Genomic DNA, 72,089 nt, shown 5'->3' on the forward strand with positions numbered 1-72,089 from the left:
GGAAATAATAGTAGTATATCTTTCAATTTTTATGTTAACTTTGTTTTTTTTTAATAAAAATGTGCTAGAAAATAGAAAGGACCAGTCAAAGAAGATTAAAGAGAAGAATTATGATTTTTTATTTTTTTTACTTTTGGAAATTTTATAACTTGCCTTTCATCATCTTTATTCTTTTAGCAAATTTTCAAGAAGTAACAAAAACAACAATCATAATTGAACCTCAAATGCAATATTCTTCTAACATCACTGTTTTGTTTACAGTTTGTTTAAAAAGAAAAAGAATTATATCTTTTTATTTGTTTTTTTTTTAAATATTGCTTGCTTTTTATATCCAAGTACAAGTTTGGTTATAATTTTTAATAACAAAAGGTGAAGAATAAGCTACTTGAACAAAAAAGAAATGATGAGAAGCTAAAATGGGGAAAATAATGGAAAAGGAAGAAGTATATGTTTCATTTATACTATTTATCAATTTTCAGAAATAGAATTTACTCCTACAGCCCTTTGCCATCAACCTCCCTACGCTACCTTATCAAACCAACCTATTCTTTGTTTGTCCTTACTTTACATCTACTTTTCCAACAATTCCTTTGCTTTTTTTGTTTTTTTGTTCCTATTTTTCATAGTGGAAGTCTATGTAATTTTTGACAAATTATTTTTAAAGCTATTTAAAACTTTATAGAAGTCACCAATGATTGTAAGTGTCTCATCTCTCTTTCTCATTTAGGTCTCTTTTGTCTATACCCTGTGTCCTAGCATTATTGGCTCAACAATTTTTCGAGTCTTAACAATCACACCTTCACATATCATACGGATTGGGGTATCACGATATGATATTTCCAAGTTGTAATGTCCAATTACTTTATTGTCTCATATGTATAATTGTTATATTATTGCTTTGAACAAGATACATCTTAGATATATAAAACAAAAAAAAAAATCAAAAGAATTGCAATAGTTTATTCATATGTCTGGTATTTGGTTAGATGCTTTTTGATCTTTGCATCCACAGGACACGTAATAAAACATACAATTTATTTAATTCAATAGCAAATAATATTATTGATTAAAAATAAAAAACTAAATTTGATTTGAATATTCCTTTTTTTTAAATAAAAGAACAAAAATACACGTCTTCGTGCAACTTGTACTAATTTGTCTCAACGCATTGAAAATATAAAAAAAAAAATGAGATGAAAGACATAGGGCTTGTAAAGTATCATATTTTCGAAAAGAAAAGACAAAGGAAAAAAAATAGAAAATATAGGATGTGGCCACGTATGTAAATTAGAAAGGGGCTAAGATTGTATGGGGCCAATAACATAATAACAATCATAGTAATAATAATAAAATATAAGGGAATTAGTAAGTAGTAAAATCTAAACTGGAGCACATGGCATCAGCATATGCTTTAAGAGAAAGGCACATGAGTTGCATTGACTCTAGAGGCGGCTGCACGTTACGTCGAAGGATATATATATATATATATATACAAATGGATTGGTCAATTTATAAAAAAGGTGCAAACAAACGTAAAAGGATGCCTACCCTTTTTATATAATTTTTGGGTTCACATAAGTTGTACCTATCCTGACTTTGGATATTATTGCCACTAAATTAAGCAAGCACCCACATTTATTTTGATGTTGTTTTTACAACTTACGTTTTGCTTGCAAAAAGTTTAAAATATTAAAAACAAGATTACATTTGATAGTTTGATTTTAAAAAACTTTAATTAAAGATTTAACATATTTCAATAAAAATTCAAAATTTTCATCGAGGAATTAGACATAAATTTGATATCAAATTTAATTTTGTACTTAATGATATTAATGTAATTAATGATCATTGGATCATTAATAACTATGACAACCAATAATGGATTTTGTTAATGACTGTCAAAAGTATCTTGACTCCTAAGGTTACGTTTGGTTAACAGAATAAATAGGAATGGAATAGGATAGTTATTATGTGGGAATAGAATAAAGTAGAAATAGAATAGAATAATTATTACTTAATTTGGTACAACAAAGGAAATATGATAAGAATAATTATTATGACTTATTGTAGTATTTGGTTGGTAACAATAACTTTGGAATAAGAAAAGAATAGGAAATAAAAAGACAAAAACACTCTTTATTATTTATATGACTATTTATTTTTATTATATTTTTTAAATATTAATAATTCAGAATTTAATTAAAATATTAATAATTAATAATTTAAATTATTAATATTTAATTTTATTTAAATATTATTATGATTAATTTTTATTTTATTTTATTTTTAAAATATTAATAATTGATAATTTATTTAAAATATTAATAATTGATAATTTATTTAAAATATTAATAATTGATAATTTAAATATTAATATTTTATTTATAATTTAATTATTTATATTTTAAAAATATTAATATTTTATTTAATTTAAATATTATTATGATCAATTATTTTATTTTATTTTATTTTTAACAATTAATAATTTATTATTTATTTAAAATATTAATAATAGATAATTTAAATATTAATATTTAATTTAATTTAAATATTATTATGATTAATTTTCATTTTATTTTATTTTATTTTTTAAATATTAATAATTGATAATTTATTTAAAATATTAATAATTGATGATATAATTATTTAATATTATTCCTCAATCATGGAATAGCTAATATCATGAGAAATGATGGTATTAGTTATTTCTTAATTTTGAAAGATTTTGGAAAATAGTCATTCCTATGAAATGGCTATTCATTAGACCATTTCTCAACCAAACAAAAGAACTAAAATTTTTTGAAAATAAAGAGGGAATGATTTAGTCATTCTCTCAATCAAACATGCTATAAGAGTACTTGTAGGTAAACTCGTCACGAAAAATATTCCTGTTAATGTACTATTCAAAATTAAAAAAAAAATTAGATGGAACTTAGAAATAAAAAAAGGGAATTATTGTGTGTCATGTTGCATCCATTCAATGGAGCGAAGGGTGGTAGGCCACCATGTGCAAGAGGTATGGATATTCAAACCAAGTGTCCTTCTCTGATCAAAAGTTCTGATGCCGTTACTTTTTTTCTTTTGCACCATAGTCAACACGTATAATTATATACCATTAACTAAACTAACCCAATGGTTGCTAGTAAGAGACAAACTTTTGAATTTTTTTAAATGGTACATAATTAAAAAAATATAAATATATTAAAATTTATAAATTAAAAGTTAAATTAAAAAATGTAAATTTTGTATATCATTTAATACTTTAAAATAAAAATATCTAAGATAACTATAATTGTATAGGACAATTTTTTAGATTTTTAAAATGGTGCATGATAGTATCAATAGAAATATTATCAAAGACATCTTTTTCAATATATGTCACTAAACAATCAATCATTCACTCGTCACTCATTCAACTGTATAATCTATGCTTTATTGGTGAGTTCATTAGTATCATTAACTATATAAAATCTTTCAAAAAAAAATCATTAACTATATAAAACTCTAACTTAACTAATATAACTAAGTAAATTTTTTTAAAATGAGTGGGGTCATTGATGTGTGCATCAAATACATATAATTAATGAGAGATTAAATATTTAATTAGTCTAAGTTAGAATAGATTTAGGATCGGATTTAGGTGTTTTTAGTTATTTTATTAGTTTAGTTTAATTTATGTTTAAATTCTTATTTTAAGTTAATAATGTTAGTTTATGTTATTTATATTTATTTTTATGTTTTCGTAAGAGTAGGCTAAAAAATAATTTCAATTGGCGAAGAAAGGAACATAATGGATTGTTACTTTGTTTACATATGTTTTGGTTTTTCAAGCATATCTCTTACTACAGAAGTCCAAATAACATGATTTTTAGACCATTAGAAAGGTAAGAGGCAGAGCTACAACTTTGATGTTTATCACTTTATCTCAGTTCTGATTGGAAGGTGGTCAAAATCTTTTGTCGAAGTGAAAGTATTGCACCAGAAGAACAAAATTGAGATAGAACCTTTGAAAGCCTCGACGCTCAACATAGTTTTCAAAAATAACAAGCTTACAGGATTTTGGAAGCTAGGGCTTTTGAAGGTTATTTAAGGAGCTTTTTTTAGAGGTTTTTGGGAGAAGACAACAAACAATTTCTCTGGAGAAAAAGAGCCAAAAACAAAGCAAGAAAACAATAGAGTTTGAAGGAGAATCAAGATCACAAAACTTCAATTATTAGTTTTCTCTCTCTACTTTTGTGTCTTTTACTTGAATTAATGGCTAACTTTCTTTGGATGAAGTTTTTATTAGATATTATGAACTAAACTATTTTTCTATAATTGCAATTGAACTCACAAGTAATCTGAATTTTTAATCTCTTTCATGCTTATTTTCAATGAAATTGAATTGTTTATTCCAATTTGTTTTTAACGTTTTTAATTGCTTAGCCACTAATTAAATTGATTTAGGAACTTAAACAAACTTGGGAAAAGGAGTTTAGTGTAGACTAAAATTGGGATAACATATGATCATATAAATTGATTTACGTATAGGATAGGGATATACATATAGGCTATATGTAGCCAGATTATAGCCTGAACTTAATGAGTTTATTTTAATTTCAATTCAAATAGAGATATAGTGTTTTGATTAAAATAGATATTTTTATAAGACGAGTCAAGTGACCCTTATAAATAATTGAGGACTTTAGATTAGCAATTCAACCTATTAAAATAAGTTAAGAAAGAGAGATAAGATTTAGATGAAATGTGAGAGATATTGTAATCCTAGGCTTATTTGATTGGATTTTTACTTAAGTTATTATTACTTGGAATAATTATGTTTAGTTAATTAATTTAGTTATTAAATATTGATTGGTTGGATAAGATTAAATTGTTCTAATTTTAATACTTGGTAAAATTTTAGATCAATTCTCTATGGGATTGATACTTTGCTAACTTATATACTATCTATTCGATACGTATACTTGCGTAGTAGAATTTTAATTGACAAGCTTTTGGCGCCGTTGTTGAGAAATTGTTTTCTAGAATTTTTACTAATACTAATACCAAGCAAATTTAGTCTCAATTCAATTTTTTTATTTTTAGGTACTTTTGGTTGAGGTGATGAATTCTTATAACTATCAATGGCCATCTGTACAATTTGTGCCTAGGAGGGTTGCTAGTGATTATGAATTAGCTATCAGTGCTTTGATCGCCTAAATAGATGCTTTGTTTCAAAAAATTGACACTTGAGGTGTTAATGTTTTTCAAAGTCCTTTTGTCGCATGTGAGCTTTGTGGAGATAAGTATTCAAGTGATTGTTGTCCAACCTAATATGAATCAATGCAATTTGATGGAAGCTTCAATGGGCAGCAAAACAATTCGTACTCCAACAGTCATAACTCATGGTGGAATCACCCAAATTTTTTATGGAGTAATGATTAGGGTCTTACATATTCATCACAGCATGATTTCCAGTCACAAGTTAGAGCCCTTATTCTTGAGAAGAAGCTAACTTTAGAGGATATGTTGATGCAATTCATGACAAAAAATGATGCCATCATTCAAAGTCAAGCAAAATCAATTCGAAATCTTGAGACTCAATTGGGCTGACTTATTAATTACATCAACAATATGCCTCAAAAACTTTACCAAAGGACATTGAATCTCATCCTAAAAGAAAAGAATATGGTAAACATCTAGATGAGGTAAATGGCCAGGATGTGATAAATGATGGAGATAAAGTATATCAAGAGAATACTTCTAACAAGCAAGTTTAAGATGAAGAAATTAAGCAAGAAGAGGAAGTATCTACACCACCACAAGTCAAGCCATATGTGCCTCCCATTCCTTTTCTAGATACAATTGATAAGTTATCAAAAGAGGCTGTTGATATGAAAAATTCAAAGAAACTCCTTAAAGCTTGTTTGGTTCAAGATGCAACAATAACGGACTAGAATGAAAAACTCACAAATGTTACACATGTTTTGAAGGTTATACCAAAAGTGCATTATTTAAGAAGAATTCAATTTGAGAACTTGGGTAAAAATTATCTCATTCCAGCACTTTAAGTTGAGCAAGCACCAAATCTTAAGTTAAAGCCATTATAACCTCATCTTAAGAGGAGACTACTTTCACACCTTAAGCTTTTTCCATACAAACTCCAACCTCCTTAAAGGGTGAATGAAGACCTCAACCAAAGTTAAACTAGTGACTATAAAGAAGCACTTCTTGGGAGGCAACCCAAGTTATATCTTTTTAGATTTATTTGTTATTTTAGTTACTTTTTGTTTTTCTATGTAAATAAGTAGTTACAACCTCTTCCTAGCTTGTTTTATTGTGCATGCATGTTGGGAAAGCATAAAGATGAAGAGAAAGAAAATTAGAGCTTTCAAGGCACCGTTACAATTGATAAGAGAGTTTAATTTTTTTTTAAGCTTTCCACATTGAGGACAATGTGCAATTTAAGTGTGGGGAAGGGTTTTATTGTTATTAGTTTTTGTGATGTTTTTAGGTTAGTTTATTTTCGTAATTATTTTTTGTTTTTAGGATTTATTTTAGGAATGCTTAAGAAGAAAATTGCCTATGCCATGACATTACCAATCCTAGGATGATATTTTGATTATCTTGCTATTTTGATTCTTGGTTTGATATAGACATGAATTGAGTGACTGTGATATTCTTTTGTTAGTTTCATTGTAGAATGTGATTTCCAATAATTTGTACACTAAATCTTTTACTTAGAATTATCATGTAATTTGGAGGAAGTTTATGTTGATAAAAAGTATAGTGAAGTCAAGGATTTTAGAATTTGTTTGATTTTCTATTGAGATGAAATTCTAGATAACACTTAGGATGGGATATGATTTAGGTCATCTTCGGACCGTTTGATCCTTTCAAGCTAACCTTGTTAAACTTTTATCCTTAGTATACCCCTTTGAGCTTAATTTTCTTTTTCTTTGCTTAACCACATGATAATAAGCTTAACTTTAAAACAAAATTCCAATTTTGCAATTCTCACTCCTAAGCATGTATATTGTTTTAGGAAATATATATTGAGTTAAATGTTGAAAAAGGTGGAGTTGCTAAAAAAAATTGAAAAAATTGTTAGAATTCACCCCACTACCCACAATAAAAAAGAAATAAGTTTCAGGGTATGGAATTGTGATAACAAAAAAGAAGAGAGAAAGAAGAAGTGTTGAACAAAAAGAAAAAAATTGATGAAAATGGGAAAATAAAGTTCTATAGGTCCTAAAATAATTATGTGCTTAGGGTGATATTGAGTCACATTATATCTTTTATCAAGCCTAAACCCTAGCCTTACATTATGAGCTTAATAAAGACCTGTTGATCTTTGAATAAGTGTTAGTCTACATTAGTGGAGAGAGAGATGAAAAGCAAACTTATAAAATTCTAGCACTTAGCAACTAGAATTTTGCATTGGCATAATCTTTTCTGGATTGTATGATATTCTTTGTAAAAAGATCAGTCACACACGTATAAATATTGTGAAATCCATTTGAGAATGAACTTGCAATTGAATTGAGCATAATTTAATCATTATCTATGTTTCATCTTGAGTTAAAATTGTGAGATAATTTTTGAGAAAAAAATAAGAAAAATTCATGCTTTGGTAAATTGCATCTCTAGCTAGTTGTTTTGTTTTTAGTTCTTCCTTTTTGCTTGGGGACAAGCAAAGATTCAGTCATGTGACACCACTAATTATAAGGTAGGTCCACCACTGTTGCTAGTTGTAGCTTACTTCAACTTAGTTGAAATATTATCGACATTTTCATTCAAATGTCTATTTATATAATGTATTCATTTTGTATTTCTTATTACTTCATTTATGTAACTTTTAAATTTATTAGTTTAATTTCTTAATTTTAGTTTTATTTCATCATTTTTAATAAGGTACTTCACGAATTTGACTATTTTTTTAAAAATTATTTAAGTCTTGCCTTTCATAAATATCTAAGAAGTATAAAATTTATCTATATACATTGAAAATAGAGTTTTTAAACTTCACAAATAAAATTAAAATGTTGTTACATGTCTATATAATTTATTAATTTTTCTTAAAATTAACTTAAATAAGACAAATGACAACTCTCTAATACCACATATACAATTTAAATTTTCATGAACAATATATAAAGTAAGAATCTAATAAATATTTTCAACATTTTATTACCATAGGAAAGGATTGCAAGCAATTCTATTAGTTATTTATTTCAATGTTCTCCACCCGTTTTTTACTCTATCAAAATGTTCAATATAATCTTTAAAAATAATCTTAAGACATATTAAGAATTTTTTTATTGGGTGTAAAAGATGAATGAAAAGTAAAAAGTAAACAATGAAAAATAATAGAAAAAAACAGGTAAATAGTAAAAAGTATGTAGTAAAATCATTAACAATCAAATCTAAAAAAAATGGTTGATAATAGAAGATTATTATTTTTTCCGACATGCCACCCACTTAATCTTTTAAGCATATTTTTTTTGAATATATATATATATATATATATTCTCATCAAGATTATGAATATATATCACATACTCTTAGATTATTTCTACTATTAAAATTTTGAATCATAACCATGTTTTAAAAGAAAATAGTGAAAACAAAATGACAATAATTGTAATAAGCAAGACTTTTGTTGGCACAGGCAAATTTTAAAAGATAACCACTCAATTGTTCTGCTTTCAATGTACTACTTTCCTTGTAACCAAGAAGTACAAAAGATTTAGGTTCATTTATCACATTTTCACCTACTACGTTGGGATATATATCTTTGATTTTGGTTTACATTATTATTTATTTAAAAGTTGTTTATACCGAATAAGAACAAGCATAGAACAATTATATCATGTGGATAGTTCGAAACAAGGGATAGGATTTACAGATTAGTTTCACTATTGAAATGTTTTAAAGAGCTTAACTTGATGATTCAAATATAGCAGCAGTTAGGAGGTTTTCCTTTTAATATATTCTTGAAATAAAAATGCTTTACCTTTTCCATCATTCTCAAGAAACACGTGACATATTGTTAAATGCCATTAAACTCCACTATGTGATTAAATCAAAATGTCCACCCATTACCCAATATTTGTAATGGGCTAATGTGCTTTTTTCATGATGAATATATTTTCGCTAAATGTCTTCTTCCCATGACACCCAATAAATATTTTCTAACCAATCACTTTTAAGAAAATAGTTTTACTTGGTACATATAAGAGCTTTCGCAATCCATCAAGGAGGAAAACCTTAACAAACTCTCACTCTAAGATATTTTCTCTAAAAAGCTCTTCCTAAATTCTTTTTCTCATTTACTTCACTCTTTACATCTTATTCTCCATTGTGCTTCACCATTACACTTTCTTTATCTTTTCTCTAATTTGTATCTTTCTCTTGCGATAAGAGCACTTAAGCCTCTAGCGCTTCTCGCTTTACTTGTTGTAATTTTACATCTTTTCTTACTAGAAAAAGACTTTGTATTTTGGGGACTCCATTAGGAAAGAGTGATTGTTAAGTAAAAGTCATTGAAAAGTTGCACTATTAGAATATATAGAGAGTTCTCCTAACAATCAAGAAACGCATGTTCTCATCTTTATCCAATACCTCATGAAAATGCTCCAAGCTTCCCAAGATATACAAATGTTGAAGGATAACAAGCAGATGAAAAAGACAATCGCCCAACTTGTATCTTCTATCGCCACAATCTCTCAAGCTCAACTAGTGTGACTTACTGTCCAAGATCTCTCAAGCTCAAGCTCAACTAGTGCGCCTTAATGGAGATAACCTCTCAAGCTCAACCTGTGCAACTTAATGCTGTCAACTACCACTCAAGGCCTTGTGACAAAAGAGGAGCTCAATAAGCTATTTGACCATAAGAACAAAAGCCTCAACTTTTTAGAGTTTAATCTTAAGTTGCCCTATCTTGCCAATGTAACTATTGAGTCGTATCTTAATAACTATACCAGCCTTAAGTTTAAACAATTTAATGGCCATAATAGGGATGCTCGAAAACATGTCATCAAGTTTGTAGAGACCTTTAGAGTAACGGGATTGGACGATGATTTGAAGTTAAAGTAGTTCTCTAAGTCCTACTTTTGGTTTTGTGCAATATTGGAGTCAAATGTATAAGAGGTTTGGAGAGAAGTTTTTCTTTACTTAAGAGAAAGTTACTTATGTTGACTTTGGAAACCAAAAGTTGAAGAAAATCTTAAAGAATACATCCAACAGTTCAAAGAACAAATAATAGATATACAAAATTCCTATGATAAGAAAGAGCTAAAGAAAATTTGCATCCAAAGTATGTTCAATGAGTATATGGTACATTTAGAAAATTTATCTCTTCCCATCTTCATTGTTTTGATTGAAGTGACACAAAAAACTAACAATACAATTCTTAAGTAAAGAGAAGGTAGTCATTTTGAGAGTAGAAATACCCCAACAATAAATGCAATTTAAGGAGATAATGAAAGAAGAAGTCCTCAACCTACTTTGCCTCCTAGATAAGAAAATCTAAAAAGAAGACAAGATGAAAAGATTGATTTTTTGTCACCATTCTCAATCCTACTAGATACATTGAGAGTATTTACTCACGAATAGATAAGAGATAGACATGTGAATTTGCCTTACGTTTCATGACTACCAAAAACAGAAGAAAAGACTAACTCAAAGCATAGTGTCTATCACCGTACAATTAGTCATTTTCATATTGAATGCAGAGATATGCATAAAATATTTTATAAGATGGTGCAAGCATGAAAAGTAATGGTTGGAAACAAAAGGAGAAAAAGAGATAAAAAAACTTAAAAAAAAAAACAAAAAAGGAGAGCTATGGAAAAAGAACAAGGGTTGCACATGAAAAAAAAAAGAAGAAGAGAAAGGCTTAATTTTTGAAAGGCAAAGATCTATTTTCCTTCTAGGCTTAGTATTTTAATTCTTTTTCAGTTTTGAATTTCATTCACTTCTCTTTTTAAATCTTTAATTTTTTCAACGAGTTTATTCTCATCACTTGACTTTATGCATGGAAAGTTTATTGATGTTTGAATTAAAAAAAAAATTTCATGCATGGAGCGACAAACAGATAAACGCAACAAAAATAAAAAAATTGCGACCTAGGAAAGCAGTACCATGCACAAGAAAGTGCATTACTCTTAGCTAATTTTTTAGAAAAATATTTAACTAGCAAAACAATATGACACCTTGAACAGTGATACCTGAAACAAGCACAAGTAACTATGCATATAACAGCATCCGAGCATTTAGTTCATTGATTGATACATATTTCTCTACAAAAAAAGTAAAATTGAAATCCCTCTTTCTCCAATTATAAAAAAAAAGACTCTGCGTATAATAACTGTTGCTCTCTAAATTACTTTGTTTTACTTTATTAGTTATGCACGAGAACTTCTATCATCAAGAATTCTTATATATTTAGGAGGCAAAATATGAATTTTTGATTAATTTATTATTTGTTTAAGAGTTGTTTGATAGAATAAGAAAAAATGTAGAACAATAATATCATATGATTAACAGTAAAAGTAATCAGGAACAAATAATCGGGCTCACCAGTTGGTTTTACTATTGAGATGTTTTAAAAAGCTTGATTTTGTATCCCGCTTTCAAGAAATCTAACACATTATTAAGTGTGATTGAGCCCCAACATGCGATTAAACGAAAATGTCTACCCACTACCCAATATAAGTAGTGGGCCAACACAACGCACTATTCCTATAATGAATGTGTTCTCCTTGAACGTGTTCTTTCCATTTGGTCCAATAAACACTTTTGAGCCAGATACTTCTACTTTACACATATAGGAACCTTGACAATTCGTTAAGAAAAATTTAATAGACTCTCGCTCCAAGGTATTCTCTCTAAACAGCTCTCTTTTAAGCTCTTCCCAAATACTCTCCTTGACTTCGTCCTTTCCACTCTATTTCCCACCGTGCTCTGCCATTACACTTTCGGTACCTTTTCCTTAATTTTTATCCGTCACCTCCTATCACAAGAGCACTTTTGACTTCAAAGACTGCTCTAATCTTCTTCTCTTCTCACTCTACATGCTGCAACACTACCTCTCTCCTTACTAGAAGAACCTTCTACAAGATACATCAATCATTACTGATCATTCATGTGTGTTTTAACATAACCGTATATATATAGACAATGATGTTAGGTACTTTACAAAAAATTGGACAAAAATTGTAATGGAGAGCCAAACCCCACTGCCTAATGTTAGGGTAATAAAGAATGGCGCAAAAACTGTTCAAAAAGTTTTGAAAGAACATCATCAATGACGATGGGTAAAATCTGATAATGATTCTTTAAATTACTCGATCAATATGCTTTTTCCACTTAAACATAAGAGAGCATCAGTGATGCAAAAATGTGGAAGCATGTATAACTTCAACCTACAGTCTATAATAATCTATCTCACTCGTCTTTTGCTACAAATGATTCAAGAATCTGTAACCAGTTCACATATTGACCTTGCTCTTTCTTATGTAGAGTGAGGAGGAGGAAGTTGGTCAAGTTTTCTCCAATTCCCCTGGCTAGAAGATATTCCTTGAATGCATCTTGTAATTGAGGGTCCAAAGAGCTACAGGCAAAAATTGAAGAGAAAGTAAGATTGATAATGATCTATAATGACCATGAATACCAGAACGTGATTATTCTGATGTTGATAAAGCAAGCTTGCAATTTTTTTTTTTTGAAAATTAACAAGCTTGCAAATTATGTGATCAACTAATTGTACAAACTAAAAACATTGGGAATAAATAACAACCATTTGAGAAATTCATGCTATAACACACTCACCCGTTGTGAACAAGGAGATCTCATCGCCCAAAAAAAATGGACAAATTTCAAAATGTGATTGGCCTCGCTGGAATCAATGAGTTTATCCATAGAAAATTAAGGAAAGCTAAAAATTTCATTTTCATTGGTTAATTTAACCTACGACTTCTACCTACTCTTCATCATAAATTAGTTGGTTTTTTAGTTACACATCAATCCTCATCTCAATCAAATACTCTATCCAGCATAACAGCCTAAATAACGGCAACAAGAAAGGGGGAAGGTGAGACAACACACATGAAACACACAACACATGCACATGTGCACATACACTTAGATGTAGTTTTAAATTCTGGAATGATCTTAAACACAACACATCCACTTATCCACTTCTGTTATGGCGAGTAACCCATAAAATCATAGACATTGACCGAACATTTATGAAATAAAGGAATATAAGAAAAACAATCATTATTGAACAATAAGCAGCACTCTTTAGAGCAGATAGAATTTGGTAAGAGTAATACCAACAGCAAAATTTTCACCTGAATGAGGGGCCTCGGTAGATTGAAGAATTAGGAATGGTTGACGATTGAAGATAATAGGCACTATGGATGTTAAAGTCAGATCTATGAACATCTTTCTCAGAAACTCCACAATCAAACTGCAACATAGAACTCAAGCCAGGCTTTCTTACACAAACCTTCATCAAAACTTCCCTTGGAAATTTACCCTCGCTATCACGTGTCTCCTGGCCCAACAAGGCTGAAACAGCAACCTCTTCACCAGACTCACTTTTTCTCCGCAAAACAACATCATGTGACTGCGCTGAATTCCAGTCCAGTACAAAATCTCCTAGAGAGCCGCTTTTGATATCCTGATTCAATATATAACACACCCATTTCTCCCAAATTAATAATGCTATAACTGCTGGACATAAGTTTTTAAGATGTTTAAACTTCAAGATGGCCTATAAACTATCATCAAAACAAATGAGCTATCCCCACTGCAGTGTGAGAAATTTGAACAATATAAGTGTGCTTCCTTTTATTCAAAGTCATATAATGTCTTGACTGACAACTAAATGATGAGAGTAAAATCAGATTCTGCAAAATCATTTGGGTCCATTGTATTTCCAAGTATTAAAATTGAATGCACCAGAAGATAGATGAGGCTCTACTTGGTTGTTTTTGCCAGCCATTCATTTGCTATTTGTGTTTTACTTCTTTAAATGTGCTAAAAAAAAAAAAAAGCAAAAGCAACGGTAGAGAGCAAAATCATAATTTTTTTAAAAATGAAAAAGAATGACAACAATGTAACATTAATACTATCACAATTAGTATACTACATAAAAGAAACATGCATTTTAAGAAAAGCCCATTTAGTTAAGTAATCTTAAATTTCATGATAAACCCACTCTCAATCATAAGGTCTATAGTCTAAAAATCAGTGAACAAAGCAACAGACCTCTTCGGTTTCTAGTAAACACCTCTTCAATAAACGAAAAAAAGAAAAACCAAGGGAATAATCAAATTGATGATTAACCATTGCATTCCCAGTGAGTTCATAGAACAAACAAGTCCTAAATCCATTAATAACTGAATCAGTCGTCAAATTTAGACGGTGAGATTTATGTCTATAAATGAGAAAGGAAAAAGACAAAGAAAAATAAAAGAACCTGAAAAGAATTGGAGGAGAGTTCGTGGGATATTTCAGATTGCAGGACTTTAAGCAAGTTGAAATCCTCCAGAGCTTTGCGGCCTTCGCGTAAGATTTGAGTCGCCCTCGTCATTTCTCTTCCTCCCCAACCGATCAACCTTTATTCTTTTGCTTTTGGGCCTTCGATGTCTGGCAGATGGGCAAAGATTACACTTACCTCTGCCTGTCAGGTGTTTTGTTTTACACAAACACAAATAAATAAAAAAAATATAATCAATTTCTTTATTTCATTATTTTTTTTAAATTAATTGTTGCTTTACTTTCTGCTATTTAATTGGTTTTGTAATTAATTTTTGCTATGCTTTCTGTTATTTAATTGGTTTTGTTTTATGGATAGGCCTGCCGTCAAAAGAATTAGACAAGGTGAATCCCTAGCTATTTAATTGGGTTAGTGCTTGTTTTCTTTATTTCATTTGTAAAATTAATTATTTATGTAATCTTCAATCACTTAATATATTAAAATTTTAAATTTATATATTATTTTAGATATTAAAATAAAAATTTTATATAAAAATGAAATAGCTCTTAAATTTTATATAATAATAATAATATTAAATTTTTATTCATCTAGCAAATAATTGGACTATAATGTTTAAATTCTCTAATAAAAAATGTATTTGATATTAAAATTATTTTTAATAAAAAAATTTTAAATATTATCTAAATACGGTTTTGAATTTTAAGTATTCTTTTCTTTTAACTTTTATAAGAATAAACAATATCAATTTTTACTATTTTGTTGTTGAATTTTTGTTTTTTAGTAATCTTGTAGAAAAAGGAAGGTCACGATTTGTGTTGGAGAATAGTGATTTGCAAAGGGAGTGAGATAAAAGAGAGGGAGATGGATCGAGAGAGAGGATATTTTTTGAAAACTTGAGAGAGGTATTGTCAAACGGCGTTAGTTTCATTTTAAAAATTATTATTTTTTATAATTGTTTGATAATAGTTTTTAAATTAAAAAAGTTAAAACCAAATAAGTTTTTAGTACTAAATATATTTGGTTATTTGATTGAAAAAATATTTGATCATATTTTGATATAAGTAAAGAATAAATTTGTTTTACGTTAATAAAAAAATAAGTTAAAATTAATTTGGAGATTTTTAAATAGAGTATTGAGAAGGAAGAAATGAAGAGAGCTCTATGATCTTTTGAATTTAATAATCTTAAGTTATAAATAATAGTAAAAAAGAAATCTAAACCAAGTTTAAGACAAACTAATCTACTACGCTAAACATCAACAAAAATGTCAATAAATTTATACAATTTAAACTTGCTTTTAAAACAGCAATGGTTTTTATTTTAATGAATTTTTTAATACAAGAACGAGAGCGGAGCCCAAGCCCTAATGGTCCGTAGGCCAAGCCGAGTGGGGTAGCTGGCTGCCCCTGCTGCTGCTCCCTCGATAATAAGGGAAAGCTGTATGACCGTTTTTAAAAATTAGGGCTTTAGCATAAAAGGCTAAAACCCATTTTTTCCCTCTCATCACAATCCCAAAGGACTAAGGGGAGTGATGGCGAGTGAGCAAGACATGAGCAGCTGGACCGATCTTCTCCACTCTTCCTCCAAGCTTCTCGAGCAAGCCGCTCCTTCTGCTCAGTTTCCTCCTCTTCAGGTCCTCTCTTCACTTTCTCCTTCTTCTCCTGTAAAAAAGAAAAATGTTGCAGAAAAGATAATTCAAATTCTCAACTTTTTAAAAATCGAGAAAAACGTTGGAAGAACGAAAATAATTAGGATTTTATTATGACGGTTAAACGGGAAAATGTTGATTGCTTTAGCTTTTTGCTATGTTTGGATGCCTAGAAAACGAAGGAAAAGTAATGAAATTAGAAAAATATTCAAGTGTAGAAAGTCTTCTATGGTTCATATATATATATTTGTGAAATGGAAATTTTGTGATATTTTCTTAAGCCTCATTCATTTTCAAGCTGCTTCTATTCTCATTTATTTACATTTCATAGTGCTTTTGTCGCTCGCTGAAAAAAAGGTAAGCAAGGAAAAGAAATCATGAGTTCATGTTAGAAAATGTAGGGAAGGAAAAGCAAAAGATAAGTTTGGTGCTAAAGGAATTGAAGCAACAGTAGTGAGGTTGAAGCAATGAGTTCTAAAATCTTTATTTCGAGGTTTAGATGGTTTGAGGAAAGTAATCTGAGGAAAGAAACTTCAAGCTGGTATTTGATAGTCTGATCTTTGAGTAGTTCTTTTAGATAGTTCAGAAACATTTTCTCCTTTTATGAGTGGAGAACATAGTTCTATCTTTCATACTTGACTGGATGAATGTAACTCTTAATGCTTCATTCAGTTGCCTGGGAAGGAGAAATACTTATCTGAGGAAGGAAGATGAAATTTTTCATAATCAATTCAATGCTTTATTTGGATTTTGGTAGCTTTGAAACAGGAAAAGACTGTTAAACACGTCAACTTTTCATTTTCTTTATGGTGTAAGTTAAAATGAAAAGGACCTTTGTTTAATTGAGTCTAATTAAGGTTTCCTCTGTCCTTATTGTCTGGTTGTGAGAAAATGCATTAGAATAACATGAAGTTACGAATCTTTTTGGGTTTTATGATCTTTCATTGTTCAAGGAATAGAGAACAAAAAGCTTTGCTAAATGTTAGCCCACTAGTAATCTGGTTTGTCTCTCAGCTTTTGTGTAATGATTCAGAATGCTCACCATAGGCAAAGGAACCAATGTGTTCTCATGTATTTCCTACTGCAAGGCCCAATGATATAAATGTCTCCTTGTGGAGATTAATTCAGCTAATGTGGTTTATATCATTAATTCTTTTAATGCTGTGTTTATGTGCTGCGGAAATAAATAAAAGTATGAAAAATCAAGACTTTGAACTTAAATATCTGTTAATGTTTTAGATGAGAGAAATTTAGCTAAATAGAAAACCCTGTCTTAGTCAAGATCTGTTTATTGCTTTCAAAACTAAACTGATTGGAGGATAAGAAATGACTTAATATTCTTTTAGTCATTGATGGGGACTCATTTTCTTCACCAGAAAATTGGTTTTTGGAAATATATACTGGAGGGGAAGAAATAGCTTATAGACATTTTGGCCAAAAAACTTGGGTACACACAACAAGAGAAGTGCTATGAAATTTAGCTTTGAATTTGTTCATCCATTTTGTTATAATAAGAATAGAAGATGGAAAGTTCACCCCAAACTAGGCCATCTGGTTTTGCATGTTTCAGTTGCTTGGAGTCATGGATTATGATATCCACAATATTCAATGTATTTACCCATATATCTATTGTTTCAGGATCTTGATATATTTGTAAATATTGGTTTATTTATTGGTATTACTGTTATTAGTTATTAAATTGATGATATGAAATGAATTGACTATATCCTTGATATTGTCAATTAATTATAGCAGTATATTTTGTAGAAGTTTCTGTATTTTAAGAACCGTTGAGTTATTGTTAGATATTAGTATGGAAAACCTTTTTTTTTTGGAAAAGCAGTGTTAGTATTAAAAACCTATTTGTTGGTATAAAGAAATTGAAAATCAAATGCTCAAAATTTTGTCTTTAGTTTCTTTAACTGAATGAAGCTTCAGTTGCTTTGCATCTCAGCTGAGATTATTGTTTGAAAAAGGAAATTTATTAGTAAATAGATCCATGCATCTGGTTTTCATTGACTTTGGGTTCATCAATTATATTTATTCAGAGAAACTTAGATCAATTAGAAGCACTCTCGAAGAAGCTCAAGGCAAAAACCTTAAGAACTGAGGCTCCTTCTCGATCTATTGCTGCCACAAGGTAATTTTATAATTTCAATGACTTTACTGGTTGTTGTGATTCTCATAATCACTGTCAGTTAAACGAACTGATTGCTAGCTGTGAAAGTAAGAGGAATGTGTTAGCTTGGAACCTTATATTGCAAACTTGGGCTTTAAGCAACTATTTGAAGGGTTAACATTTGTTTAGTTCTCCAAGATTTTTTGTTTTTCCTGTGGAATATTTAGATTGTTTTTTTTTTTGCATTTGAAGGCTACTTGCACGTGAGGGAATTAATGCTGAGCAGCTTACACGTGATCTGAAGTCGTTTGAATTGAAGGTAAATATCTCTTATATTCATTTTTTTTATTTATAGATAACTCAGATTCTGTGGCTTCAAACTCAAGGACTTTGTTAAATCTTTTGTACAATTGCTACCTGTTTTGCTTTGTCATATTTATAGGGGGTATAAATTTGTAGTAATATGTCAAAATAAGGACATTATTTTCTCAAATTTTCTCTGGCATTATTAAGTGAGATTGGATTCCACCTTTTTGTATTTTTACTGTTTAAATGCTAGTTTGGTCCATAAAATGCATGCATCACTAAGTATGATCATCAACTTTGGAGAGCTTTGATATTGATTGTGTCACAATTTTGGTTTTGTATCTTGCTTTGAAGTTCTTGTTTTGTTTTCATAGTTCTATATTCTCTTTTATTTTAATCTCACAAACCATTTTTTCCTCTCACTGATCATCTTTTCTGAAGACAACATTCGAGGATGTTTTCCCTGCTGAAGCAACAAGTGTTGAGGAGTATCTGCAGCAGGTAGTGTTTGCTCTTCAGATTGAATACTTATGAATTTCTTTTTAATTTGTAATCGCCAATCGCCGATCGCCGATCGCCGCTACATTCTCTGGCTAATCACATTTTTTTTGGGTTAGAGTATGTAGTAAATTCCAAATTATTGCTATTAACTAAGCAATTGCTGCAAAAATGAGCAAATTATTGCAATTTGACTGTTAAGCTTACTGTGAATAAAACAAGGAGAGAAAGCACGGAATTAGTTAAACTGGTTGCACATTTGAATGTTCTTTTGCGTGCAAAATTGATCTTTGAACTTATCCCCATTAGGGGGTGGAATTCCTGCAGGGTTGGGGTTCGAACTCCAGTTCCTGCCTTTCCCAGGGTTTTATTCTCTTTAATCCAATGAAACAAAAAAAAGTATAGTTCTTCTTTTCCTGCAAAGTCATGTCAGGTGGTCAATAATATTTCTTGTTCTTGTAACTTGTTTGGGCCCTACTGTAGTTATTGTTTATATAGTTGTGTATATGTTTGGTTTCTGATATGATCCAAGATGGCTTGGCTATTCTACTTATGCGTTTTGTTCTTGCATTTTGGTGTCTTTCTATTAATCTCTCATCACCTCTAGAGTTGATCTTAAAGGAGGGTAGTTGTCATAATTATAGATTTTCATTCATTACTTGGTGCTTGGTGAAAGGAAGCTTGATTTTCTAAAAGATTAAAATGAGATGTATTATATAAACTAATTATGAACCTGGTAATGAAGGTACTTGAGTTGAGTTTTTGGTGGGTGAAATTACAGGGGATAAATTGTGCATAGGTACAGTGCTGTTATGTCTTTTGCCCTGTTACAATTATTCGCATGTTCCGTCTGATAATCTTTTTTATATGATCATCATAAAAGAACTTTGAGTAAGGAGTCTTGAGTGGTGCTAATGTTTTTGGAGCAAGTCCTTTTTCACATTTGATTGTGCTATTATCCTGGCCTTGACTATTTTTTAATGAATCAGCCCTCTTTAATATAGACTTTTGCTGCTTAATTTTGAAGGTGATTGATAGATCATTGTTTGTGCAATGTTTTAATCTCAGGTTCATGAAATTGCAATGGTTTCAGCCATCCAAGAAGCTCAGAAGGATAACCTCAGAAGTTTTAATGATTATATGATGAAAGTGTTGGAGGTTAGTGTTACCCACTTTTGAGGGTAAAGGAGTAGTACTTTGCTGCAGTATTTTTCCCTTATGGGATTTTTATCCTTTATATTGTTCAATATAAGTTGTCTTGAGTGCTTTTTGCAACTTATAAGCGGAAACAGTTTCTCCATGGGTTTCTTGCTAATCAAGTAGTTCTTCTAGTACCGAAAGACCTGATAATTTTTTTTTTGAAATGTTGCACATAACTATTAACAAATTGAAGATGACTAAGACGGTCTGTAGATTTTCTGTTTTTACATGATTGATTGGTAGTGTCTCATGCCCTGCAGGAAGACTGGCAGAACGAAAAACGAGACTTTTTACAGAGCCTGAGCCGGATTTCAACGTTACCCAAGACTAACATGCTTGATAAAAGCATTACTGGTGCTCGTTCAGGTCAAATAGTTTCCATGGCTTCTAGTCCTCAGGTTTCATCAGGTCCCTCTGGCATGGAGCTTTTACCTTTAGCTAACAAGCCAGTTGTTGAGAAAAAAGTGTCAGTATATGCTGAAGTTGTAAGAAATCTGAACAATGCAAGACAACAAGGCTTACCGTTTAAAGTAAGGATGATTGTCTTTCCTTTCAAGTTATAAAAATCGATTTGTGCCATCTTCCAAAATCATAAAGCACTGGAATGTCTACTTGAAATTTGTTTGTTTGTTTTCTGTAAGAGTAATATGCTGTATGTGTGCGTGTGTGTGCGTGCATGCACATGTATTATGTGGTTATTAAACATGCCAGTCAAGTGATACCATCTTTCTCATTTTCCTCTGAAACCTTTCCTGCAGTGATAAACATTTGGACTAAATTTTTTTAATTCAATCCTTTTGTTTTGTTATAATTTTATTATTATTTGCTCAAGATCATCATATACATATTATGTAGCCTGCAACGGCTTTTAAGGCTGCATATGAGAGTTTGGGCACTGAAGCATCTAGTGGCAAATCAGTTAACATGCAGAAAATGTGGCATCTTATTCAGGTAATAATACATAGTAGTGTTATCATGCTACTTGCTGTCAGATAAACCATCATTGATGAACTAAATATTTTGGCAGACACTAATGGGTGAGGATTCAACAATGCAACGAAGTGTTTCAAGAAAGATGTCATTAGTAATTGGTGCGAGGCGTCACCTGGAATGGGGACATGAGAAATACATTATGGATACAGTACAAAGCCATCCTGCACAAGTAACAATATTCTCTATTATCATTTATTATTCTGCTGTTAAATAAAATGCAGAAATCATTCTTGGTTGTAATTTTTAGTGTTAGCAACTCTTTTGTTAAATGTTTCTGCTGTTGTTCCCGTTGTTCCTTGTTCATTGTTGCTTCTCCAAATGACTTTTGCTTCCACTGATGGATTGTAGTCTTCGATGTTGCTTTATAACGAGTTTCATTTGTAAAACTGGTATTAATTCTCCAGTGCTGATATTCATTTTTTCACCTCAATGTAGGCTGCTCTTGGTGGAGCTGTTGGGAATTTGCATAGAGTTCATGCCTTTCTTCGGGTCTGCTGTTGCTATTTGGCTTCAAATCACCTGTTTAACTGTTACTTTAATCTTCTTTATTTAAAAATTCTTGTTTTCTTTGTCTATCCAGATTCGTTTGAGGGATTATGGAATTCTGGATTTTGACGCAGGTGATGCTCGAAGGCAACCTCCTGTTGATACCACTTGGCAGCAGGTTTTTTTCTTTTAAATTTACTTATTTTATTTACAGTCAAATCCCTCATCATCTATATGAGAAGTAAGGTATCTGGTTTCTAACTTGTCATTGATTATTTTAATGTTATTTTTCAAATTGCATTAGAGTCTAATGTCGAACTACTTATGCAACTCACAAGTTTCAGACAGTTGTGAGCTTGAACAATAGAATTTGTCACGTCAGTATTAGATAGTATTTGGTTGTTATTTCAATGATTATGTCAAAAATTTGTTTTCTTTATGTTTGTTTTGGCATGTGATATCTGTAGTTTTGCAGGTTTTGAAGTAGATATCTTAAATGTACTGTCTCTGTATTTTTATGATATCTGGAATCTATAGACTTGTGACTATTAGTCTTTTAGACTAAGTTGCTGGATGGATCAATTTAGTTAAATGAATAATGGAGCAGGGTTTTCAATTATATAAGTTTGTCTTTCATTTGGTTTTCCTTGTCTTTGTTAAAAGGACTCGTGTACTCTTTTGTTCAAGGTATCTTTTATATAGTTGAGAGATATCATGGGGATGCTTTTACTGTGCCTTGAGGTGTTAATTCTTTCATTATTTGGTTGTATGGAAGAGGGGCACCATTTAAAAGAGCAAATGAGTATAAACTGATGATGATAATGCTTTCATTCTCAAATTTCTTTTTCCCCTCTAAGTTTTATACATTTATATTCATCCTCGTTTCTCTTCCCAAATGACTAAGTTTCACTAAGAATCCCTTCATTTTGTGTAACAGATTTATTTTTGCTTGAGGACTGGGTATTATGATGAAGCAAGACAAGTTGCCCAATCATCCCGTGCTTCTCACCAGTTTGCACCACTGGTACATACTGTTTACTGTTTAATTCATCCTACTTGACAATCGACATTACTCAGTACTTCTGTTTTAACAGCTTACAGAGTGGATTAACAGTGGAGGCATGGTTCCAGCTGACATTGCAGTTGCTGCTGCAGAAGAGTGTGAAAAAATGTTTAGAATGGGTGATCGGGTTGGTCGAGCTGCGTATGACAAGAAAAAGTTATTGCTCTATGCTATCATATCCGGTTCTCGCAGGCAAGTTGACCGTCTCCTCAGAGATTTACCATCACTTTTCAGTACCATAGAGGATTTCCTGTGGTTCATATTGTCAGCAGTACGGGACTTACCTGGTGGAACCTCATCTGTTATTCTGAATGAGGGTTTAGTACCATACAGTCTGGATGATTTGCAAGCTTACCTAAACAAATTTGAGCCATCATATTACACAAAGAGTGGAAAGGACCCTCTGGTATACCCGTATGTCTTGCTTTTAAGTATCCAGTTACTACCGGCTGTTTCATACTTGTCTAAAGAAACAGGAGATGAAGGATATAACATTGATGCTGCACACATAGCAATCGTGTTAGCAGACAATGGGGTCCTTTATGAAGGTGCTGGTGCTGGTGCTGGAAAAAAACTGGGGATGATGGATGCTTATGCAGAAGCATCCAGCATTATTAGGCAGTATGGCTCTATGTATATAAGGCTTGGTAACCTTCAAATGGCACTAGAATATTATGCACAAGCTGCTGCTGCAGTAGGTGGTGGACAGGTATCATGGACTGGGAGAGGTAATGTGGATCAGCAAAGGCAAAGGCACTTGATGCTGAAGCAGCTTTTTACTGAGCTATTCTTACGAGATGGTGGGATTTATCTTTTACTTGGTTCAAGAGGTGCAGGAGAGGAAGGTGAATTGGGAAGATTCTTGACTGATCATAAAGCAAGACAACAGTTTCTGCTTGAAGCTGCCCGCCATTGTCAAGATGCTGGGCTGTACGAGAAAGTAATTTACTCTCTCTTTCTTTGCTTCTTCAATGTTTTTGTTTTTGGTATCACATAGGAAAGTGCAAGCTTTGTTTTAATTGATGCTGAAATTTTGGTAAGTATTGACAATTCCAAACATTCATTGTCCTTGGTACTTGCAGTAGTCATGCAGATCCCTCTCTTATATTGTTGCCCCCATTTTATTTCTTTTTTGGGTTTTGCTATTCACCTTTTTGTCCTCAACATATCATCTGTACATCTTATGTCCCCTCTTGTATCCTCAGATATTAATTTATTTGGTGTTGATCTAATATTGCATCTTTGTAGGTTTTGCATCTAACCGTATGTTGTTTTTTCTTCTTTTCTATAATTCTTTGTCCAAATTCAGTCTATAGAAATTCAGAAGAGAGTTGGGGCATTTTCAATGGCATTGGATACAATAAATAAGTGCCTATCTGAAGCAATTTGTGCCCTATCGTGTGGTAGATTGGATGGCGAGAGTCGAACTGCTGGCCTCATTCATTCTGGCAATGAGATCTTGGAGACTTTCAAATATTATCCTGAAGTCAGGTTGTCCAATTCCATGCATCCGCTTGTTCTTTATTAAAATTTGGCTGCGTATATCTGATGTCAAAATTTGGTTGGTATTTTAGTTTGTGTTGTCCTAATTTGTGATAAATGCTTGTAGAAGCTGTTTAACTTCCTTTTTCTCTTTCTTGCCTGCCATCCAGTGTGCTAAGATTGTGAGTAATTAACCCCAAAAGAAATAGATTAAGCTCCAATTATTAGAGTCTTATGCTGTCTGCACGTTAATTACTAAACATGTGTGCCTTATTTCTATTTGCTAATTTAGTTGTTAATGATTTACCCATTCGCTGGTAAATTTGGAAAATATATAGTATCAAAATATGTGGGGAAATGGCAGTGCTTCCATAGTTAGTAATTTATACATTCATTTTAAATTTAGCTAAGGCTATTTTTCTTTCTTTCAAAAACAAATTTAAATTGCCATTGGAAATTTTATCTTTTCCTGTGAGTTGTGACACATACCATGTGTTCTTTGCATGGTTGAGATATTTCAGCGACTTTTTTTCAGTTGTTTTAGTCCTGTATATCTTATGCTTGTACTGTTTTATCTTTCTTCTTGCTTCTGACCTTATGGCAACTTGGATTAATTGTGCAGTCTCCAAGAGAGGGAACATGTTTTGGAGCAACAAACTGTATTGAGACAGCTTGAGGCAATACTGTCTATCCACAAATTGACAAGACTAGGGCAGTATCTTGATGCTGTAAGGGAAGTTGCCAAACTTCCATTCCTTCCATTGGATCCACGAGCACCTGATGTTACCTCTAACGCGTTTGAAAATTTATCTCCTCATGTCCAAGCTTGTGTGCCGGACCTGCTAAAGGTAGCTCTAACTTGTTTGGAAAATGTGACTGATACAGATGGATCACTTTGCGCTATGAGAGCGAAGGTAAGCTGGTATTTTAAACTAGCGATCTCACTTAATGTTTCCATTATGAGCAGTGGGTGCTCAATTCTGCTGTTTCTCGATGAAGGAGAAATTATTGTAGTTTATGATGGGTGTGTAATAAGCATATCTTGGCGTTTGCAGATTGCAACCTTCCTTGCAAATAATATGCATCAGAATTGGCCCCGTGATTTATACGAAACGGTTGCCAGACGCTTGTGAAACAAATCTGACCAAGGAAAAAGAGTGGATATAGGCAGAAATCTCCCTTCATAGGTGAGATATATAAGCAGAGTTAAATTTGAGCAGTGTGGTTTATTGTAATGAATTTTTCCCTTTTGGAATGAGCTCAGCTCATATTAGGGTCTGTTTTTAAAACTGTTGGCGACCCATTTATCCGTGTTTATATGTCCATCTCTGTTCTAAATCCTGGATGAGAAAGCTGAAAGGGTAACGTTATTCGTCCATGGACCCTTAAACTTATACCTTCAATTGTGAGACAAAGCTCGCCATTGTTAATCTATCATCTTCATGCTTTTAACCTTCAAAACGTGAATAGTAAACAATAAGCAGTCAATTTAAACCCACCCCTTAAAAAAATTAAAAAAAAGGAAACAGTAGTGAAGGCTATAACCAGATCGAATCTTAATTGGGCCTCCTAAATACAGCTTGCAGGAACACAGGTTATAAGCACAGCCAATGAATCACTAATTCGATATTATCAATAAACTATGCCATTTATCATTGTTGAATTTAAAATTAACTTATTTAAAAATTTGAATGTAGTAACTCTTTTAAAGAACATTTAATCATATCAAAGGATTAATTTTGTTAGGCATGTCAACTATTTTTGGATAGGAAATAGCAAAAATGTGACATTCCTAGCTTCTATCCTAGGCAGCCATAAGGTTGGTAGAAGCAACTTCGTCGAAGGGTGTTTTTGATAGATTGGTTTAGATAATTACGGCTTTGGAATGGGGGCCGAAAATGTAAAAATAACAAATCTGACAAATGGGAGGAACACTGTGGCAGTGTTTGGTACGAGAGATGGGCAGTCATATTCTTTTTTTACAACGTACTCAATTGCATTACATTGTAAAATTTTGAAAAATTTTTTTTACAATATAAAACTTGTTACCCTTTTCCCTTTTGAAGAAAATGACGAAGAAAAGAGAACCCTACTCAGGTGCTTCTTCCTCCTCCAGCTTCCTCTTCTAGCTTGAAGTCCGAAATTGTCGGTTTAAATCTATTTCTTCTTCTCCTTTCTTTTCTTCATCTTCTTCCTCTTATTCTTCAAATTGGGTTAGGGTCTCTTCTTCATCTTCTTCAAATCTGAATTTAGGGTTTCTTTTATTTGAGTTTACGGTTCTTCTGCTTCTTCTTCTTCTTCAAATTTGGGTTTGGGGTTCAATAAGTTCCGTCTTTATCTTTTTTTTTTTTTTTTTTTTATTGTTGGAAAACAAGATCTAGCCATCGAGAGAAGAATCTTTCACAGGTAAATATGAAGATAATGCTTAGCCGTTAGTAATTGTTAGATTGCAATTTTCATCTCTGAGAAGTTTAGTTAGGATGTTGGTATTTGTTATTTATTAATACAGATTAATTTTATCTGGATTTCCATGGTCACGATCGAACAACCTTAAATCCGAAAAGGCATTCAATTTGAACTTGGCATTTTTGTGTTTGATCACTGTAAAAGCTATTGAATAGAATTGGCTTTGGAAGTATTAAGGTTGGTCATTGCTTGCGTTCATATGCTCACAATCTGTGGGAAAATAAAATCTGTATAATCCCAAGTTTCCTTTCTGCTTTCCTGTTTAGAAGACAGGAATAGGCCAAATTTTTCTGTTTAGAAAGTTGGGACAATCTAAAAGGAGTTGGCAACTTTACTACTTCACCTACATTCTTAAATTAATTCTTCAATGGTGTACCTTTTTTAACTAGAGAACCAAGAGATAGACAATGTATGAAAAAATTATCAGCTAATATTCATCCAAGTTAATGGGTAGTTTTGTATTCAAGTCAGCTTGTTGGATTTGTGTTTTACTGCTTATAGATCTGAACAAAGCAGTTTCATTTCTTAGATGAAAGGAGAAATTGGAGTGATATTGTATCACTTTTAATAAAAACATTAAATGGTTAAATCATTGGAAGTTAGTCCAACCTCTAATCACAAATTTCATAATGCTATAGTGGAATGTTTCTAGTCCATTTTGTTATTATTATTGAATGTTTTGAGCCATGTTTCCTTATATATATATATATATATATTTTTGCAGCAATTGCTGTAATTATAATGGATGCCAAGGATTGGGAAAGTTGTTCTGACAATGAGATCTATCTGCAAGACAGAAGCGAGGATGATGGTGAAGAGAGTTACTACTCATCTGGTTTTTTATCCAAATTACAATTTAGGTTCTCTTTGTTTTGTTAGCTGTCTTCTTTGTTGTTATTTTTACTAAAAGTGTTTTCTTCTGGAATAAAATTCGTAAGTACAAGATTTAGATAAGGTTCTTTATCTGTTTTTACTTAGGTCTTCTTACAAAATAAAACATTTCTTTAAAGTTGTTGATGGTAACTGTTTTTGCCAAGTCAGCAATTTAAGCCTTTGACTTATTTTCATGAGGGAACATGAGGAAAAGGACAGAAGAAGCTTCACATAAGTTCTATCCAAAGCATAAAACTTGTTACTATACATATTCAAACAATGTTTAAAAAAAAATTAAAAACTAAATAGTTAACTCTTTGAGGATAAAATGTATAACTTGCTTTTATATAAAACGATTTTAAATTTGTACATTTTGAGTCAATTAGGGTTTTGTTTTCTCTCATTTGCTTTTGTTCTATAACAATTAAGAAACATAAAGTTGAAGTAGCATAAGTAATTAATAAATGAAGCTTTAGCTATTTATCTGGATTATATGAGCGTGGATTAAATGGCTAAAATTCTGTTTTCAGGAAAGATATTTCAAAGGCCCGATGGATTAATGATTTGGCTATGGCTGAAGTTGTTGAAAAGAAGGGTAAGATGTGGGTGACTATGGGGATAGTTCGTAGTGGCAAGACATATTGCCTCATTGAGGAAACTCTGTAGGTGAAAACCAACCTGACTTAAAATTTTGTTCATTGTAGGCTTATGGTTTTGATTGTAATTTTTTAAAAATATTTTGTTGTAGGTTTTTGATTGAAATAGGGGCATTGCATCTTTTGGATGAAAATGGTATATGTCTTTCCTTAAAAGAAGTATATGAGAAGCTTTCAGATGAAAGTGGGTGCTATTGGGAGCTTTTTGAGATTTATAGACACCTCAAGTCTCTTGGTTATATAGTTGGGCGTCACGGTATCCCTTGGTCTGTGAAGGGTCTAAAGATCAAAACTGGAACCTGTTCACTTCAGGGCAGTGAAGAGAGAAATGAGTTGCTAGAAATGGAGCCTAAAGACACGAGTATCATCATTGATTTGTTCGATAATATGCAGATTAATGAAGTGAGTCCAGCTTTTGATGTTTATCTTCCAAACAGCAGGTTTAGAAAGTCTTCTCCTGGTGATCCAAGTTTTTTCCTCTACTTAAGTAGGTAATATTTTATCGCTAATCCCATGAGTTTGAGGAACTCTTGTACACTTCTAAATCTGGTGCTTTATTGCATATCTTTCATTCACATTGCTGAATATTTGCGTTTGTGTTGGATTTTTTATCCATATAAAGTCTTATGTCCTAGAAGTTTGATGGCTAAAGGTGCAAGTATATGTGAGAATGTTGTATGGTTGCTTACTAGGTTTTAAGCATCACATTGGCTTTATTAGAGAGAGAACTAGTCATGAAATGACTCTGTCAAAATTTCTTAGGCCTCTCATAGCTATTTGCATTAATTGGAAAACTTGTTGCATATTTCAAGACATTAAGGCTGTTGCATATTTCAAGACACTTAAGGCGGAGATGTATTGGTTTTTATCATAAAATTGTCTTGGTAAAGATAAGCATTTCAAAATCTGGATATATTAAAAGTAAAAGTGTACTTTGTAAGCTTTTCATAATTTCTTCTATTCTCGAATTTCTCAGAATTTGCTTTGTTCTTTTTGATTGAGACTATTCATGACTTTGTTTAAAGCGAACTGAATACAAAATCACACCTATCTATGCATGAAACTTATATTGTTATTTGCATTTCTGTCAAATACTGGTTCCTTTCTGGCAGCTAAAATTAGTTAGACAAAGAAATGATTATGAAATTGCCTTTGTGAAGTATTTTGTTGATTTTTTTGTCATTATAGTTCTTTTCTAAGAGCTGCTGAAAAAGAAAGTGGTTTATGTAGAGCCTTTCTTCATTTTTAATATTCATATGCTGAACATCATCTTTCCTATATCTCTGATGCCTTTTCCCTTGTCCTCAATTTTTGAACATAATTTTGGTTTAAGGATTAAATATGATGTTATGAGTTTAACCATCCTTGGACGTGAACTCATTTTGTTGACTCTATAGTGTAGTGTTGTCTCATATTTCTCAAGTTTATTTAATTGAGGTTGGTTTTCTTTCTAGGTCAAAAAGTTATTGTGTTAACATGCCTTTCATTACCGTTGCACTTGCATAACTCACTCATTAGTCCTTTATAGGAGAGGATGTGAGGATACCACTGCAGCTCTATAAGATCTCTACCAATAGCCACATACTGCTCAATGCCCGAGCTAGCCCTAGATGGCTTTTTTTAAATTTTTTTCATTGACACCTAATCATGAGGAGATCGAGAACTTTCTGAATAGATTGGTTCTTGCTTCTCTGGAATTTGCGGGCTGCCTCGTAAATCAATGAACATGTAGTGCTATATGGAGAAGCACTATATATTTTTGTAAAAAGTTCATTTTCCATTGGAAGAAAGCCACGCTTTGAAACATGGAGGAGTTTTTTGCTCATAATGCATCACATTGTGATTTTAATGTTAGTATTAGCTATTTGCATAACTTTTGGCAGAAATGAGACTGATATTTACAGCCATTTTTTCTTAAGAGTTCTCTCCTGGAAGTTTAAAAAGATAAGCCTGTCGTTAGTTTGGAAAATTTAAATCCCCTTTTAGCATAATTTGCATGGTTTACTTAGGATTGCATGGGGCCTTTGTAGCCATGGTACTTGTTTCCAAGAAATGTTTCTCAACATGGTTTTTCAATTTTCTATCAGATTGTATGTTAGTTCTTCATTTTGCTTGATTTGTCTTCTCTTACAGGGGCAATCCACCATCCAAAGTAGAAATTGAGGCCCTTGAGAGGAAGCAGGGTGTCGTCCCTTTGAAGTTTTGTCATGTAGAGAATGGGCGTGTTAGTTTCTTCTCCTTTGATAGGGTGGAGCTTGCTGTCTTACCTTAAAATTTCTTGCTGTCTTACACAACTGTTACAGCAAAAGAAGTAAGAAGATATTTATCTTGGCTCTAACAATTCTTGGAGTTGCAAGCCGTGGAGTGGCGCTCAATTCGTCACTTTTTGCAAAAGATGAACTCAATTCTCTCATACTTGGTTTCAGAAGAATGTTTTATCTTTGTATATACAAGATGGGATTTATCCTTGTCACCTTCTCTAATTTATCTTTAGTTACCCATTAAAACACATACAAGATGAGGCATTAAGAACTTTATGTGAGGAATAAAAGCTTAGCAAACACATGATTTACTCGTTAGACTTTGATGTGATATCCATATATATGGTCTTACATTGATATGGCTAACTGCAAATCATAGCATCTTCAGAAAAATATACTGATACTTAAAACCTGTATTTTCCGAGAGGGTGGAAAATGTGACTTTCTACATGGAATCTTATAGAGTCAAAGATCAGTCGTTTTGAATGCTTGAACCCATCATTCTATCCTCTAAAATAAGTAGAAAGAATGCAGTTCATGATTGACGAAGGTGAAAATTTTCTGTTTATGACAATCTTTGCGGTTTCTTTCACAGTTACATATGCTTGATAACAAATTCAAGATATGATGATAATTTAATAAGCTAGCTTAATTGGTTTCAGCAAACATATATGGTAAAACGCCAAAGAAACTAAGATGGGCTTTGCCTTTAGTTTTGTCTAAAATGGCTCAGAGACTATATCTGCTGCATTTCAGATTTTCTTCCCAAGTTACTCTTCCTGGTGAGATGATCGAAAGTAGTTGATAAAGTTAAGTCTGTTTAATGATATATCTGAATACTTACTTTCCTGACTTTTTGGTGAGTCTTATGATTTTGGATTAATCAACCACATATATACTCTTCCAAAATGATCTGTTATTCTTTTTCATTTTGCTAGCTGTTTTGTAATATGAAACAGTTATTGTCCAGTTAAAGCAAATTAATCCATCTGTTGCATGAACTTGAACATGATTTTTTTGCTTTGACAGTAGTCTCCCAAACACTTTTTTTTTTTTTTTTTTAATTTAATTTATGGATAGGAGCACCACAAATAAAACAATCTTGTAGTAGAGTTTCTTACTGGGAAATTACCTACAACTTTCATAGTTAAGAGAGATTCTAAGACCTTTCTATATAGACAGCACTGTACCTGGAAAAGTAATACATGAATGATGAAACAATATTACTTTTATCTTTGTCTATCTATCTACTTATCAAGCTTACACTATATTATTATGGATCTATCTGGTAATATATGAACTATGTATGATTCCAACTCCACTTGAGGAGCTCCACCTTCAACAGCAGCTATCTGTCGTATAGTTTCTCCTACTTCTCCAACTCTCTCTCTCATCATTTCTCCTTCATCTCATGCCATCAACTTGCTTACCCTTTCTTTAATAGCTGATGACGTCACTTTTAGTTCTCTGGGTGCCCATTCCCATACAATTAGTTCAATTTTAAGCAATAGTTTTACTAGCAAAGCATTCATTGGTTGGTCCGAGTGCATGGGCCAAGCTGCTATTGGCACTCCCATGCGAATGTTCTCCATGTATGAATTCCATCCGCAGTGACTCATGAACCCACCAGTTTGATGGGTGTGCCAAAATTTCCGTTTAAGAACCATTCATACTCCTGTTCTCTCTTCAAACCCTTTTGCCAGTTCAGCTCTTCTTGCTTCTTCTATAAACACATCTCCTTTATCTCTCAACACCCAGATAAATTTTATCCTGCGTTATTCTAGTCCTAGAGCAAGTTCTTTGATTTGTTCATCTGCCATAGTAGTCGTGGTTCCCAAAGATACATAGATGACAGAATTTGGTTTTTGTTTATCTAGCCAATCCAAGCACTTGCCTTAGCTAATTGAATTCCTTTGCTCACAGATTTTTACCATGTTTAGTGGTCCGCTACCCCATTGCTTTTTGTTTTCATTAATACGTTCTAGATGATCAAGGAAAGTGCCTTCCATCAATCTACAAGTCTTCTGGAGATCTGCAACTCTGAATTTAAAAAAATCAGCTTGATTAGATATGAAATTCATGATCTCAAAGTTGAAGCAACCTTCAATGGACAGAAGCCTGTTTGCCACTTCTACTAGTGTCTGGAAAGATCTCGCCATTGCTTCCCATAGGGTGAAGAATGAAGCAAGGGCAGAGATGCTCCGGAAAGGATATGCTTCTGAGTTTTGTATAGAAGCAGCGTCCTGGACTACAGAACCAATTAGAGAATCATGGATGACAATCATTTTATCAGTTGTGACAGAGAGTGTTTGCAGCTAAGGGTTGGCAAAGGAGGAGAAAGGCTTTAAATGACGGTGGGGATGTGCAGGATTGGAGGCATCAAGGTTGGGGAGGGGAGGGGAGGGAGAAGAGGGATTGGGAATTAAAATTGGATGCAGTATTTGTGATAAGAGAGTTCAAGCCAGGACGATTATGGATGGCAGAGCCAATGTAATGAACTGGAATGTTGCAGGGTGATATGAGGCATGGCAGTTGCAGGAGCTGCTGTATATGACCATGTGCTGGAAAGTGCACAATTATCACTACAATTGGAGCTAGTTTCAGGCCATTTTGGTCATATTTGTTAGCCATTGATTACAAAATGAAGGAATTTCTGTTTCTTTCGTGGAGATAATTAGAGGGGAATGCTGGGTTCATCAATTGAATTAAATTTGGTTGGTTTTTTAATTTATAGATTCTTAACAAACTCATCACCTTAGTCGATTTCTGACTTGCTTCCTCTGTTTGTCTTATCATTAATTTATATCTATGTTTGATTTTTGATAATATACAGTACTTTATATCAATCTCATTTTAAACTTCGTCTGAAGAAGAAATTTATTCAGTCAAATTCATTATTGTTCGGTCTTATCTGATACTGACCCACTCTGGTCTCTATTGGTTTCTTAATTTCAGTGTCTTCTTTGATATCCATTACGGCGATGCAGATGCTAATCCTGAGAAGGTTCTCTGGCTGCAAAAGTTGTTTGAAGTAGTATTTTTTTCGGTTATTTATGGCTAGTTTACTAGCTTAATGCATGACTGTTATTGAGCATTGGCCAGAGTTTATTTGAAATGACAAAGAAGCTTCTTACATTTGCCTTCGCAACACAATTCCTATCTTTTTTTTTTTTTTTGAAAGTTTACACAATTCCTATCTAGTTATATGAGCAATAAAAGATTCCAATTCTACACGAGAAACTCCACCTTGAGCAGCAGACTGTTCCCGGACAGCTTCTCCTAGTTCCTCTGCCCTTTTCCTCATTGTTTCCCCTTCCTTCGAGGCCATCAATCTCCTTACAGCTTCCTTGATGTCAGAAGATGTCACCTTGTCCTCCATCCTTTGCCGATCCTTAACAACCAGGCCGATTTGTAACACTTGTGTCACTAAAACAGTGTTCCTCGGTTGGTCTGAATGCATAGGCCACGCCGCAATAGGTACTCCCATGCTGATACTCTCCATGCACGAATTCCATCCGCAATGACTCATGAATCCGCCAGTAGATGGATGCCCCAAAATTTCAAGCTGGGGCGCCCAGTCTCTCAAAACCATTCCTGATCTCTCTGTTCTTGCCTCAAACGCTTCAGGAAGTTTGAGTTGCCTAACTTCCGTGGAAATATCTCCTTTATCAGCATCTCTCAATACCCAAATGAACTTTGTCTTGCTTTGTTCTAACCCGATTGCAAGTTCATTTATCTGGTCATCGGGCATGGAAGTTGAGCTTCCAAAACAAATGTATAGTACAGATTTTGGTGTTTGTTTGTCGAGCCACTCCAAGCATTTGTGACGTCTAGTTGGATTGCTTTGCTCATGGATCTTTAGAGGGTTTAATGGGCCAATGGCCCATTGTTTTCTGTTCACATTGGTCTGTAGTTTTGCTAGAAGGTTAATGTAAGTACCATCAATCAATCTGCAGGTGTTATAGAGTTCTCCAGCTTGAAAATTCATGAATTGGTATTGGTAAGTCACAAAATTTACGAACTCAGAGCTGAAGCAACCGTCCAGGGATGGGAGCTTGTTTTGTATTTCAGCTACTTCAGCTTCTAGCTGGAAAGGTTTCCCCCTGGCTTCCCAGATGTTGTAGAACAAAGTGAAGGGAGAGATGCTTTGGAAAGCATAAATTTCTGCATTAGGTATAGAAGCAGCATCCTGGATTATGGAAGCGATTACACTGTCATGGATAATGATTATTCTTTCGGCTGATTGAGAAAGTTCACTTACAAGTGCACCAACGGGGTGGCGAAGGTGCAAATAGGCTTCAAAGGATGGCTGCAGATGAGTAGGGAACTTGGTTGTGGCCCTTGGATTGGGTGGGGGAGAAATGAAAGGAGGGATTGCTAAGTCATGGAATGTTAACAGTGAAATTTGGGAAGAATTTAAGCCATGTGCGCGAAGCTTGACCTGACGGTTGTGGATGTTGGAGCAGACATAATGGACTGGAATTTTGTGGGAAGAAAGGAGGCAGCATAGTTGGAGAAGCTGGTTCAGATGGCTCTGGCCAGGGAAAGGCACAACGATCACAGCAACTGGGGCTTGCTTATGGTTGATTGAACCATAGCTTTGATGGCTGGTGTGGTTGGCCATTCGTAACACTTAGCAAGGACTCTCGGTGATTCTGTTGTTTTAAGAATCTTCAACTAGGAGTAGGAGTTGGCTCAATTTTATACGGCTAATTTTTCCTGATACTATGATACGTTGGGCACAATTTGAAAGGAATGTATTGGGACACATTGGAAATAAAAGACTAGGAACATGGAATTGGAATGGCACATTAAAAACAGAGAGCTGGAGACCAACCTTTTGATGGTCCACTGCTTGGAATTTACCATATATGAGTACTACCATCTAACACTTGGTAATGCAATATTCTTTTTCTATTTGGAAGCCTTGTTTTCTTATACCGAAAAGCTTTAGTGAAACAATATGACTCAGTCCTTTGCAGCACAAAAGTTGACAGCAAACCAGCTTCAAGCTTTATGTTACTATAATCCCTGGTTCCAATTTATAGTCTAGGATCATTGATTTTGAATGGCAGTGGCAATCATTGACCAAGCTTTTTGAATATCCACAACATAAAGTCTGTAATCAAACTTCTTTTCTGTTGAAGGAATCCTTGGGCTTCCGAAAACTAGGTTCTTAGATATTTAATCCTTAAAGCCAATCCAAAATGAAAAGCCTGCAATAATTTCACGACTACAACAGTTAATTCAAGCAAGCAGGGATTATCAACTTCTGCTGCGGTCTCTCTCTTCAATGGGATGCATTGCCTTACTGCTGATTCCACAAACTACCTTAATTCTACTGCTAGTATATACTTCTTTGCGTTATTTGACAAGGAGGACCAAAAAGTGTATTAAGCTAGAAGCTACTACCCTTTTAACTCGGGATATCAGTGTTTTAAGGCCATAATTGAACAGCTAACACCAAACTTTCCCCGAAATTAAAATAGATGTCAAGGTTGTGGACTTGTGGTTATGAATATGGTACAGCAGGACATTCTTTTGTTGAGGACTGACTAGAAACCAATTTTATCCCATAAGCAAAAGGGATCACGACAAGGCAGGGGAAAAGAGCATCACTTGTGAGGAAGAATACTAGGTTTTGAATCTGATAGCCTATACAACGGTGGATGTTTCCCACTAGGTCAGCATTTGAACCAGAGATTCCTAAATTTCGAATCATCCATTGCAAGAAAGATGTGATGAGAATGTCCCATAAGTCCTGTGAAGATATAACATTAATTTTCTCATATGGTAATCTACATGAAGTTTTATGGGGCACCTTTTGACACGAATAATATCCGGTCAGGTTTCTTGCTTTGTTAATTGTGAACAGTAATGCTCACTTCGTACAAGTTTGAGCTGAAACTTTGTTTCCGTGACTATCCAGCCTTGACGTGGAAGCTATGTCCAAGCAATAAGCAATAAATGACACACCCTTTGAGGCCTAGCTTTATGAATCACAAAGCAATCTGGGCTACCCATTCCGTTCATGATGGGGACATCTAAACAAAAGATCCACGGACATAAGCCTACCCATCCTAAAAAGAAAAAGCAATAGGAGGCTTGAGGCCTTTTTCCAACAGTGTTTTAAGGGTCAAAGCTACTATTATTGTCGAACAAAATTATTGCATCTTTAATAGTTTTCATATTTCCGTCAACTTTTGGATGAGATCACAGACCAACAAGCGGCCTCAAGCAAGTAGTGACCAAATCTAACTAGACTACCTTTGAGAAACTCCAACAGAAAGAAATGACGTAGACTGAATCCAAAATGGATACTTTCTGCTAAATAAAGTAGCCACTAATGACTGATCAGGATAATAATCACTTTTGTACTTATGTTGGGAAAAATCTAAGCCTGAACTAGACACAAAACACTTTACACGCACTAGAGACAAACGAAAGGAAAAAGCCCACATGACATCAATACTGATAGTAGATTTATAGCATCAGTACAGCATACGTGTCAAAATTTGGTGATGCCAAAGTTTCCTTGGGGCAATGCGCCAGATGTTCTTTACATGTATCTGTTTATAATTTGTCATGGTGAGGAATGCTCATCCATTCCAAGGTGAACTCGTAAACTCTATCCCCTTGCACACATGCAACGTGGGGTCAGTTCTCAGTCTGAATGCTCCCAAACTTTTCTTATCTTTTCTGCACTTCAATCCATTCAACAGCAAGTTATATTGGCACGTGATATGTATGAGGTCTTATCCTGTAAGACCTTGAAATTTGGAGCCAACATAAGAATAGATAGATCAGTGTGTTATAGGTTTCTTCTTGAACTGAACTTGTAAGTTTAGACCCCAACAATCCATTGATATTCAAATTCTTCATCTAATTATATAATGTGTCCTTTCTTATTTAGTTTTTTGGTTTGTCTATTAATTGTCTTATCATCTTTTAAGATGCATTATTTACGAAAGTTAATTATTTACCGGTAACTCAAGGGATGTGATAAATGGTAATCGTTGTCTCATCACTATATTTGGTAGGAAGAAAGGAAAACAGAGAGAAGAAAAAAGAAAGGAGAGAAAAGGAAAGATATTTTTCCTCTGGTGTTAGCCATGTGTGATGAAAAGAGAAAGCACATAATTATGGGTCACAGTGCCTTCATGTGATATTGCACATTACGTCAGTGGTTATATGCACGAGGTCTATAGATAGCAAGGCTATCATTTTGTTCTAGATAGCGAGGCTATCATTTTATTTCGGAGTCGAAGTACCTGCGGACCATGGTGATGGTTCTTCTGTAGTAGTCTTTGCAAATGGTAAAATAGTTATAGTAAAAAGTGTAAGCTTTGAAAAAATTTTCTTGTATGTTTATACTTGAATTGAAAAGATATTTCTTTACTCGTCCTTATGCTTGAATTATGTCTCAAATTTGAGTATTTGAAATGAGGGATTATGTTATCTATGTTCCACTAAGGGTGGCATTGTGGAATTGAGCTTGTTTTGCTGAAAAGTAGCATGAAGTTTGTGTTTTTAAGAATGAGGTATTGATACCCATGAAGCAAGTACCCATGAAGCCAGTGTCTATACCTAAAGAGGAGAATGCATTCTAGGAGCATTTTGACACAAAAGTATCAATACCCATCCCTTAGATATTGATACGTGAAAGGCAGAAAGTATTCCGCCACAAAGGTATCGATACTTGCAGTCTAATTTTACAAAAAAGAAAAGTTTTAAGGCTTTTTCCAATCGTATTCGATTCTTCATTTCAAACCAACTTTCCAAAGGGTTTTAGAAACATTCAATTGCACTCAAATGACTTTTAAATTACTTTTCTCTACAAAATTTTGGCATGAACATCAAATCAATTTAAATTCTTTACTCAAAATATATTTGTTAATACACATCATACATTGAAGAGTTCACTAATATAAATGCTGGAAATTTAGGGGGAGTTACATTCATTGATCTCCAATCAAATGATATGTTTATGAACTCAACTTGCATAATTTTAATGTGGATTTAGTGGGTTTTGTTTATTGGGTCTTCGCATCGGTCATGACTTGGGTTTGGGTTGTGATAGTGAAGGAGGCTTTATGACTTTAAGGCTTAGTTAACGATCTTGGTTTTAGACAAGCACTAGATAGTCAAAGCACCATCTATTTGACTAAAATTAGATGTTTCTTCGAGAGAATCAAAAACACCAAAGTCAAGTGTAGCTTTGTTCAATAGATTGTTTCTAGAGTGAGATTGTATTGAAGAAAGTAGCTATAGTTGAAAATTTAACAAAAATGTTGACTAAGTCAATTTTTAAGATAAAGTTCAAGCATTGCTTAGACTTGATTGGTGTCTATAGAGCTTGAGGCCCTTTGGAGCATTGATGGTGACAATAGAAATTGGTTTGTAAGGTGAAGCTTAGCGAATTCAAGCTAAAGGTGGAGATTCGTTGTGATGGTTTTGAATTCTTGTTAGATTATGATACTTTAATTCTAGGTAGATTAGGATATTGAATCCTAATTAGACTAGGATAAGACTCTTGGACTTGACCCTAAAAATAGGTCATATGGCATCAAAAAATATATAATCAAGTCAAGAGAAAGTTTAGTGAGTGTTCAAATGGAGAAAGATTTGAATGTAAGTGGGACAAGGGATATGAATTTGAGACTGATGTTATTATCTCCTCATTTCTTCTTAATGAATCTTTCTTAGTCACTCTATATGTGGATGTATATAATTAAAAGACCGAATCACATAAATATTTTGTGTTTTTTAAGCGTGCTTGATTTTTTTTATATTGATTGTGTAAAATTTTAAATGACTTTTTGAGTTATTTCCTTTTTTTTTTCCATACCAAATTTTGTTTCTCTTTTGGACTCTTTAGCAATGGTAAGTGGATATATTAACGAGGGATGGTGTTAATTGGCTGTTGCTCAATCTTGACTGCACTTTGACGTTTAAAATAATCTAGCCTAGCTATAATTGAGCGATCGATGGTCAATAATCTCGACCTACCAAATGTTCAATGGCAACGTAGTGATCGGCATGTATAATATATATATTGTATATTGATTTTCACGTTGACTGTAGTGAACATATGTAAGAGCAGTATTGAGGAGGTAATTAGAAGGTTAGTGAGAACAATAAATGGGGGTATGCGAAGGAAAATGACGGGCGGTTCGGTGGGGTAAAAGGACCTTCAATTACATATACAGAGCTGTCCCTCTAAATTTCTTTTGAAAGGCTGCTGTCCCTTTAATGGGTCGGAAACTATTGCTCATTTTAATTATGAAATCACCAAAATGGCCATTTAATACCAACAGGCCATTGGTAGGGTCGAGGATAGATTCTAGACAGGCCCCAAATGATGCTACCTCCTTTTCTCTCTTCATTCCGCCTTTTTCTTTCTTTGTCGCTTCATTCTAATTCATTTCCTGTCATCGTATGAAGCTCAGCAAACGTGTGTGCAGCAACTCAGCTCTTGCATTCTTATTTTACAGCATTAGATCAACAATTCTTTGAAGAGGAGATTAATCTTTTTTCTATCTTGAAAAATGGAGGGAAGGACCCTTTTAGGCTTTAAAAAGTCTTTAATGGTCCAGCACTGATCCATAGCCACAAAGAAAAAAGACAAAAAAAAATTTCGAACTACCACAATAAATTGGTTTCAGCTACTTGTACTCAGGTGATTGTCCCAAAAAGGAAAAAAATTCTAGGCTCCCATTTTAATTATTTATTCCCCATGAAAGGGATTTTTAATCTTTGATGGCAAAATTTTCTAATACTAGCCATTTTATATGCATATTTTATGCACTAACAATGTTCTTTTTCCTTTTTTCCGTTAATTTCCACATAGTTTTCCATAGATTTAAAGACACGAAAGGCACTACATTTTGTTTCGTAGATTAAAATACTTGAAAGAAAAATATTCATGTCGTAGTGATTGTGAGGAGAAGCCTACCTAGTGATATGAGCAATGAAGGAGTCCCTCTCCTTCTGAGAAACCTCACCTTCAGCCACCGACTGCCGCACGGCACCACCAACTTCTGCTGCCCTCTTCCTCATCTCATCTCCTTCCTTGGAGGCCATCAAACGTTTCACAGCATCTTCAACTATTGGTGCTGTCACTGTCCCATCCCGCCGCTCCCAGTCCTTGACAGCAATGCCAACTTTGAGCAATTTTGTAATCAGCACTGCGTTTCTTGGTTGATCAGAGTGCATAGGCCATGCCCCTATTGGTACTCCCATGGTGATACTTTCCATGCAAGAATTCCAGCCGCAGTGGCTCACAAAGCCACCTGTGGCTGGGTGCGCTAAAATCTCCAGCTGGGGTGCCCAGTCTCTCACCACCAACCCCGTATCTTTCACTGAATCTTCATACCCTTGTGGAAGTTCCGGTCTTCTCACTTCTCCATTGAAAACATCTCCTTTGTCTGCATCTCTTAATACCCAAATGAACTTTTGGTTGCTTTTCCTCAAACCAATCGCGAGCTCCTTGATTTGCTCATCATCCATGGCGGTTGTTGTCCCAAATGACACGTACAGTACAGAATTTGTAGCTTGTTTGTCAAGCCACTCCAAGCAGAAGTGCCGGCTAGCCGAACTGTTTTTTCCAGGTATTCTTACTGGATTGAATGGCCCTAAAGCCCAATGTTGCTTTCCTCTCATTATGCCTCCGAGCAACTCCAAGTAAGGACCTTCTATCACTTTGCTTGTGTTGTATATGATCCCAGCATTGTCTCTGAGATATTGGAATTGCAAGGCGATGAACTCCAAGAAATCCTTGGTGAAGCATCCTTCTAGAGAAGGAACGTCGCCTTCATCAGGCATTTCTGCATTAACTTCTGGCTTCCCAATTGATTCCCATACATAAAAGAAGAGACTAAAAGCAGAAACGGTATGGAAAGTGTAGGACTCCGCATTGGCGATTGAACCAACTTCTTGAACTACAGATCCCATCATAGAGTCATGAATGACAATGACCTTTCTTGCTTGTGAAGAAAGCATGCGTAACAACTCAGTGACAGGCTGACAAAGATGCCAGCAGGCATCAAAACAGGGCTGGAGATGAGAAGGGAACTTGATTGCTGAACTGGGGTCTGGAGGAGGGGAAAGAAAAGGAGGGACTTGGCAGTCATGGAAATGGAAATTTGCAGTGGCCACCGGGTCCCAACCGTGGGCTCGGATCTTTGCCTGGCGGTTGTGTGTGGGTGTAGCAACATAATGGACCGGGATGCCATAGGAGAGGACGATCCGAGAGAGGTGAAGCAGCTGGTTGAGATGGCCTTGTGCGGGGAATGGCACCATGACCACAGCCACTGAGTTTTCTTGGTTTGGCATTTTAGGGAAGAAGGCGGAGGAATCTCTCTGGGTGCCACTTATTGCAATATGAATCCTTTGATGTATATGGACAAATCCAGCTTCTGTTGGGTTTATATATAAGGTAGCCAGCATTGAGAATTAAAGTTGCTGATTTGGGTTGCCATATACGTATATATGTTTGTCAATTTATGTGAGCCACAAAGTATGTGAATTCCAGGGTGGTGAAAATGATACAACGCCTTGTCTTTTTGGTGGTGAAAGCGAGAATTATTATCCGACCATTTTGCGGAAAAGGTCACAATCTTTCAGACAAGTAATTGCCTGCTCAAACAGCACTATATTGATTCCTCTCTCACACAAACTTTCCTTCAAAATTCAATTCAAACCCACATAACCCCATGAGGGACCCATATATACCTTTAGAATGCTCTAAAAAAAGGATTATTTATTTTTTTATTATTATGATAACCATTAAGCATGTCATCCATGTCATTTGGACTTTAGTTCAAGTGATAAGGATAAAAAAAGGCATCCATACACATCTTAAGTTCATGCTCTTTTTAATGAAAGCATTACTCATAAGCAAAAAAAATTACGAGAAATAATTTTCTTCATAAGTTCAATTTAAAAATATTTTTATTATAATTTTAATTATTTTTAGTTAAATTTTGATATGACTTGACAACAATACATTTTAAACAATTTTAGAAAAATTAAAATGATTTCGGTTTTCTCTATCTTGCCATCTAGATAAAAATTTTAAAATTAAATCTCGATTTCTCTTTCTTACCAAATGCTGTCTATCTCGTCATCCCAAAGAGTAGAGATGGAATCCAGGTATGTGTTTTAAGTTATTGAGTTTATTGGTTTATTCATAGAACCTCAAAGTTGAGGAGTTGAAATTGATTAGACATATCTGTAAATTAAAACACTATATGACTTTGGCAACTTAAACCTGACTGCGAGCAGGCAAATCAATTAGTTATTAAGTATTGCATTATTGGTTTTTAGGTATTGCGAGATTAATTTTTAGGTATTGCATGACTTAATCATTGTGTCTTTAGTTTTTAGGCATTGCGTAACTGATTTTTAGGTAATGCCTAAGTCATATAATGTCTAAAAACTAGTCACGCAATGCTATATCAACTAGTCACTCAATACTTAAAAATTAGTTATGCAATGTCTAAAAATTAATAACGTAATGCCTAAAAACTAGTCATGCAATGCCCAAAAATCTGTTATGCAATGTCTAAAAACCACCAAAACTGTTTAATTCCATTTAATAAAATCAATTACTTCAAATAATACACTATATTCCATCTAACAACATAATCAATGAATATGCCTACTTGGCGAAGAATGCTCAAAATGCTTAAAAGTTTTTCTTCATATATAAAAAATCACTCCAAAATGCTTAAAAATGCTCAAAGCGCTCAAAGGTTTTTCTTCGTATATTAAAAACCACTTTAAACTGCTCAAAATGCGCAAAAGTTTTTTTCGTATATTAAAAATCACTTCAAAATGCTCAAAATGGTTAAAGGTTTTTCTTTCTGGTAATGAATACTCTAAAGATGAATGATCTGGCAAGGAAAGCTTAAAGGATATGAGTCGGTTTGAGGCGTGGACCTAAACATATGGATTGATTTTATTAAGGGTAATTTTGTCTAAAATTAATTTTTCTTTATTAAAAATAGTTAAAATTATAAAAAGGGCTATTTTAAAAAACACTTTATATATGAAGGGTATTTTAGAAAAAACCTTTATAAATATATATATATATATATATATATATATATGTCTATTAATTATTATATACACTGAGGATAAAATTTTTATCTCTACAAGTGAATTTGATTACTTAACTTGTGTCTATTAGAATAACCATGTCAATTTCATGATTTGTTTGTTTATGATTTAAATATGCATGTGCAATTATCAAAATGACTAGTGGAATTTGAAAACTTCATCACTTGTTTATAAAATAATCTTTCTTATTAAACTAATTGATAATGGACTCTTTATTATATGCAAGTGGCTTAGAACATACCAAATGTTTTAATTGATACAAAATTTTATTTTTTATCACCACTTACTGATAGTGATGATTAAAGTAACTTTCTTAATCATGCTTAATTTAATCAAATAATCGATGAGTGATTTTTTTCTATAACAATGATAATTGGAATACTTAAAACAACTATATAAGTTCTATACTACTATCATCTACGGGTTTTTGCTACAAGTGCATTGTGTCACGAGACTACATTTTCAATTCAAAAGATATATTTGATAGGTGGAGAAAGTGTCACGACCCGGAACTCCCATCGAGCCCGTGACAATCGCCGCGACGTCCCGATAGGCACTCATTACCCCGAATGCCGATCGAAACCCTGCAAGGCTTAGCATCAGCTTCTGCATCTCCCTAGTAAGCGACAGTTATTAAATCTCACATTTCAAAAAAAATCATAAGTCATTTCCAAATCAAAACAATAAAATATTACTTTCTGGCTCACAGGGGCATTTTCGTCATTTTTCTTCAAAAATATCGAAACTCGCCAAAAACATGGTGTAAAAGCTAAATATATTCATACATATTTTAAATTAAATAACTGAAGAATAAAATTTCTTTTACAGTGACACGTGGGCCCCCAACTGACTAAGAAGATGTAGGGCTACGAACCCTTACTTTCTAAGATGCAACTTCGAGATTAATTCTCGTCTTAATCAACTATCAACAAATTGTCCTGAGCCTAAAAAATGGATAGGAAGAAGGGGTGAGATTATAAAATCCCAGTGAGTAGACAGACATCATCAAAATAATCTAAAGCCAAGTAATAGGAGATAATTAAAATAATTCATCCCAACCCATATAAATAATTGGATTTCATCCAATTACTCAACATGGCTTATGCACTTTTCAAAAACTTAGCCCTTGCCAAAAATCCATTCTCGGGGATACCCCGCGAAGGCATCTTACCGAGACCGCCAAGGCTGTTTATTGTCACACATATAAACACATTTCACCTCTGACAACACAGCCGTTCCTCGACGTTGGCTGAGTCCTAATTTCACGTGGTGGCCAGCGTGAAGTGTACTCAAATCCTACCTCGGGAGTTATCCTACGCGCCTCTCCAATCGAGGTAAGCTCAATAATTGAGAACCGTGCCCCTCTAATTAGGCTGGCCCACAGAACCCCCGTCACTGCAGTGCCCACTTTATAATCCACCAACCAATAAAATCACAATAGTATGACATGGCTCACTTAACACACAGTTCACATATTCTTAAAATCATAAAAATAACTAGTCATACCCACATTTATCATAAGCCATTTAATGTAAAATCATAGATAAACAACACAATCATAGTATAGGTCTCCAATTACTCTATTTTTGAAATCATTATTAAATTTGCAAAATTTTATAAAATTATTTTATTAAATCTCATTTTCCCATAAAACACAATAATTTTCCAATTAAACCATTTTTTCATAAAATCACACAATTAAATAAATTTACTTTAGATAATTAAGACGATAGTAAGTTTACTCACTGTTCTAGGAGTCGATATACTCATATTTTTAGTCCGCGGAATAGTCCTTTACCCGTATCTAATGGCTCACCACCTAGCCATAATCCATGGCACATATTTCAATTAAATTGTGTCTAACAGTCATAAGCTATTTCAGACTCGATATATATGCATGATATGAAATGAAAAATGCACAGGTAGCCATCTAGACCCGGTATTGACCTAAGTCGATTTTTCATCCAATAAATTGGCCAATGCGTCAAATTTCACTCCAACTTTCTCCATTTCTTTTCCAATCCCTCAATTCACCAAGCACAACTAATTAACACACAATTAGGCAAATTTATCTTCACTTTTTCTTCTTGGAACTTTCGGCCATTGAAGGTTCATGGGGAAAATGGATTCTTTTCTTGTTGTTTTGTTTCTAAACATGTTTAACTAACTCTAAACACCAACATAACTCAAAATCAAACAATTCTAACATCTTTCTCTCTCCATACCCATTTTGACCAGCCATAATTTCATCATGAAAACATGTAATTTAACCATGGAAATTAAGGAAAAATGCATGGGTAAGGTAAATCACTAGCAAAATCAAAGAAATTTTACCTTTGGTTGATCAAATCCTTGAATTCCAACACTTTCTTTTTGATTTTTCCCACCTAGGGTTTGTTCTTCCTTGGTTTCTCTTCTCTTCTGATTTGGCTGATCACTATGGGAGAAATGGGCTGATTTTTGGCCTTTTTATAAAGAAAGAATAAAATAATAAAAACATGACACATGGCATTTCCTTATTGGCTCAAATTTTAAATATTTGACTTTTAATTCTTTAATTCTCCACCACACATTTCTCATGTTTATCCATTTCCATGATGAATAAAATCCCTTGGTCTTGACAAGTGTCGGGGGTGAAAATTTATCGATTTGCCCTCGGGGTCGCAAAATTACCATTTCACCCTTATACTCCAAATTATACCGAAATTAAAATTTTTCACTTCTAAACTTCAAATCATACTCCAATACTTAAATCATACTCCAATAAGTCAAATGGACCAAAAAAAATATTTTCTAAAAATTTTTATTTTGTCCTCAAGTGGCAAATGATCATTTTACCCTTGGATAGTGAAAATTTCGGTTTGACTCCAAATTGATCCTCGAACTCCGAATTACCATTTTGAGTCATCCATGAACTGTGAAACTCTTAATTTCACATTAAAATTCCTATTTGAACTAGTTCGAGGCTTAATCGACTCAATGGTACCATTAGGGGCAATATCATCTTTTAACGATTTCTCGAACTTTCTAAATCTGTAAACATTCTATTGAGCATGTAAATGACGTCGTAATTATTTTATAAAACAGGATTTGACAGAAAGACTCTTATTTATAAATTCAAGACTAACCACATCTCTTACTAATATTTGATTTGTGACATTTTATCTCATCCAATTGTGCAACACCCTCGTTGCATTGACTTTTTACTCATAAAGGAGAAAAACCCTTACACTCAGAGGCGGAAGGAAGGGGGTTTAGTAAGGGCCCCCGCCCCCTTAAAATTCTAAAATTTATATATATTATTTTATTTTATTTTAAAATTTTAAAATTTTTTATTTTTTAAAAAAATTTATAATTTCGCCCCCTCAAATCTTAAAGTTTTCATTTTTCCCCTTTAAATTTAAAATCTTGGTTCCGCCACTGCTAGACCTAGCAATTCGTGTTTTTGTGTCATAAATGTATCAGACACGATTAGACACGAAACATACTAAAGCTAAACATGAACATGATACGTTTAATATTTGTGTCTTAAATTTAAAACACGTACACGTATACGTTTAATAAACATATAACACGACATGACACGATTAACACATTTATTAAACGTGTCAATAAACGACACGACACAATTAATAACACGATTAACACATTTATTAAACGTGTCAATAAACAACACGACACAATTAATAACACGATTAACACATTTAACACGATTAAATAAAAATATTTGTAATTAAATATAATTTTATTATTTAAATCCAAAATCTATAATTATAAAAATAATTATAACAAAACAAAAATAATAATAACATCAAATATAATAAAATTTAATATAAATAACATACATAAAATTCATTATCATATAATTACATTATACTCTTTATAAAATTAAAAAACCTACTAAAATAATTATTTAAAATTATTTATATAAGGTTAAAATAGTCTTTAACTATTAATTTTTAATAGATTAATAAACGTGTCACGTATATACGTTTAAACATGATAACACGATTAAGTAAGCATATTTAAACGTATTTTAAACGTATTTATCATGTCTGACATGTTAAGACATGAAAATTTTTGTGTCTTAACGTGTCAGACATGATTAGACACAAAACACGTTAAGATTAAGCCCAAAACCTGTTTAACCCGTGTCTTCTCGTATCGTGTCCAAAATTACCAAGTCTAGCCACTGCTTACACTAATCTGAATCTATCTTGACTTTGATATCTCTTATAAAAGTCTCACATTAGTGAAAATTTGAGTATGTTCTAATATCACTTGTTTCGAATTCCACATTAGTAAGAGATGGGGTGAGTTTTAGATTTATAAATAAGAGCTTTCCTCCACCTATCAGGTCTGTCTTTTGAGTTGAAAACTTTAACCCGTGACACGTTGCACGTGGATAATTATATGTGAAATCTACAAATATTGATATAAAATAAAAGGATATGAACTATATATAAAATAAAAAATTATGTATGTTCATGAATAACATTAAAATTAAAAGATTTACATAAACAAAATTTCTTTTATAGAACTAGAACCAATTAAAATTAAATATGTAAATTTTGAGATTGTAAAAATAAGAAAGGGAAACCACAAGAACTTTGACATATACCCTTTCATAATCATTCATTAAGACACACCATAAATTACTTATATAAAATGATATAAGTCAATTAGTTACATATTTAGAAAATGATTTAAGTCAAAATTTAGTCGTTCATTAAGGCACACCATCAATTACTTATATGAAAGTTATAAAACTATTTCAATGTATAAATAATAATAGAGTAAAAATTAATTAATCATAAATAATTACAAAATGACATCTAACTTCATAATCAATGAAAATCACTTATATATAACAAATTATTTATGAATTAGACCACAAATTACTTATAAATGTAATTAAATTCACCAATTATTTAGTGTGATAAATGTTCTATAATTGACATTCGATTGAATAATAAGTTGAGATTACAAGAAAAAGAATTGCCTTATGTTTTTGATGGGATAACTTATCAAATCCCCAAATTATTATGTTAAAACTCAACATTTTTGTAATTTACTATAATCCCTATCGTAAGAAAAAAGCAGAAAAAAACATAAAGATATAGCTTGTGACATATATAACTTCTAAACTACTTATAAATAAATTTAAGTTGGCCGTTAAGTAACGAGTGAATGTATCATTTTTTTAATAAACTTTAATTTAATAATTAATATTCATTAAGTAACTTTCATAAAGTGTATATATGAATTGATTTTGATTAATTAGTAAAAGAGTTACCACATATAGTAACTTTTTTTGTTGTTTATAATTAGATTATAATTGATTTTTTTTTCAAATATTAATTCCCTATCATCTCATTGTTTTTTTAAATTAAGCTAAATACTTAAATAAGCTCTTGAACTATATCAAGAAAGTCAATTTAGTCTCTATTTTTTTATTGCATTCAAATAAATCTTTAAATTTTTATTATGAATCAAATAAGCCCTTCTCACTAACTGTTGACTAACCTTTGTTAGTGAATGGTACAATCAGCAATTTTTGATACCACATCATCTGCCTCGTGGCATGCTGACATGTCATCTTGGTGATGTCAATACCACATGGCAAATGACATAGCATAAAAAATTGCTAAATTGGAATTGAGCTTTTTCCTTTCTAAATGTCCAAAAATTATTGATTAAAGATTCAAAACAAAAAATTAAAAAAAAATTTAATCCAACCCTTCTAGTTTTATTGAAGCTATTGTTGCTCGACTAAAAGTTGGTATAGAGAAATATGAGAATGTCTAGAAACGATTTTGAGAAAAGGAAGAGCAAAGGTAGGACACACAACGTTTATAATACTAAAACTAACAAAGACACGCAATGTTGATCCAAAATAAAAGAAAGTCAAATCCTTTTCTTCTCTTTCCTAGAATCTATAAGAGAAATCCAATACTTTTCTCTTTCCTATAATCTGTAAGGGAAATTTGATGATGTTGAATTTTATTTACTAACAATAATAGATTCTCTCTTCACATTTTTCACAGATTTTGAAAATTCAAGACTAATTAAAAGTAATTTTTAGAAGAGAAATAGAAATTGCAAACAGGAAAAGGACATTCTGACTATAAGGTACTTGGGTTTAAGGAATGTTGAAGAAAGTGAAGGTTTTTTTGGTTAGGAAGGATGGCTTCAACTAAGAAGATAGTAATCAGTTTGAAGCAATTAGGTTTTTTTTTTTAATTTTTTGTTTCAAATCCTTAATCAATAATTTTTGGACATTTGGGTGGTTAAAAAGGAAAAAACCCAATTCCTAGTTAGTAATTTTTGATGCCATGTAACATTCACGTCATCAAGATGACACGTCAACATGCCATGTGGAAGATAATGTGATACAAAAAATTACCAATTGTACCATTTTAGCGGTTAATGTGAGGGACTTATTTGACCCAAAATAAAAGTTTAAGAGCTTATTAAAATGCAATAAAAAGATAGGGGCTAAATTAACTTTCTTGGTATAGTTTGAGAGCTTATTTGCATATTTAACCAATTAATTTTGACCTCGAGCAATGTATGAGACCATTTTTAGAAATAAATTTATAATATAAACAGGTAATATTTTGTAGTATAAAAAACAAAAAATAGGTGATATTACTAAAATAGCAAGAATAATTAATTGATAGTATAATGCTGTGATTTTTTTTTTGAGTGAATAGTTTGTAATTTTCTATGGAAAAGGGAGGGCATTATACCCAGAAAAGAAAAAACTAGTTTTGGTGACATCAATTTCAAACTTATATTGGCTTGGTTAGTCGACTAGTGGTCCAAATAGTCTAAAATTTTGAAACAGTGTATGGCCCAAATAGATATTGTAGGTTTTGGTAGTAGAAAGTAATACGAAAATGATAAACTTCATCTACTTTTTTTTTTTTTTTTATAATTAAGAGAGGGGAGATTCGAACCTTACTCTTTAGGTAGGGAATAATGCACCAATCAATGAGCCAAATGCTCGGGTGCCCCCTTTGTAGTATGACATTTTCTCAAATACACCTCTTGTATTTTATTTGGATGAGATTAATAGTAAAAAAATTATAAATTAGTATCGAGTTACCTCATTTAAACAATAAAATGAGATATTAAACTTGGTGGAAAATAAAGAAAAATAAAATTAAACATGCGAAATGTAGTTCGTGTTATTTTTAATGTTCTTAAGTTCAATTAATCTCTTCATTGATGTAAAAATTGTTGAATTGGGACAAATTGAATCCTATATATATTTAAAGAATAATAAGAAACTGAATTCTTAGATGATTAGATGATACAAATCCTGTTGTGTATTAACATTCTCTAGAAAATAGTCTCTTTTTCTCACTAGGTAATTAAACAAATGATTGATCAAATAAAAAAAAATCAAATTTCACATGTATTTTAATTAAGAAATTAATTAGAACCTCTAATGTAACAGAAGGGATCAAGTTATTACCAATAAAAAAATGTTTGTTTCTGTTATCTTGGAATCATGATTAAATTTCTTTTGAGTCATAACATGTTTAATCTTAAAATAATAAAATACAAAAACTTAATAAGAGAAAACAAGAGGATTTTTAAAATTGTCTTACATTAAAAGCAATCCAATTACACTTAAGCATATAGCTCATTGGTTGGTGTATGGTCTCTCTATTTAAAGCGCAAGGTTTGAGTCTCCCTTCCCCCAATTCCAAAAAAAAAAAAAACAAAAGCAATCCAGTTGGAAACCAAACATACACAAAAGTAACCCAAGGAAAAAGAAGTAAGGGAAAAAAATTAGGTGGACAATTTATCTAGAAAGCATAGATATTTAGCTAACTTTAAATCTGAGTTAATAAAATTGACTTTCAAAATTTTAGTTTCTTATCCTATCACAACAACCATGGAATAACAAACAATCATAGTCTCAATTAAAAATAAGAGAAAACAAATTTAACTCTGAAAATGTGAACACAACATTTAACATTTTTCTTTTATTGATTTTTTTTTCTCAGACAAATCTAAGCAATAAATAACATATAAATTAAATTTTTATTAAATAGCTTAATTCAACATAAGTTCTTGAATCAAAGCTATGTAGAATTTATTTTGATGACGGTGGTGGTGTTGTGGCATTGATGGCCATCTTAATTATGGCAGCACACAAATCAGGTTGAGTACTACAGATAAAATAATTAGCTCCAAAGGCCAGAGGGATTTTATCATCTCCTGAATCAAACTCCATGGCTCCGTCGTTAACTGTGCATGTGTCATGTCCATTTTTATCCACAACTACCACATTGAACAATTGTTCATCATATATGAATTCTACAATAAATTAAGACAAACATAAGTTATCAATGAACAATCCTTGTTATATACATGATAAAATTTATTAAACAAGCTTTAAACTGTTTGAATATTAAAATAGAGTATAGAATATTAATAAAAAAATTGAAACGACTGTTGCCAGAGAATTAGCTTTTCATGTTACGTGATTAATATAAAATCAATTGATAATCAATGATGTATATACCTAGAATATCACTGGTAAGGAAATTCTTCCCTCTAGTCCAACCTTCCAAGCTAAACTGATGGTTCCTAACCATTATCATCTCTAACCATATAGGTTGTTGGCGCTGAATGAATGGCCTCATATTGAAGCATCAAAAGTAGCATCGCTAGGGCAAGAATTGAGCTACCTCTTATTGCATTTCTCATTTTCTAGTGAACTACCAATATTTAAACTTCTTGTTCGTGAAACCTAGCAAGCTTGAAAACAAGGTAATTCATTTTATAGAGAACGGAGATTGAAAAGACATTGAACCTAGCATCTCTCTTTTTTGGAAAACCAATGATTTGTGTAATTTTGGATAGAATAAAGATTCGATTAACCACTTATTATCCACGAATTATTTTAATGTTTTTCATATTTTCACGTGAAAAATGAGAATATATCATTTTGTCAATTCCAATTCTTTACTAAATTGACAAATTTTCTATATCAAATATTTACATATGCACACTTAAGTTTTCAACAAAAATCTACGGACACCTAATCATCTATTTATAAAATACTAAAATGGTAATTAAACAAATTAATTAGAAAAATATTTTAAATGTTTTATCAATAAATTAATTTGGCTAAATATCCAAATAAGCCCTCGAACTATATCAAGAAAGTCAATTTAGCCCTTATCCTTTTATTGCATTCAAATAAGCTTCTAAATTTTTATTTTGAGTCAAATAAGCCCTTCTCACTAATTGTTGACTAACTTCTGTTAATCAAGGTGTAGTTAGCAATTTTTGATACCACATCATCTGCCACGTGGTACGTTGACGTGTCATCTTAATGACATCAATACCACATGGAAAATGATATGGTATAAAATTGCTAATTTGGAATAGGGTTTTTTCCTTTCTAAATGTCTAAAAATTATTGGTTAAGGATTTGAAACAAAATATTTTAAAAAAAAACTAATTGTTTCGAATTGATTCTCATTGTTTCTTAACTGATTACCTTCCATCCTAAAAAAAAAAACTAATCCAACAATTCTAATTTGATTGAAGCCATTGTTGCTCAGATGAAAGTTGGTGTAGAGAAATCCAAGAATACACATATATGATTTTGAGAAGAAGAAGAGTAAAGGTAGGACACACAACGTTTATAATACTAAAACTACCAAAGACACACAATGTTGATCCGTAAAAAAAGAAAGTCAAATCCTTATCTTCTTTTCCCTATAATCAATAAGGTAAATTTGATACTCTTTTTTTCCCTAGAATCTATAAAGAAAATCTGACGGTGTTAAATTTTATTTACTAACAATAATAGATTCTCTCTGCACATTTTTCACAGATTTTGAAAATTAAAGATTACCCAAAGAACAATTTTTAGAAGAGGAATAGAAATTGTAGACATGGAGAGGATATTTTGACTATAAGGTACTTGGGTTTAGGGAATGTTGAAGAAAGTGAAGGTTTTTTTTTTTGTTAGGAAGGATGGCTTCAATTAAGAATATAGTAATCATGTAAGAAATGATGATAATCAGTTTGAAGCAATTAGTTTTTTTTTTTAATTTTTTGTTTCAAATCCCTAACAAATAATTTTTTGACATTTGGATGGGTAAAAACAAAAAAATTCAATTCTTAGTAGGCAATTTTTAATGCCACGTCATCTGTCGCGTAACATTGATGTCATCAAAGTAACATGTCAACATGTCACGTGCAAAATACCATGGCACCAAAAATTGTTAATTGTACCATTGATTGATAGAAGTTAGTCAACAGTTAGTGTGAGGGGCTTATTCGACATAAAATAAAAGTTTAAGGGCTTATTTGAACACAATAAAAGGGTAAGGGTGAAATTGACTTTCTTGATATAGCTTAAAGGCTTATTTACGTATTTAGCCTATAATTTATTATTACCTTTTGACCGATTATCTAATATTATACATATTTTTTCAATTATATAAAACCAAAATTCATTGTATTGTTGTGAAATATGACTTAAAAGAGAACATTATAGAGAAGTACTAGGAATGTAAAAAGATCTTCTATTTCATTTCTTGTTCCAATATATCTATCATCAATTATAATGCCTTTATTTATAGGCACACAAAGATGGAGGGAAAATGAATTTTCATAAATAGAGGGGATAAACTTAATAGATAGGAATGTATATACACTGAATGAAACTAGGAGATAATGATGTACCAACATAAATATGTACATTGGATATGAGGAGATATATTGGATCTTATGAAATACAATGGATATTCACATAAATTCATAACACTCCCTATTGAATGTCAATTGTACTGCCTCATTAAAAACCTTAAGCCAGAAAAACCTAGTGGAACAAAAATCAATCAGAAAGAAAAAAGAGTATAGTGCATATTTCATAATTACTTCCCCTCAATTGAACCATATTGCCATTTCTGGACTACTTTGTTAAAAGCCTTAAGCTGAAAAAACTTAGTGGGACAAAAATTGATCAGAAAGAAAAGAGAATATAGTGCATAGTCCATAATTACTCCCTTTTAGTTGAGCCATATTGCCACTTTTAGGGTCTACCATTTTTGGAGAATTTAATATTTTGCCACTCCAAGGGTAAATCAATCTTGCATCTTGTTAACTTGTCACATTCCAATTCCATATACTAATTTTTCAATTGTTAACGTTGGCAATGATTTGGTAAACAGATCTGCAAGATTATTAGTGGTGCAAATATGCTTAACGTCAACTTGTTGACTTTCCTAGAGTTCACGAGTGTAGAAAAATTTTGGCAAGATATGCTTGGTTCTGTCACATTTAATATATCCTCCCTTGACTTGTGCAACACAAGCAACATTATCTTCATGAATTATAGTGGGAGAATTTGTAACTGGTGTTAAACAATAAGAATTATTAATATGTATTTTAACAGATCTCAACTAAACACACTCTATTCCAGCTTCATGTAAAGCGATAATCTCGGAGTGGTTGAAGGATGTAGCTACTAGCATTTGCTTAATAAAGCACTAAGAAATGACGGTGCTGTTATAACAAAATAAATAACCGGTTTGAGAGCGAGCTTTGTGCGGATCAGATTTACATCCCACATCAGCGTATCCAATTAAACCAGAGTTAGTGGAATCCTTGGAATAATATAATCCAAAATCTATGGTTCTTCAGAGATAATGGAAGATATGTTTTATTCCATTCAAGTGTCTCTAAGTTGGCTCAAAACTACAACATGCTAATAAATTTATTGCAAAAGCGATATCTGATCTCGTACGTTGTGTCAAGTACATTAAAGCCCTAATTGCATTGAGTTGTGGTACTTTAGGATCAAATATCTCCTTATTAGGTTTCTTAGGATGAAATAGGTCCTTTTGGGGATTAAGAGACCTTACAACCATAGGGGTGCTCAATGGGTGAGTTTTGTCCATGTTAAAACATATAAGCCATCTCTCAATATATGTTGACTGATGGACAAGTATTCCATTTGTTTTGTGCTTAAGTTTTAGACTAAGACAAAGTTTGGTTTTACCCAAATCTTTAACTTCAAACTCTCTTTTCAAATATTTAGCAATTTTAGATAACTCTTCTGATGTTCCAATCAAATTCATATCGTCAACATAAACTATTATCATAACAAATCTGGTGTATGATTTCTTAATACACATGCATGGGCAGACAAGATCATTTTTGTACCCTTCTTTAATTAAATACTCGCTTAAGCGTTGATACCACATGTGATTGGATTGCTTTAACTAGCATAAAGATTTTTGCAACTTTATTGAGAATTGCAAGGAGTGTATGCTTTAGGCATTTTGAATCCCTTGGAAATTTTATAAATATTGAAGTCTAATGAATCATATAAATATACCGTCACAACGTCTATAAGACACATTTCCAGTTTTTCAAAAATTGTTAAGTTAATAAGGAAATGAAAGTAATAAAATCCATCACAGGTGAATATGTCTCATCATAATCAATCACAGGTCTTTGAGAAAAGCCTTGGGCAATGAGTCGAGCTTTATACCTCATGAACTTGTTTTTTTTATTTTGTTTTCAGACAAAGATCCACTTGTATCCAACGGGCTTTACATTGTTGAGGGTTCAAGCTACAAGTTCGAAAACTTCTCGTTCAGCTAGAGAAGCTAATTTAGCCTAGATTAATTTCTTCCACTTGGGCAATTTTGCCTTTGACAACATGCATTAATAGATCATAGTTCATAATCACTATTTATAATCTAATGAGCAACTAAGAGTGCAAAAGCATCATCAATGATTATCTTATTTCGATCATAAATCACATTACAATATGTAATGGAAATCTCAGTATTTCCAAGGTCGGTTGTCCTTTCATGGGTTCGCGCCTTTTCAGGGGCAATAGACTTTTCTGAATCAAGCTTAACACCAGGCTCTTTTGGAGTGGATTCCTTATTCCTTTTTTTTCATTTTCAAGGGATAGTGTCTTTAGATCTTATCGATTTTCATGCTTCAAGAGTGAGCCATTTTAATCCATTTCAACTTGTTCTTTAAGAACAACAATCCTAGCTAAAACATTCATAGCTGGAATATGAGACTTTGTAACCTTGGCAACATCATTCAATATGTCAAGAAATCTATTGGCAATAGCTTGTAAATGGATTATACATGGCACTTCATTTCACATTCAGAAGTTCTTAGGTTTAAATGAGATAGATTTTTGTCATTCCATGAGAAAATTTTAACTAATTTTTGCTTCTTAGCCATGGAAGCCTAAGGTATCCCAATCGATGGAAACACTATTTCATCGAAATGATAATAAGCAAATTTGGTAGTAAAAAGATCACCTATTGCTGATTTAAAGAACCTAATAATGGATGGTGAATCAAACCTAATGTAAATGCCTGAACGGCATTAGGGACCTATTTTAGTCCTTTTTGGTGATGTGATAGGCACTTACATAATGCAACCAAATGTGCAAAAATGTGAAATATCTGGTTCATAGCCTAGAAACAACTGCATGGGACGCTGTAGGAAACTATCAATGGGGCACAACTAATTAGTAACGGCACATGCAAAACACCATGCCCCACGTTGAATAGTTGAGCTTTGTTCTCAATACCAGAGAACGAAAAATAATTTGAATGCGTTTAATCACGGATTCTGCCAATCCGTTCTGAGTATGAACATATGGAATCGGATGCTCAACCTCGATTCCTAGTGAAGCACAATACACTTTAAAGCTTTTTGCTATAACTTTACCAGCATTATCCATTCTTATGCTTTTGATTGGATAATTAGGAATATGTGCCCAGAGCTTTATAATTTGCACAAGTGAACGTGCAAAGGTGACGTTTCGCGTAGATAACAAGTAAACATGGGACCATCTGCTGGATGCGTCTACTAATACCATGAAATATCGAAACAAGCCACTTGAAAGTTGTATTAGTCCACAAATGTCACCTTGGATTCTTTGGAAGAATGAAGGGGATTCAAGATTCACTTTTGTCATAGAAGGTTTAGCAATGAGTTTTCCTTGTGAACAAGTTTATAAGTATAATCTTTGGACAACAAAACCTTTTTATCCTTTAAAGGGTGTCTTTTAGTATTTTGGATTATGCTAAGCATCATCGTAGCTTTCAGGTGGCCTAGGTGATCATGCCAACGTCCAAAATCATCAGGATTTACTAGTTTCTAAGACATGGTAGCATAAGATTCAACAGCTCTATTAGTAACACAATATAATCATATAGTTGAAGCTTTCAACTTCTCATGGATGGTCTTCTGGCCCATCTTATAAGAAGTGATGCAAAGACATTCCTCATTTTGCTCATAAATTGTCTCAATATGGTACCCATTACGATGTACATCTTTGAAGCTAAGTATATTCTTCTTTGATTTATTGTTTAGCAATGCATCCTCAGTATGCAAGGTGGTGCCATTTGGCAAAACAATTATGGCATTTCCAAAGCCATCAATAATCCCAACGAGACCTGACATGGTATGGACATTTGCCTTATGCAATGTCACACTCGAGAAAAAGTGCTTGCCACAAAGTTTGGTATGTGTCATTGCACTATCAAGCAAACAAACATCTTCCCTTTTTTCGATAATTCCCATTTGCACTTGTATTGACAACTTCAAGTGTCAAGTACCATGAAAATTTTGCAAATTAGTCACGGGAAAAAAATTTTCAAATAACAAATATGGAATCAATTTCATAATAATTTTTATTAAATAACCATATTGTTTTTCCTTGGGAATAATCAACCAAGGGTAATACATTCAAAGAAAAAAAAAAGAGAAAACAGGAAAATCCTTAGACCTTAAGTCTGGGTTGTTCTTCACCAATCTGATGCCTTATCTTGGCAATTAGGATCATCAAAGAAATCAGAGACTTGCAAGGATGTTTTTACTTCTACAAGAGCAGGGGGAGTCATTTCAATAGAGCCATTGTTAGCCTTAACATTGGTCATAATAGTCAGATTCTTAATGGCATGAGTTTCAACACACTTGCCTTTATCCTTTAGGGATGCCTAGTATAGATCAACAAATGTTTTAGCATACAATAGGTACGTGACCAATGTCCAACCATGCCACAACGATGGTAGATACTTTCATCATGCTCCTTCTTAGGTTTCTTGCCCCTGCCATGATTCAAGCCAAGATTGGATTGCCTATGGCGGTTAAACCTCCTCCCACCCCAATGTGGGTTACATCCTTGCCTGCACTCACGACCCTTAAATCGGCTTGTATTCTTGCTAGAGCTAGCATTTGCTTCAACCAATGCTTTCAAGCCAGCAGGTCTAAGATCATGGTTCTTGAGTAGCATTTCATTAGTCTGCTCAATAGTCAAAAATATAGAAATCAACTCTGAGTATGTTTTAAATTGACGATGTCGATATTGTTGTTTGCAATATAATATTTGAAGCATGGAAGTTAGAGAAGGTTTTCTTTAATAGCTCTAATTCAATGTGCTTAACACCGTGTAACTCTAGCTGAGCACAATATCAAATAAAGTTGAGTTATAGTTAGACATTGATTTGAAATCTTATAGCCTGAGATGTTACCATTTATACTATGCTTGAGGGAGGATAACAATCTTGGTGTGATCATACCTCTCTTTCAACCTCATCCATAGGATCTCAAGGTCTTAGAGGGATAAATATTGAGTCTTCAAGCTCTCATGCAAATGACAGCAAAGGAAAATTAATGCATTCGCCTTATCTTTGTCATTTACGTTCTCATCTTTAATAATTGCATTAACAAGACCTTGCCTTTGGAGTTGTATGTCCACATCAAGGCACCGAGACAGATAATTGATTGCACTCACTTCCATGATGTGGAACTTGGGTTTTTCAATATTTGCCATAATTCTTCGCATAGAAATTGGACCCTTAAATTAATTATGGCAAGTGCAAGGATTCTTGGAGACTCACTACCACTTTAGGGGACAGAAAGAGGCTTAAGATCCATTGTCGGCTTCAAGCTGGTTAAACGGTATTGAAAATTAAAATCTAATTTAAAAAAAATTACCTTCTTAGTTTGGTAGAGTCTTGTGCTGATAACGTATTATGAAATATGACTTGAAAGAGAATATTAGAGAGAAGTCATAAAAATGTAAAAAGATCTCTTATTTCATTTCTTATTCTAGTATATCTATCATAAGCTACAATGCCTTTATTTATAGGTACACATAGATGGAGGAGAAATAAATTTTCATAAATAGAAAGGATGAGCTTAATGGATAGGAATGTACATACATTAAATAAAACTAGGAGATAGGGATGTACTAGCATAAATATGTACGTTGGATATAGAGAGATACATTGAATCTTATGAAATACAATGGATATTCACATATATTCATAACATGTATGACTTTCTAAATGTTATGTTTTTCTTATTTTATTTTGAATAATGTACACAAAATCAATATATCTACTTGAAATTAATTAGTTATTATATATTTTATGACATTAAAAGTAAATTTAAATTATCATAAAGAAATAAGATAAATCACTTGACAAACAAATACCATCATATCACCATTTAATATTTTTGAGAGATAATATGAAGAATTCAACTGCATTAATAACTTCTTCTGTGTGTATGCGAACATAAATAAAAAAAACGTTTTAAATTCATATTTTAATTATTTTTCAGTTTAATAGAATCTATATGAAAGCTAAATTTATTTTATTTTTTAAATGAGACTTCTACACAAAAATCAATAATCATCAAGGATATGGAATACATATTCTTTTGTAGTTATCAAATTAATAAATATATTAAAATTTCCATCAAACATATACACAAAATAAATCAATTATTTATTATAAATCATTTATGAGCCTGCTGAATTAAATATCTCAACACACATGATAGAATAGTTTGTTTCGAATTGAAGAAGAATAAAGTGACTACAGATTCTACTAAATCAAAAATATCATTAGAGAAAATATATAGTTAATAATAAAACAAAGATAGATTGAAACAATTTGCTACGTAGGTTTTCTATGGATTATGAAACTCATCTAAGATTTAGATAATAGTATTCATCGTAGGACGGCTTTGATTACTTTGAACTATACAGTTGTAATTGGTTTGTAGGATTTGCTTGTTTTAACTCCACACATAATTCTAATTGGTTTTAACTCTACCCATAGTTCTAAAAAATAATAATGAAATTGAGAAAAAGATATGATATGAATTGACTAGAAATTATAAGACAAGATGAAGCGAAATTAAGAGCAGAGGCGACTATATATTGTCTCCTTGATGCAAAATCATTTAAAAAGCAGACACTTGTTACCATGTGATTGGGTGTTTAGACAGTTTTATGTCATTCATTGATGGTAACAAATTGCCAATTTTAATTGACAAAGCTTATCTTAACCAAAACAAAACACCACAGTGACCAAAGTTTCTGTTATTTTACTGTGCCATGGCATCATTAATCCTAATCCATCAAAACTTATAAATGATAGATTACCTAACTACTTATCAAAGTTTTTTATTTATTTTTAAAGATTATATTTTGATTATTACTATGACTAATTAAAGGTGTATATTTGATCACCCGATGTTTTTTTTTTCCTGATGTTAGTTATTACCGAAACTCATACATAACATTCATATCATTTTCATGTCATATGTCACGTTATAAAAAAAAGGTGAAAAGAAATGTGAGGTATGAGTTTCGAATATTGAGTGATTAAAAAATACATAACTTTTACAACATGGGTGATCAAAATGAAAAAATTTAAAATCTATTACATTATCTAGATAATTTATCTAAAAAGAAAAGTTGATTCTGTTTTGGTTTATTTTGTTAAATGTTTGGGATGAAAATTAAATTTAAAATCAATTAATAATAAGTGAAGTAATTTTTATTATATTTATGTATTTAAAATATATTAAACTTAATCGATATGAGTGAGCTCCATTAGTTGGTCAAAGGTGATAATTAATAGACACCAACTTGACACGACAAATAAAGATTTGACAGATTGTATTTTTTCTTTCTAGTATTGCACGTACACCATGTTTTGTAGGAAGAAGAAAAATAAAGAAAACGCAGGAGAGGAAGGAAAGGATTTTTTGTTTACTTGTGCTTGGTATGAAAGATGAAAATAGAGAAAAAAAGAGTTTGCGAGTAAAATTATAAATAAAATTAGCAATTTAAATAGAAAAACTTTTTTTGCTTTTAATTTGGGAAAGAAAAATGCACAAATTCATCTATTTTCCTACCTCCTTGTATGTCTGTCCTACTAAAAAAAAAAAAGAAAAAAAATGCTATTTTCCTTTCAGTCCCTTTCATTCCTCCCTCTATTCCTTTTACTAAAAGTAATGTGTCAAATTATGAAATTAGTCTTTGTACTTTATCAAAGTAGTGGATTTAATCCTTGTACAATAATTTATAAATTAATAATGTTAGTCCAAACATTAACGATGTTAAAATTTTTCTGTTATCAATACTAACTGATAGGAGTTTTAGAATACACTTGATCAGATTATGAAGCGAAATTTAAAATGTTCTAGAACCCTAAACCATAGATCTCATTAATTGAAAACAATCTAAGCATAGTAACAAAGAATTTACAATTTACCTTAAAAGCCTAAAGTAGAAATTGCTAAGTGAGCTCCTATTTGCCTTTCAATCTTTTTTTCTCCACCAACAAGCGGTTGTATACAACCATGGCCACCACAAGTGTCTTGCCTCTAATGATTATACACACAACAACTATTAAGAATATCTTCTCTAAGATAGGAAAGATCAAAATTCAAATTATGCTAGTAGACTCTCTACTTAGAGCTTCCTTATTTTTCCTAAGTGTTTAAAATCATAATCTAAGCACATGAGAAATTGGAAATCTCTTTTAAGAATTTTAAAAAGTTCTCTCTTAAAACTTATTTTCAAGGAGCAGTTAATGATCTTTTGAATAGAGAAATAGAAGACTTGTAATCTAACTCTTAGATTAACTCCTAATCAAATTAGAATTTGTCTAATGCATTGGACTGCATTAGGCTATAAGTCTTCTTGGCCCATTAGTAGCTGATTAGTCCATTAATTATTTAACTTAATTAAATAAAACAAGATCCAATTATCTCTTTAAGAAATAAACTCCTTTATTTGAACTACTTACAATAGCCTCAAAACTCATAAATTGAACTATTTAATTAATCTCTCTATGAAGTCTTTCAACTTCGTTAATCAAATCCTATTTGATTGATTCCTAAAATAATTCTTAATAATTACCTTACGTGTGTGACTCAGTAAGCTTCTCATCATGTTGGCAATAAGTATAAATTGAAATTTCAAACTTCATAAGGAATAGACGAATCAAATTAAATTTGACTTCACCAATTCTCTAAATGGCCAATCATACTTATAGACCAAAATTGTCTTCTAACAAATCATCATGGCCACCCAAATGATAGAAGAGTTATATGGTTTGACTTAACCTTTCGCGTCTAGTCTTACTTGTGTAATTCGATACTATCGTCATGTATTTGGAATAGACAAAGAGCATGGTATAATGTCTACTCTTAACGCCTTCCATATTTGCTATTAAGCCTTGATGTCAACTTTGGATGATATTTTCAAGAAACTCTTTTCTTTTCATCCTACTTTGACTAAAGACTTTATTAAATCGATACAATCTTAACTAGCATGTAGGATACTTCCCCTTCACAATTTTCACTTGGGTGTTGATTCCTCTCTAGATAATTCATATATCTCCATATGATTCATGTTATACCCAACAACATCTTTTTTAGGCATCATTGGTTAAGACCCATAGAGATGGAATCTAAGTATAACACTCTTTATACAAGATATCAATAATGTCTCAAATCTAAGGATTATTTACATAACTAACATAGGAGAATTTAATCCATAGACGCTTAAGTGAAATATCAAATGGAATACTCACGGCAAGCCAAGTTTAGTGAACTTGAAGCACCCACATGTTTGTTCAAGTATCCCTATACTATCAATCATACAAGATCGATTGCCCACTCATAGTGAGGAACATAACATATTTCAACCTTTAAGCATTATTGATGCCTTGTCTCAATAATACATTAGCTAGGAACATTTAGGGTGTGTGCTTTGATGCATTAGAATCTCATAATTATAACTTTTTACAATTTCTATGCAAACCACCAATATCCAAAGGCTTTATCCAAATTAGTTTATGATAACTTATTATCTATAAAACTTATTTGATGAAGTGAAACCTTTTGAAATTTTATGCATTTTTCAATATGTATCCTTTGCCTAATGGATTGGCTCTAAGGCTTACATTTACACTAACATGGTATTTGATTGTACTTACGTGACATTGAATCTGATGACATGACATCCAACAATGATGCAATGATTATGTAATGTAGTTTTTTAACTAACTTGTTGAGATAAATCAAATATCCAAATAAGTTTTTGGGCCCTATGTTTGATTATTATTGATTCTCTCTCTTAATTTCTTACCTTTTTCTTGATTCTATCTCGATTATTCCTTAAACCAATGTTGTAATTCGATTGAAAAATCAGTCATCCCTTTTTGAAATCACCCTAAATTATAATTTGACTAGAAATTGAAAGGGAAATGAAAATGAAAATTCAAAATGGAGAATATGATGTAGTGATTAAGGATGATTCATCATAGCTAATTCTAAAGATTGCAAATCAGTCTTAAAATCTAATGCCAAATCAACATAATCCCTACATCGTTGTTATACGTCATATTATCATTACCGCATCTTCAAAATTCAATGTCATGTCAGTACAATCAAGTACCACATCAACACAGAAATAAAAAGATTTTAATATTGTCAATGATTGAACTAATATTGTCAATTTTGGAAAGTACAAGAATTTTTACAAATTATTATGCATGGATTAAATCCACTCTTGTTCTTCACAAGTTGACTCCAAATGAACTCTTGCATAATAAACCACCTTCTTACAATGATTTTATCATACATGGATTAAAGTTTTTGATTGTCTTAGTTTTGCTTCCACCTTAAAATAGCAAAGAACAAAGTTTGAAAACGAGGCAGTAAATGTGTATTATTAAGATATCCTAATGGTGTCAAAGGCTATAAGGTATATGATACTGACGCACAAAAGGTTTTAATCTCAAGAAATGTAGTTTTTCATGAAACTATTTTTCCATCTCATACCATTCTACATGATGATTATTCTCCGGCATTTTCTCAAATAGTTAACGTGCATGATATTGTTTTTGATATATCTAATAGTTCTTTTCACTATTTTTCTTCTCCACATCAATATCTTGTTTACTCATCTTCGTTTGTATCCTAAACATGTCTTGAACAACCTAGTTCAACAAATTTACATCCCAATTCATCTCTGTCTTCTTCTGACAATTTTAGCATATAGTTTATATTGATTATGGTTTTTTTTGATACACCTAAATCCTCTCACCTTCTTAAGAAAAGCACTAGAGACAAATGTATCCCTAAATACTTGGATGTTAATCAAGTTGACATTCCTTCTCAAGCTCATGATGTCACTTCCTATCCAATTGCAAATTTTCTATCTTTTAAACAACTTTCCAATGCACACAAAGTCCTTACCACTTTATTGTCTCAAGTTTTTGAACCTACTACATATCAACAAGCTATTCAATTCTCTCAATGGGGGGACATTATGCAAACTAAATTACAAGCTTTGAAGGATAATGGTACATGGAACATAGTTCCCTTACCTTCTAATTCTCATGTTTTGGATGTAAATGGATCTATAAAGTGAAAATGCATGCTAATGGCACTGCGAAAAGGTACAAGGCTCACGTTAGCTTTAAAATGATTATAGTTTTGATTATGACAAAATGATCAAATTTGCATGAATATTATTTGATTGATTCTTGACAAGTTCTTGAAATAATTTAACTCTCATACATTTTTTCTTACATGATTACTAGCTTGATTGTTTTAGTTGTGTGGATTTTTGAAGCTATTGAACTTTCACACTTGCTTTGCAAATGTCTACAATTTAGAATGACTAAATTGCATGAGTGATAAACCTACTTGAATGAGCTTTATTTATGATCCCTTTAACATTTATCTTTGAGGTGTTAAAGTTACAAAATAGCTTCACAAGTGATGAAGTTTATCTCAAAGCACTCAAAGATCAACAATCTACATTACGCCAAGCTTGCTTCAAGTCAAGAAACTCAATCATCACTCAACACTTGATCACAAGGAAGAAATAACTGAAGTTAAATGCCAAAATGTCAAGCTTGCTTCAAGTCAAGAAACTTAATCATCACTCAACACTTGATAACAAGGAAGAAGCAAAGAAGAAATAGCTGAAGTTAATTGCCAAAATGTTAAGGAATTTTGAAGAAAGGACGCTCTAATCAAACAAGTCGATCTTATGGAAGAATGGGAAATAACAAACAAAGAAACTTGAAATGAGAGAACCATAGTAAACCCTACAAGCTCTATAGTCAACCCTGAAGCAAACCACTTGTAAATTTAAAGAATTAAGAAGCCATAGTTGACCCTAATGAAGTCATAGTCGACTACACCAAGCTAGACTTCAAAAATACAAGCTTTCTAGAAGTAAATCAATTAGAGAACTTCTATATTCGACTATAGATGACCGTTAGACACAAAATTCAGAAGGAAAATGGCTAGTTTCTTATTCTAATCACCTTCAACGGCTCCAAGACTCTTTCAACTATAAAAAGGACCATTTGGAAGCATTTCAAGTTAAGGAGGAAGAAAGTAAAAGGCCAAACTCTTGAATATCAAAGTCTTGAAAGAAAATGAGAGCAACCAAGGCTTCTTGAGCTAAAATTTCTTTGTGATTTCACTCCCATCTTTATATCATATTTTCATTTTAGGCGTTCTTCCTTCATTCTACCCACTTAGCAAACTCTAACTTTTAAAGGCACTTTTATTATTCTTGTAAATGTTCTAACTACGCCTTGAAAAGTTAATCTAAGGGTTATGGTTGATCCCAATAAAAACCATTGAATGAGTTTGTGGTTGCACCCATTAAAACCATGGGTTATGGCTCGATCTCATAAAAAATTGGTGTAAAGGTTATGGTTGATCTCGGAAAAAGCCATTATATAGGTTTATGGTTGATCTCGAAAAAAGCCATTATATAGGTTTATGGTGGAATCCTTTAAAAACCATTGGTTATCACTTTATCTCGTGAAAAAGTCGTTGTGAGGGTTACCACTTCATCCCATTCAAATGCAAAAGTCCTTTTTAATGGATTGAAAACTTCTTAGTTACCAAGGAAGTGGATGTAGGCATTTAAGTAAGCTGAACCACTATAAAATCCTTGTGTCTTGATTTACTTTTATGCTTTGTGATTTATTATTAAAATCCTATTTTAGAAAATCATCTACTTTGATTATGAGAAAAGTAGAAAATCCATTTTAAAGAAGGTTCAATTTTACCTAATGTCTTCATTTTATCATATTTTTGTTTTGCCACAGTTCATAAAGTTCTTGTAGTTTGATTTCAATTCTTCACATCTTGGTTTGCTTCTTTGTTAAATCTTTCTCTACCATTATTACTTATTTATTTCTTAAAATATTCATCTTAAGTTGCTTTTATTTTATTTCAACTTGAAAAATGTTTTAAGCATTTCAAAGTGATTATTTGCCCATGTTTTATTAAGTAGACTTGATTAAAATTTGCATATTCATCATGGTTTTCCTTGGAACTTTTCTTACAAGCTTTTAAAATGGGTTTCTCATCTAGGATCAACTATCAAGTCTTTATAGTTGACTTTATATTTGTTTAAACAGTTTTTGAAAAAGTTTATCTAAGGAGAAATACAACCATAGTCAACTATAACAGTTCACACTTCATTCTCTAAAATTTTTAAAGTCCAATTCACTCCCTTTTTAGATATTATTGTCGGTTATTCATTGAGCTAACGTTTCTAACAGCTCAGTTGGATGCTAAGGGTTATAGTCAAATAGAAGGTTTTGATTACCAAGAGACCTTTAGTCCCGTTGCAAAATAGACTATTGTTCATGTGTTGATGGCTTTAGTAGCAGTAAGAAACTGATTTTTATTTAAACTTGATATCAACAATGCATTCCTCAATGGAGACTTAGATGAAATTGTGTATATGACACTTCCACTTGGTTATGTGATCAAGGGGAAATATGTTTCTGGTTCTAGGTTGGTATGCAGGCTGAATAAGTCATTGTATGGACTCTAACAGGCTTTTAGATAGTGGAATTCTAAGTTCAGTGCTAGTTTATTACAATATGGCTTCCATCAGTCCATGTTAGATTATTCCTTGTTCACCTTAACCACAAGTAAGGGTGAGTTTATTGCTTTATTAGTTTATGTTTATGATATTCTAATAGGAAGTTCATTTATTTAAGCAGCAGCTCATGTTAAGGAATACTTGAGTTCACATTTCAAGCTGAAAGATCTGGTATAGTCAAATACTTCTTAGGTCTTGAAATTGCCACATCACATGAAGGAATTTCTATTTGTCAACGCAAGTATGCATTGGATATTTTGGACGAGTATGGCTTATTAGGAGCAAAACCAGTGACTACTGCCATTGATTACAATCATAAGTTGGAGAAAATCATCAATGAAAAGTAAATGATAGATCTTACAATTTACAGACAGTTAATAGGTAAACTCTTATATCTTATTTTCACTAGACCGAATATTAGTTCTGATGTACAAGTTTTCTCTCGATTTATGGATAAACCTGGACATGAACATATTTTAGCTTCACAAAGAGTATTGAAGTATCTAAAGGCAGCACCTGGTTAGGGATATTTCTACCGATTTACAGTTAGCTGACTTGCTTAAAAAAGCACTGCAACTGAAGCAATTTCACTGGTTATTAAGCAAGATGAGCGTTCATAACATCCACGCTTCTTAAGGGGGAGTATTCGTTTAAAGAGATAAGAGATAGAGAATTACAGCTCCTAAATTATAAAGATATGCAGCAGCAGCATTGCAGTGAAGAAGAACAAGTCACGTGATTAGCTCGTGTAGTTAACTTAATATTTTTACTGTTTACATTATACTTTTACCTTACTATCAAAGTTAGTTGGCTTATGCGTATAGTTAGCTGGCCTTTACTTGACTGTCTTTATTGAGTATAAATAGTATTCTGTACATCATTTTTCATTGAATGAGAAGTACAAGTTTCCAAAATCTTTTTTGCTCTTTTCCTTTCTTTATTCTTCTCGACTGATCCTCAGTTTTGCACATACAAATTAATTGCATAATTAAACCAGCATAGTGTTAGTTCCCAGGCTTTATAGCTAGTGTCGATACCAATTGTCTGTTCAAATCAACCTATAATTATTGTTCACCTTAACCCATTGGATCTTAAGATTTAACCTCAAAAAATATACATACTATATAGTATATAATACAATAGAGAACTTCATAAATTCCCAATGTGGATTGCAAAGATACTATCACATGTGAAACTGAGACAATTACATGTGCTTGAAACATTATAAAATTTCAGGATTTAGTCAAAAACATTCAATTGGCAAAAAGAGTAACGTAAAAAACATTATTCTATTCAGATCTATATTTCCAAGGAAAGAAAACAAATGTTTGCATTAAAACAAGGGTAATCAACCAGCATGCTTACGTATATGTATACTGCAACCATAAGAAGAGTTGGGACTTTTCAAATACCAAGCAAGCTAACACAAATTAAGAAGATATATGCATGGTAGATCATATATAGGATACGAAACTATCTGGTGTTTTGCTACATTTTCATCACTAACATTTTAAATTTGTTATCCAAACAAGGATTAAGTTCCATGTTTGCATCGACAACACCACTAATACGCCATCTCTCCTCATCATCACTTTGATCTCTTTCAGCTACATATACCTTGCCAACAACCTACAGCTGCAATTCCATGCACGTCGTTGTTCCCTCTGTGGACACATGTTTTACCTAAATCAGTCGCTTTCTCACCAATGAATTTGCAACTCCATCCACGAAGTTTAACGACCACATTAAAGCTTGCAATATATATACACGTGTTAGGATTTCATGGTATTTATCCAAAAATAGAAAGTTAGGAGTTTATCCACAACAATGACATTCAACATTATCTTTAGAATTCTCTTTTTAATTATTTGTTAATTTATTTTATGAATACTCGATCGTGCAAAATCTCCACAACATAGGACTTACATTTGAAAAAGGAAAAAAATTAAAATAAAGAAGAGAATAAGTCCAAAATAGTTAGATAAATAGGGTTAAAATGCAAATTAGATCATGACTAGTCTTTTCAAGCCTAGTTGGTCTTGAATATATAATTAATATAGACGTATATCTAAAAAAATCTTTAAACTATTTAGAAAAATTCAAATAAGCTCTTTTTTTTTTACGTTCAATCAAACCCCTATACTTTTATTTTGAGCCAAACAAGCTCTTAAAATTTTATTTTTAAGCAAATAAGCCCTTATGGCTAATAATTGATTCAGTCAAAATGTCACTTGTCATAGATGACACGTGGCATGTTGACGTGTCCTAATGGATGATGATATAACATGATAATATGGTCATGTAGGTCATGTAGAATATTTCACCATCCACATCAACACCACATTAGCGTCAATGAGCATAAAATGATAAATGCATTTTGACTAATGGTAATTAGTCAACTATTAGTCATATAGACTTATTTGACTCAAAAAAAAAGTATAAAGGCTTGATTTTTTTTTTTTTAGGAAGCATTGAATTTCATTAGATAAAGATAATTACAAAAGTTGCAGGTGAGAAACAAAAAAGACCAACTTGTAGGTAAAGAAAGCATAAACATTTGTCAATATCTAGCAAACACTAAATGTGTTTGCTAGAGATTCATCTGATGAAACAAAAAAGGCTATACAATAACAAAATACACAACTATGTTTGTATAATGGTCATTTTGATGAAGAATGTATACCAGCCTCATTAACCCAAAGAAGATTTTGAATTCTTTGAATGCCACCCTTGGCTAAGGTATCCGTTTCTTCATTAGGTAGTCAGATCACATGAACAACTTCCCAACCAACCACTATTGTCGACAGGTTATTAATAGAAATGATGAGTTTCTCATCCTTTATGGAACTATGTTAGCCTTTTGATCTACTGAATGACATTTGTTGAATTACTTTCAAGGAAAAGTTTATGAGAACTTGTCGAATTTGAAGCAACATAAATAAAAACAATTTCTTTGGCAATAAGAAGCTCAACTAAGTTGGAGTCAACAACCTTTGTAGGTTTAGAAAACAGAGCCATAATGTCCCCATTTTCGTCTCTTACAATGCCCCTGATACCACTTTTGCTTGGGTTACTGTGGGAGGCTCCGTTAGTGTTGAATTTAAGGTAGCCTCCTAGTGGTTTTGACTATTGCACTTCCCTCATTATCGCTTTCGCTTTCTTAGGAGCGATAATGGAGCTACGCTCTCAAATGAGGTCATTGATAAACAAGTTAGCATTGGGCCATTTGGCATGAGACCATTAAGCTATTCTAATCTTTAGTAATTCAAAGATTTAGGAAGCATCCTAACTCTTTCCTCTAAAAACCATGTCATTTCTTGTCAACCAAATAGACCACACAATGGCATAAAAAGCCATCCACCAGACATTACCATTCCTCAAGCTCGAAACAACCTTATTTCATATTTGAAAACATATAACAGGATTTTCTTGTCACGACCCAAATTTCGGCCCATGACCGGAGCATGGGCCCAATGGACATAGCCCATTAAGCCCAAGTAAACCAATCTATATGACTTGTTCATCATTTCATCAAAAGTTGCTAAAGTTATATTTCATAATTCCCATTCAACATAATGCTAACCATGGCCATCTCATAGTGGCATTACCAATCAAAATATACATATATTGTCTAAATCATATACCTTAATAATTTACATCGGGTTTGTCTATACACAACAAAGGGATACTCGACTTCCAGCGGAGAGACTCGGGCTATTGGATGCCGAGATACCTACCAAGGAGACGAATCTACGGGGACACCTTGACCTAGTTACTAACTGCCTCCTGATCTGAAAACATGAAGTTGAAAACAGTGAGTATAAACCCAGTGAGTGAATAAAAGAAGGGAACACACAATCGATAAGAGAAGTTAAGAAATCATAATGCTTTTATTTTTAAAAACAATGCAATTTAGTTAAATTCTTATTAAAACCCCTCATTAAACCCTTAATTGGTTAATCACTTGATGATAAAGGATCCATACATAATAAAGAATTTGAAGAGTGAAAACTTTAATAGCATTCAAGCCAGTCAAGTGAAATGATGGGTCCTCGCTGCAGTGGAAAGACATCCTCGCTGCAACGAGTTGTAGTGAAATTTTGGCTCAATTTATCAGCTGGTCGAGGGTTTTCTCAGCTGGCCGAGGGTTTTCTTAACTGGCTGAG

The 72,089-nt window shown here is 32.4% G+C and overlaps 5 protein-coding genes and 2 pseudogenes across 9 annotated transcripts; 2 read left to right on the forward strand and 5 right to left on the reverse strand.

Moving 5' to 3' along the window:
- Nucleotides 1-12,290: 12,290 nt before the first annotated feature.
- LOC18598905 (Mitochondrial glycoprotein family protein) lies at nucleotides 12,291-14,698 on the reverse strand. The gene is made up of 3 exons (XM_007028638.3): nucleotides 14,471-14,698; nucleotides 13,338-13,669; nucleotides 12,291-12,595 (listed from the first exon to the last, which is right to left on the reverse strand). Exons 1-3 carry the CDS (start codon nucleotides 14,582-14,584, stop codon nucleotides 12,430-12,432), a joined length of 612 nt encoding a protein of 203 aa, XP_007028700.3. The 5' UTR covers nucleotides 14,585-14,698; the 3' UTR covers nucleotides 12,291-12,429.
- A 1,242-nt stretch (nucleotides 14,699-15,940) lies between these two features.
- On the forward strand, nucleotides 15,941-25,723 carry LOC18598904 (nuclear pore complex protein NUP93A-like). The gene is made up of 15 exons (XM_007028636.3): nucleotides 15,941-16,124; nucleotides 18,188-18,279; nucleotides 18,511-18,577; nucleotides 19,006-19,065; nucleotides 20,131-20,220; nucleotides 20,523-20,792; nucleotides 21,118-21,213; nucleotides 21,290-21,424; nucleotides 21,691-21,744; nucleotides 21,836-21,919; nucleotides 22,679-22,765; nucleotides 22,836-23,744; nucleotides 24,114-24,295; nucleotides 24,909-25,200; nucleotides 25,342-25,723. The coding sequence occupies exons 1-15, from the start codon at nucleotides 16,023-16,025 to the stop codon at nucleotides 25,417-25,419; spliced, it is 2,598 nt and encodes an 865-aa protein (XP_007028698.3). The 5' UTR covers nucleotides 15,941-16,022; the 3' UTR covers nucleotides 25,420-25,723.
- Nucleotides 25,724-26,307: 584 nt separating this feature from the next.
- On the forward strand, nucleotides 26,308-30,860 carry LOC18598903 (uncharacterized). 5 transcript variants are annotated; one of them, XM_007028633.3, is made up of 5 exons: nucleotides 26,308-26,692; nucleotides 27,477-27,612; nucleotides 28,156-28,287; nucleotides 28,374-28,772; nucleotides 30,415-30,860. In XM_007028633.3, exons 2-5 carry the CDS (start codon nucleotides 27,494-27,496, stop codon nucleotides 30,551-30,553), a joined length of 789 nt encoding a protein of 262 aa, XP_007028695.3. In that variant the 5' UTR covers nucleotides 26,308-26,692; nucleotides 27,477-27,493; the 3' UTR covers nucleotides 30,554-30,860. The 5 variants fall into 5 exon arrangements, with proteins under 5 accessions (XP_007028695.3, XP_088663082.1, XP_088663083.1 ...); XM_088806956.1 differs by having other exon boundaries at nucleotides 26,312-26,692; nucleotides 27,477-27,572; XM_088806957.1 differs by having other exon boundaries at nucleotides 26,312-26,692; nucleotides 27,477-27,563.
- Nucleotides 30,861-31,807: 947 nt separating this feature from the next.
- Nucleotides 31,808-32,827, reverse strand: LOC108661978 (zeatin O-glucosyltransferase-like; annotated as a pseudogene).
- An 803-nt stretch (nucleotides 32,828-33,630) lies between these two features.
- LOC18598901 (zeatin O-xylosyltransferase-like) lies at nucleotides 33,631-35,246 on the reverse strand. Its single transcript, XM_007028631.3, has one exon. The coding sequence runs from the start codon at nucleotides 35,164-35,166 to the stop codon at nucleotides 33,736-33,738; it is 1,431 nt and encodes a 476-aa protein (XP_007028693.3). The 5' UTR covers nucleotides 35,167-35,246; the 3' UTR covers nucleotides 33,631-33,735.
- Nucleotides 35,247-40,304: 5,058 nt separating this feature from the next.
- Nucleotides 40,305-41,953, reverse strand: LOC18598900 (zeatin O-glucosyltransferase-like). Its single transcript, XM_088806155.1, has one exon. It carries the CDS (start codon nucleotides 41,874-41,876, stop codon nucleotides 40,494-40,496), a length of 1,383 nt encoding a protein of 460 aa, XP_088662281.1. The 5' UTR covers nucleotides 41,877-41,953; the 3' UTR covers nucleotides 40,305-40,493.
- Nucleotides 41,954-51,774: 9,821 nt separating this feature from the next.
- Nucleotides 51,775-52,391, reverse strand: LOC18598899 (early nodulin-like protein 22 pseudogene; annotated as a pseudogene).
- Between the last annotated feature and the right edge of the window lie 19,698 nt (nucleotides 52,392-72,089).

This window comes from Theobroma cacao, chromosome 5 (genome assembly GCF_053813885.1).
Source record: "Theobroma cacao isolate CCN51 chromosome 5, ASM5381388v1, whole genome shotgun sequence".
NCBI classification, from domain to species: domain Eukaryota; kingdom Viridiplantae; phylum Streptophyta; class Magnoliopsida; order Malvales; family Malvaceae; genus Theobroma; species Theobroma cacao.

Coding starts and splice junctions, on each gene's coding strand:
- LOC18598905 (XM_007028638.3), bottom strand. CDS start 14,584: ATGACGAGGGCGACTCAAATCTTACGCGAAGGCCGCAAAGCTCTGGAG. Junction 13,670..14,470: donor TCTCCTCCAATTCTTTTCAG/GTTCTTTTATTT, acceptor ATATTGAATCAG/GATATCAAAAGCGGCTCTCT. Junction 12,596..13,337: donor TACCGAGGCCCCTCATTCAG/GTGAAAATTTTG, acceptor TTTTGCCTGTAG/CTCTTTGGACCCTCAATTAC.
- LOC18598904 (XM_007028636.3), top strand. CDS start 16,023: ATGGCGAGTGAGCAAGACATGAGCAGCTGGACCGATCTTCTCCACTCT. Junction 19,066..20,130: donor TTGAGGAGTATCTGCAGCAG/GTAGTGTTTGCT, acceptor TTTTAATCTCAG/GTTCATGAAATTGCAATGGT. Junction 21,920..22,678: donor TTGATACCACTTGGCAGCAG/GTTTTTTTCTTT, acceptor TTTGTGTAACAG/ATTTATTTTTGCTTGAGGAC.
- LOC18598903 (XM_007028633.3), top strand. CDS start 27,494: ATGGATGCCAAGGATTGGGAAAGTTGTTCTGACAATGAGATCTATCTG. Junction 27,613..28,155: donor TTATCCAAATTACAATTTAG/GTTCTCTTTGTT, acceptor TTCTGTTTTCAG/GAAAGATATTTCAAAGGCCC. Junction 28,773..30,414: donor TTTTTCCTCTACTTAAGTAG/GTAATATTTTAT, acceptor CTTCTCTTACAG/GGGCAATCCACCATCCAAAG.
- LOC18598901 (XM_007028631.3), bottom strand. CDS start 35,166: ATGGCCAACCACACCAGCCATCAAAGCTATGGTTCAATCAACCATAAG.
- LOC18598900 (XM_088806155.1), bottom strand. CDS start 41,876: ATGCCAAACCAAGAAAACTCAGTGGCTGTGGTCATGGTGCCATTCCCC.